General features: G+C 47.0%; 3 protein-coding genes, 1 long non-coding RNA gene and 1 pseudogene across 8 annotated transcripts; 2 read left to right on the forward strand and 3 right to left on the reverse strand.

Annotated features, from left to right (window-relative positions):
- Nucleotides 1-17,981: 17,981 nt before the first annotated feature.
- LOC136498528 (momilactone A synthase-like) lies at nucleotides 17,982-19,217 on the reverse strand. The gene is made up of 2 exons (XM_066494435.1): nucleotides 19,110-19,217; nucleotides 17,982-18,966 (listed from the first exon to the last, which is right to left on the reverse strand). Exons 1-2 carry the CDS (start codon nucleotides 19,151-19,153, stop codon nucleotides 18,183-18,185), a joined length of 828 nt encoding a protein of 275 aa, XP_066350532.1. The 5' UTR covers nucleotides 19,154-19,217; the 3' UTR covers nucleotides 17,982-18,182.
- A 7,384-nt stretch (nucleotides 19,218-26,601) lies between these two features.
- LOC136497471 (uncharacterized) lies at nucleotides 26,602-28,517 on the reverse strand (annotated as a pseudogene).
- A 3,882-nt stretch (nucleotides 28,518-32,399) lies between these two features.
- On the reverse strand, nucleotides 32,400-37,908 carry LOC136496549 (uncharacterized). 5 transcript variants are annotated; one of them, XR_010769079.1, is made up of 11 exons: nucleotides 37,549-37,908; nucleotides 37,391-37,460; nucleotides 37,088-37,212; nucleotides 36,501-36,609; nucleotides 36,367-36,430; nucleotides 36,197-36,252; nucleotides 35,470-35,577; nucleotides 34,282-34,431; nucleotides 33,710-33,880; nucleotides 33,302-33,602; nucleotides 32,400-32,655 (listed from the first exon to the last, which is right to left on the reverse strand). XR_010769079.1 is itself a non-coding variant. In XM_066492255.1 (11 exons), the coding sequence occupies exons 1-10, from the start codon at nucleotides 37,809-37,811 to the stop codon at nucleotides 33,369-33,371; spliced, it is 1,350 nt and encodes a 449-aa protein (XP_066348352.1). In that variant the 5' UTR covers nucleotides 37,812-37,908; the 3' UTR covers nucleotides 32,400-32,655; nucleotides 33,343-33,368. The 5 variants fall into 5 exon arrangements, 3 of the variants coding, with proteins under 3 accessions (XP_066348352.1, XP_066348353.1, XP_066348351.1); XR_010769080.1 differs by having other exon boundaries at nucleotides 32,400-32,700; XM_066492255.1 differs by having other exon boundaries at nucleotides 33,343-33,602.
- Nucleotides 37,909-38,210: 302 nt separating this feature from the next.
- Nucleotides 38,211-39,743, forward strand: LOC136498507 (UPF0496 protein At3g19330-like). The gene has a single exon (XM_066494424.1). It carries the CDS (start codon nucleotides 38,246-38,248, stop codon nucleotides 39,488-39,490), a length of 1,245 nt encoding a protein of 414 aa, XP_066350521.1. The 5' UTR covers nucleotides 38,211-38,245; the 3' UTR covers nucleotides 39,491-39,743.
- A 2,820-nt stretch (nucleotides 39,744-42,563) lies between these two features.
- Nucleotides 42,564-43,256, forward strand: LOC136496353 (uncharacterized). Its single transcript, XR_010769034.1, has 3 exons — nucleotides 42,564-42,724; nucleotides 42,797-43,091; nucleotides 43,177-43,256. It is a non-coding gene; the product is annotated as an uncharacterized lncRNA (long non-coding RNA).
- Nucleotides 43,257-71,628: the final 28,372 nt, after the last annotated feature.

Here is a 71,628-nt window from a genome sequence, read left to right on the forward strand (position 1 = left end):
CATCTAGAGGCACTTAGTGATCGTGTTTCGCTGTGGATTTCGCTTGTTACTCTTGGTGGTTGCCGCCACCTAGACGGCTTGGAGCAGCGAGGATCATCAAGCGGAGGTGGTGATTATCTCCGGCTCCGATCGTGATGATTGTGAGGGGTTCTTGACCTTTCCCCGATGGAGCACCAAAAGGTACTCTAGTGGATTGCTCGTGGCTTGTGTGATCCTCATCTTGTGTTGGTTGTGCGACACCCTATTGAGGGTTTGGCGTGTGAAGCCAATTAGCGTGTGAACCTCCAAGTGAGTGAATCGCCACAACGAGGACTAGCTTGCCGGCAAGCAAGTGAACCTCGGTAAAAAATCATTGTGTTCATCATTGATTCTGAGGTGATTGGTCATCATCGTTATTCATCTTCGTGATTGATTGGTTCATTCATCTACACGGCGGTATAACCCTCTTGATCACTCTCTTTACTTTACCGCAAACTAGTTGACAAGCTCTTTAGTGTAGCTAGTTGTGAGAGCTTGCATGCTTGGTGTGGCTCTTTAGTTAGCCTTTGAGAGCACACTAACATAGCATAGTGTCATTGCTCTTGTGTGAATTGACACTATCTAAACTAGAATTGTGGTAGGTGGCTTGCATTTTGAGTAGGCTAGTGCAACACTCGCTTCGCCTCATAATTGTCTAACCATTTGGTTAAGTGTTGTTATAGAAATTTTTATTAGGCTATTCACCCCCCTCTAGCCATTAGGACCTTTCAAATAGCCACTCCCACCCTATGAGCATTGCTTTGTGGAAATTGGATGCAAGTTGGATATAATCAAAAGGAACCTATAAGGCTGGGGTTTCCTATGTATTAGCATGTCAAGTATATAATAGTATAGTCAAGTTTTAACATCATTCCCACACACATTCCACCCCATTTCCGTCCAGAGCCAGGTTTCGATCCTGGGATCGATATTCCACCATCTCCATATCATCACCATTCCATCGCTCAGTCAACAGGCCAACTCCCTCTCGGCACTGTCTCATGGCCCATAGCCCCTAGCTATGTCCGACACTCTCTCACAGGGAAAGAAGAGAAGGACTCATCTTGCTATCTAGTTTAAGCAAAACCTAGGAAAGGTCCATAGCCGACAAGTCAGCACATGTATCGATCGATCAACCATACACTCTACAGAGGTTTTACATAACCACAAGATCTGCCTTTTTTGCTGACCGTCGTCAACTGGGCTGATTCTGGCCGCTTGCTAGCCTAGGATAATGCCACTCTACCATTCAGCCCTGGTACACCCCAAGTCTAGTTTGGGGTGGCTGAAACTATGAGTCATGAGCCGGGTCCACAAGGTCTCCATAAAGTCTCGAAAGGGTGTGGGGGAAATCCTCCATGCCCCGTACCTCCTTACACTGTCTGTTATCAACCTAGCAGTAGTGGCAATATCCTACCAAGTAGTCCGGCTGTCCCACACCATATAGGACGAGTGGTACGTAAGGCTTCCCGGTGAATCTAAGTACTAGTAAGTCCTTAGGGATGACCAAGCCAGAATATCTTCATCAGGGTTTCCATTTACCGTGCCACCACAGCACCTCCACCCCGGGCTCCTCCCATCACAGGTTCACACTCAGGACCACCTCATATGCCATTTACCCACCATAGGTATCTATTCCAGGGGTGCCCAGGTAGCACCTCATGGAAAGACTTGCCCCAGGCTCGTCGTATACTCCAACTTGGTCGACACAACCCTCACCCTCCACACACCCAAGTCACACACGCAGCACTCTCCCCATAGTCCAGATAACTCCAGTTTCCACCACACATCAATATGGTTTATTTAAGCATAGTAGAAATAATAAGTAGTGAAATATAGCAGCAAGCATGTGACTTAGCCTAACAGTAGGGTGAGCAGGGGTAAGGTTGCAGTCAAGGTAAAGGCCATCAAGAAAGCATACAACCATGCAAGTCCTATTATAGTGTGATTGTAACAATAAAGTAAAGCAATAGCAGCTCTATATTAGCCATGCGTAATAGGTGCTGCGAGATTAGGGTGAGATGTGGCACCTTCAGTGAAGTCATCTCTGTACTCCTCATGGTACTCTCGGTCCTCGTCCTTCTGGTTCTCCTCCGAGTCTACAAACGATCGCATTATAGTCGCGTTAGCGACGTCTATAGAATAGCACAAAAAGCAATGATAATTCAAAAGAGCCAAATGCACTCAAACATGGGTTCATTGCATAGAGCTCGATTTTTGATGAATTTTGGTCCTAGTCTTGTATTTTTCTGAGTTCAGTATGAATTAGTTATGAATTTCTGAAGTTTCAATCATTTCTGAAAATAGGAAAAGGCTGAATTAATATCATGCTGACATGTGTTACGCTCCTGTTGGTCCACGTGGCATGCTGACATTAGTATGATGTTAGCATGATGTCATCATCTCAGCTCTGGTACTGACAGGTGGGTCCAGAGCTGCTGACGTCATCGTGACATCATCATGACATCACCCACTGACAAGTGGGTCCAGCAGCTCTATGTCACTGACTTGTGGGCCCGGTCAACGGTCAGCTCAGACTAGACCCAAACTAGGCCGGTTGGGCCTGAATATGGGCTGGGCTTTGGCCCGCTGCGTGGCGCGTGCTGGTGCGGCCACGTCGTCTTACTGGGCCACTAACGGGCCGTGATCCACGGGCGTAGGTGAGGCGCGGTTCATGGTGAAGCCGCCTGCTGTTGGTCCATAGACCAGTAGAGCCGATCTATGAAGGACTTGGTCCACTTACTCCTTCCTAGGGTTCGGTTCACGTGCATGACGTGGTCATGGTCGGAGCTCGACGGAGCTGCTCAGGACAGTGGTCGACGTGGTTAAGGTCAGAGCTGCTCAGGACGTGGTCGACGTGGTCGTGGTTCAGAGCTCGGCGGAGCTTCTCGGGACATGGTCGATGTGGTTGTGGTCGGAGCTGCTTGGGATGTGGTCGATGTGGTCGTGGTCAGAGCTCGACGGAAGCTACTCGGGACGTGGTCGACGTGGTAAAAATCCCTTGCTTTTCCCCGGTGTGCTCCCACCGGCAGGTGAGGTCACTGGCGAGCACCCACGGTGGTGCTAGCATCCGATTAGGGTAGGCAATAGCTTTAGCCAAGCCTCGGCGAGTGCAGCGGTGGGGTCAAGGCGACAACTAGGGCTTCCTAGGGTCCTGACCATGGTGAATGGCGGCATGGGTTCATCGGCGTGCATGGACAGGGCTACAGTGGTAGCAAGAGCCCTAGTTGGAGGAGCGTGTGAGCTCCGTGGTGCTTCTATGGCCATGGTGGTTGTGTTGAAGGAGCTCCTGGTGCTCCCTAGTGGCTCCAGCCATGGTGATGGGGGCAAAACAGAGGCGATGGCGCTCCGACAAGGTGCGGTGCGGCAACACAAGGCTCTGGTGGGCTTCTTCTTCGGCTAAGGTGAGCGCGGTGCGACTCTCATCATGGTGGAGCCAGTCAGGGTGTCAACGTTGCCTTTATCGCAACGTAGAAGATGCGGTGGTCTCACCAGGGTTGTGCTCTCGGCCATGGTGAGCGTGTTCGTGCAAGTGCGCTCCTGCTTCGATGTACAATGTCATGGCTGGGGTCCTCCTTTTGGCTAATGGCAGCGCGCACGGCGCATCCTGGGTCTCGGCAAGCGTGGCCATGGCGGTCTCCCTAGCTAACCAGTTGGGCTAGGTTGGAGCTCAAAGCTTCAGCAAGATTTCGATCATGGCGGTGCACGTTCCATTTGGCTAGGGAGGTGGTCTCAGCAAGATGGCTCACCACGGGGAGCTCGAAGGCGATAGGTGGTGGTGCGGTGATGACGGTACCGATGGTGTAGCAGAGCTGAGCCAAGATAGAGGTACTTGCCATGCTCCGCGCCAGTGGCTCCTCCCTTCTTGCTCCGGCAGTGGCGTCGTTCTCCATGCCTCTCCTTCTCCTCCTTGCTTCTCCCTCCTCCCTCTCTCTTGGCTTGACGCTGTGTGGTGCTGTGCCACTAGTGGCGGCAGCGAACGGGCTGAGGGTTAGGGCTCACAGACATTGGCTTTTATAGCCGAGCTCTAAGGGCTCCAATGGCGGACGGCGATCGGGCGGTGGTGATACGTGCGGTGCAAGGGGGAACAAGGTCATGCGATTTGCGTGACCCTGGGCCCATGCCTGCTCTATGGTCGGCTCTCGGTCGCAGTGGTGGAGGGAGCGTGGGGAAGACGACAACGTTGTAGCTAGGCGGCTAACAAAGGGGGCCTGTTTGTCAGCTTGTCCTGATGTGGCGGCGTGCGGTGCGTGACATTTGATGGGCGGGTCCGGCTCGTCAGCGGCTTGTGCGCGTGCGGGCGGTAGGGTGATGCTGGGCTAGCTTTGTGGGCTGCATGAGCGAGTGGGAGGGCAGGCGGTTGGCTAGCTAGGCCGGTCGAGGTAGGCTGGGCTGCTGCTGTTCCCTCTTCTTTCCTATTTCCTTCTCTTTTATTTGTTGCCAATTTGGTTAGGGTTTATCATAAATATTAAGTAAGTTAGTTAAACATCACATAAGGCAAAAGAATCCAAATCACAAGTGGGTCTAAGGATGCATGCATGATTTATTTATTTAGGAATTTAATTACACATGTGGCATAAAACCAAACTATGCTTATGATTTTAACCTAGTTGGGTCACATCCAATCCAAAACTAGAGTTAGGCTTCTACATGTGTCACTCAACATCACATAGGGCTAACACAAAAATTTGTAGTTATGATTTTTGGTGTGTGGATTTTTGGGTTGTTACAAACACTATATTGTTTCGTATTTCTGTGATGTCAACACATACTCACAGTATCCTATCCTAACCTTTTTTCTGAAATAGTGTGTCAGACGATGCAGCGTTTTAATCTTAGATGTGCTTGAGCTGTGAGTTTGTGACCGTATCACAAGATGGTTTCGATCTCAGCTAATCAGTAACAAATTCAGAAACTAGGAAGAATATACAGTAACTCCAATCTTATTCAGACTATGGTTCACTGTAACATGCAGAACATGGTAACATATAGGGTACACATTCACACTTAACTGAAAATTTAGAAATTAACAGATAGGATAACATATGCCCTACAAACTACCCTGACTGAGGAGATACGGAGATTTAGTTATAAACATGCCAAAGTTTTATAGACACACATGAGTTTCAGTTTGAGCTAATTTCTGAAATTGAAAACAATATTCGCAATAGCTGAATCTCTAAAATTGAAAACACTGAAAATAAATGAAACTCAACACTCATACACATAGCCAAAGCTTTCTGAACTAAACTGAACTAAATTAAACCTCATACTACAATACAGGAACAAGCACCATTCTAAGGTCACAGTAGCAGCATAGAAAGGGCAAAGCTAAAAAAAAGTACACTAAGCATCAAGTAAATCAGCCAATGGCATTCACTAGGGATCTCACATTCCAAAGAATGTTTGAACTTTGAAACACCAGATAGTGAATCAGACATTGAGGTTGGGAAACAAGCCCTCTACTATTAGTTGAGGAGCAATAATCAACTCAACGTAGAGAGGAAAATGATTGAAAGAGATATTACTAAGCAGCAACTGGACCAGTCATTAAAATAACAAAGAGTAAGAAACGCAAATTATATGATAACTATGCCAACAAAGGGCAGTGCCATTACAACTACGTCTTGCTATCTGCACAGCCCCATATTCTAGGATACATTACACACATACTGTAATATACTATCCAGAATTCCAGATCCAGCTACATTTATAAATATGCATCTTCATATACCAGGGGCCATCCCGTTAATTAGGTTGCAGCTTCATTCAAAACATGATTGGCAGCACAACACTATAGATAGTGTTGACACTGTACTCCACCTACTCCGTCACTCTAGTCTCCACTCTCCGGTAGACGAACAAACAGCGACATGCAGGTACCAATAATGGTGGCCTGACCTCTCCTAATCCTGTTTTGAGGAAAAAAAATGATACAATGATCATTGAAAATTGTGAAACCACACATGCCATAGCTGATTCTCATTCTCTGATGGCTCCGCTACACCATGCATCTAATAAGTGGCATCACTCTCAGGCTGCTAGTTCATGTGCTTTAATTTATTATTAGGGAAGGAGAAGTAGATACATGATAATGACATGCTATCAACCTCTGACGCTTCATTTGTCGTGCAATCATGACAGCGTCGTCAGTACGAGGATCACCCATGACCCATCAAACCACGCTTCTCAGAGAACTGAGAGGCAAAGCTACACGTCACAAAGAACTGTAGGGTCGAGTTTGTTCTTGCCAACCTTCAATGCAAAGACACCACTCTTTCTGGCCCCTTTGCTCTGCCATCTATTAGTACTCAATTATTTACATCCAAAATTGATTGAAAACATGGATTGAAATGAGCAAATCCAAAACCAAATTACCAAGAAATCTAAATATGCATAAATCTTGCCATCGGATTGTTAGCTGAAGACCAATAGCAACGTCCCTTGGAGGAGGAACCAGGAGCAGTCACCGCTAGGGCCAAAGGCCTCTGCCAGTCACAATTAGCAGCGAAGGTCTTGGGCATTCTGTCGATGGATGGGGGATGGGGGATGCCGATGCAACAGCAACACAAACTACAACGCCCCGACTACCACGATGACCTAGCATCGCCGAACAACCTCACCCGAGCACAACACAACTCGCCCCAAAAATCATCGGCGCACAACGAAAAACTCACTCATCCATACATCACAGCACACCCCCCTACAAAAATGCAAACCAAAACACCACCAATCTCTAAGCCTATGACCTCCTCGAGCTACCAATCGAGCTAATCGAGCACACATCCAGAAAGGGGTCTGATATGAGCAACAAAAGAGCAGGCAGGTGAAAGGTCCTAATGGCTAGAGGGGGGTGAATAGCCTAATAAAAAATTCTACAACAACACTTAACAAACCGATTAGACAATTATGAGGTGAATCAAGTATTGCGCTAGCCTACTAAAAATGCAAGCCAACTACCACAATTCTAGTTTATATAGTTTCTATCCACACAATAGCTATGTGACTACACTAAGTTAGTGTGCTCTCAAAAGCTAACTAAAGAGCCACACTAACCAAACTAACAAGCTCTCACAACTAGCTACACTAAATAGCTTGACAACTAGTTTGCGGTAATGTAAAGAGAGTGAGCAATTTATTTATACCGCCGTGTCAAGGAAGGAGCCAATCAATCATAAGAATGAATAACAATGAAGATCAATCACCTCGGAATCAAATGATGAACACAATGATTTTTTACCAAGGTTCACTTGCTTGTCGGCAAGCTACTCCTCGTTGTGGCGATTCACTCACTTAGAGGTTCACGCGCTAATTGGCTTCACATGCCAAACCCTCAATAGGTTGCCGCACAACCAACACAAGATGAGGATCACACAAGCCTACGAGCAATCCACTAGAGTACCTTTTGGCTCTCTGCTGGGGAAAGGTCAAGAACCCCTCACAATCACCATGATCGGAGCCGGAGACAATCACCAACCTCCGCTCGATGATCCTCGCTGCTCCAAGCCATCTAGGTGGCAAGAACCACCAAGAGTAACAAGTGAATCCCGCAATGAAACACGAACATCAAGTGCCTCTAGATGCAAACACTCAAGCAAGGCACTTAGATTCACTTCCAATCTCACAAAGATGATGAATCAATGATGGAGATGAGTGGGAGGGCTTTGGCTAAGCTCACAAGGTTGCTATGTCAATGCAAATGACCAATGTGTGAGCTTCAACCGGCCATGGGGCTTAAATAGAAGCCCCCACAAAATAGAGTCGTTGTACCCCTTCACTGGGCACAACGCGGGGTGATCGGATGCTCCGGTCATATTGATCGAACGCTGGACCTCAGCATCTGGTCACGTGATGCGTGCCACATGTCCCCTCTCTTCAAACGCTGATCGCCCGATCTCAATGGTCAAGTGATGACCGGACGCAGCCGCTCAATGTGACCAAACGCTGAGCCCCAGCGTTCGGTCGTTTCCAATAAGCATCCAGAGATGACTTTTCATGACCAGACGTAGCCTTTCAGCGTCCGATCAGTCCAAGACCCAGCGCTCGGTAAATTTGACCGAAGCTGGCATCTACGCTGTCATGTTTGACTAGACGCACCGGTCCTTCCAAGACCAGCGTCCGGTCACCTTGTGACCAGCGTGACTAACTCCTTTTCACTTCTATCTTCTTCACCCTTGCTCAAATGTGCCAACCACCAAGTGTATCACCTTATGCACATGTGTTAGCATATTTTCACAAACATTTTCAAGGGTGTTAGCACTCCACTAGATCCTAAATGCATATGCAATGAGTTAGAGCATCTAGTGGCACTTTGATAACCGCATTCTGATACGAGTTTCACTCCTCTTAATAGTATGGATATCTAACCTAAATGTGATCACACTCTCTAAGTGTCTTGATCACCAAAACAAAATAGCTCCTACAATTTATACCTTTGCCTTGAGCCTTTTGTTTTTCTATTTCTTCTTTTCAATTCCAAGCACTTGATCATCACCATGGCATCGCCATCTTCATGTCATGATCTTCATTTGCTTCACCACTTGGAATGTGCTACCTATCTCATGATCACTTAATAAACTAGGTTAGCACTTAGGGTTTCATCAATTCACCAAAACCAAACTAGAAGCTTTCAATCTCCCCCTTTTTGGCAATTGATGACAACCCTTTCACAAAGATATGAATTGAAATTCAGTTGAATCTATGTTGCTTGCCCAAGCATATTTACCATGTGTAAAAGGATATGGACAAGTTTCATGAACTCCAAATGGTAGCAATTGCTCCCCCTACATATGTGCTAAGAGTTTGGATAGAAGCTTGCACATATGCTTAGATAGGAAACATAGGAGATAATGTCTACCAAATGATGCTAAGGTATAAAAGATGGACCTTTGAAGCGTGATACCAATCGGAGTGCACCATTATACCATCCTTAGCATCATGGTTAGCTTGATACCACTTGGAAACAATACTTTGAAAAAGATACCACTTGTAAAAACTTACTAGGAAATCAAAGTTATCTAGTGATTTCATTTCATCATTCAATCTTACAACTAGCATACACCACACAAGCATGGATATTAAATTTTAAAACTTGTGCCATGCAAGAAACATATGAAATGCACATTCAAATGCACCATACAAGTTCATGAGCTTGCTCCCCCTACTTGTGTGCTCAAAATTTTAATTGATTCCTTTCCTTTGTCATATCTCTTCCCATATGTCAAATTCTCCCCCTATCACTTATATCTTTATTTCTCTCCTCTTTGGTGTCTATTTACTATCTTTGTTTTTCTCCCCATAACACTAATATCTTTGTTTTTACACTAATATCTTTGTTTTTCTCCCCCTTTGTCATCAATGACCACAAAGGTTCAAAATGAAGATAGTTTGAGATTATCAATGTCAATCAATGGGGTGAGGATCATTTTCCCAAATTTGGTTCAATCTAGATCATTTACAAAAGATATTTAACTCGGTTTGATCCAAGGACAAGCTTCTTCACACCTCCAAATAAGGATTATCTTGTACCATGTTAAGTTAAACACTTAGAGCTCATTTTCTAGATTAAACACTAGGTTTACAAGCCTACAAACATGTCATATGCTACCACTAGATCAAAATAAGCATGGAAGCAATAGTGGTACCATACAATCATCAAATTTATTTGATTTTCATGAATGAGCCTAATAAAATGGAGAGATGACTAGATGCACTAAACATGTCCTTAGTAAGGATGTATGCCATGCCAATTAACTTTTACCTTGGATTACTCGAAGGAGAGGCATGTCATATAAGTGGGGTGCATCAACACATATTTGAGAAATCCAATATGTTCAACTCATTCCTTAGCTTGCAAAACCTTTTCTCATCCAGTGGCTTGGTGAATATATCGGCAAGTTGATCTTCGGTGCCTACACTCTCAATGCAAATGTCCCCTTTTTGTTGGTGATCTCTTATAAATGGTGGCGGACATCAATGTGCTTTGTTCTTGCATGTTGAACCGGATTGTTGGTCAACTTAATTGCACTCTCATTGTCACATATCAATCGCACTCTCTTGAACTTGATTCCAAAATCACTCAAGGTGGCCTTCATCCAAAGTATTTGTGCACAACAACTACCGACGGATATGTATTCGGCTTTGACGGTTGATAATGCAACACTATTTTGCTTCTTTGATGACCATGAAATAAGTGATCTTCCTAACAATTGACATGTGCTCGAGGTGCTCTTCCTTTCAACCTTGCATCTCGTATAATCCGAGTTGGAGTAGCCAACTAGCTCAAACTTTGCTCCTTTAGGATACCACAAACCAACATTTAGTATATGCTTCAAGTACCTCAATATTCTCTTTATAGCCTTCAAATGACTTTCTTTTGGTGAGGCTTGAAATCTTACACACATGCATACACTAAACATGACATCTGGCCTTGATGCGGTCACATAGAGTAGACTTCCAATCATAGACCGATACAATTTTTGATCCACCATATTTCCACTTGCATCACTATCCAAGTTGCCATTTGTTCCCATTGGTGTGCTAATGACTTTGCTATCACTTATGACAAACTTCTTGATCATGTCTTTGATGTACTTGCCTTGACTCACAAATGTACTATTTTTCAATTGCTTGATTTGAAGACCAAGGAAGTAACTTAACTCTCTAATCATAGACATCTCAAACTCATTAGCCATCATCTTTCCTAAACTCATCATAAAAATCTTGATTAGTTGATCCAAATATGATATCATCAACATAGATTTGCAACACAAACAAGTCTTTTCCAATCTTCTTGATGAAAAGAGTGGTGTCAACCTTGCCCATCATGAACCCTTTAGAGAGGAAGAAAGTCTCTCAATCTCTCATACCATACTCTAGGTGCTTAGTTTCAATCTATACAATGCCTTTCTTCAACTTGTACACATGGTCGGGCTTCTTATCATTTTCAAAATCAGGAGGTTGCTCAACATATACTTCTTCATTGATGTAACCATTGAGAAATGCACTTTTAACATCCATTTGATAGAGCTTGATGTTGTGGGCACAAGCATAGACTAGCAAGATTCTAATTGCTTCCAATCTAGCAACCAGGGCATATGTTTCTCCAAAGTCAAGACCTTCAACTTGTGTATAGCCTTAGTGCTAGCAATCTTGCTTTGTTCCTTACTACTATCCCATCTTGATCTTGCTTGTTTCTAAAGATCCATTTGGTTCCAATCACATTGTGTCCCTTTAGTCTCTCTACTAATTCCTATACTTGATTTCTTGTGAAGTTATTCAATTCTTCATGCATAGCATTCACCCAATCAACATCCTTCAAAGCTTCATCTATCTTTTTTGGTTTAATGGATAACACAAATGAGAAATACTCACAAAATGATGCCAATCTTGATCTAGTTTGCACACCTCTTGAAATATCACCAATGATAGTGTCTAATGGATGATCTCTTGCAATATTTGTTGGTTGGAGTATTGGAACTTGATTGCTTGCACTTGCTTGATCATTAGGTTGAGATGATATACTAGCCACTTGATCTTGTTCATTATCATAAGAGCCACTTGCACTAGCTTGATTTGTATCATCTTGCACATTTGAGTTGGAGAGCACTTACACTTGATCATCTTCATCATCATTCACTTGCCTAGGCCTCAATTCACCAACATCCATATTCTTCATGGCATTTGAAAGTTGAATGCCTCTAACATCTTCTAAGTTCTCATTCTCTACTTGTGAACCCTTGGTTTCATCAAATTCAACATAATGAACTTCCTCAAGAGTATCACTATCTAAATTTCAAACTCTATATGCTTTGCTTGTAGTGGAATAACCAAGTAGGAATCCTTCATCACATTTCTTGTCAAACTTGCCCAATCTAGTACCTTTCTTCAAGATATAGCATTTACAACCAAAGACCCGAAAATATGCAATGTTGGGCTTTCTACCATTCAAGAGCTCATATGTTGTCTTCTCTTTCAATGGGTGATAATAGAGGCGGTTGCTACAATAGCAAGCCGTGTTGATAGCTTCGGCCCAAAAAGATTGACTCACATTGTACTCACTAAGCATAGGCCTTGCTATATCAATGAGTGTTCTATTCTTCCTCTCAACAAGGCCATTTGATTGTAGGAGTGTACTTGGCCGAGAATTGATGACTAATTCTAAATTCATCACATAACTCATCAATTCTAGTGTTCTTGAACTCACTACCATTGTCACTTCTAACTCTCTTGATGGTTGTTTCAAACTCATTATGAATACCCTTAACAAATGATTTGAATGTTACAAATACATCACTTTTGTCCACTAGAAAGAATACCTATGTGTATCTAGTGTAGTCATCCACTATCATAAAGCCATATTTGTTACTATCAATGCTAGTGTATTGTGTTGGCCCTAACAAATCCATGTGTAATAACTCAAATACTTTACTAGTGCTCATCATGCTTTTCTTAGGATGGATGTTTCCAACTTGTTTGCCGACTTGACTAAGAGCTACAAAGCTTATCCTTCTCAAACACAATATCTTTCAAGCCTCTAACCAAGTCATGCTTAACCAATCTATTCAATTGTTTATTCCAACATGACCAAGCCTTCTATGCCATAACCAACCCATGCTAGACTTAGTGAACAAGCATATAGATAATTTAGCTTCACTAGCATTGAAATCAACCAAGTATAGATTCTCATATCTAAAGCCTTTGAAGATCAAGTTAGAGTCATCTACACTTAGGATCTCTACATTATCTACCCCAAATATGCATTTGAATCTAAGATCACACAATTGAGCCATAGATAGCAAATTGAAGTTCAAGCTCTCTACTAGCAATACATTGGATATACTCATGTCATTGGATATTGCAATCTTACCAAGCCCTTTGACCTTGCCTTTGCCATTGTCACCAAATGTAATACTATCATAACCATCATTGCCATTGGTATTGATTGAGTTGAACATTCTTGCATCACCGGTCATGTGTTGAGTGCACCCACTATCAAGAACCCAATGCCTTCCTCTGGCTTTGTAATTGACCTACAAAAGAAGATCAATTCTTTTTAGGTACCCAAACTTGCTTGGGTTCTTGAAGGTTAGTCACTAAGCTCTTTGGTACCCTAAATGACTTTCTTCTTTGAGCCCATCCATGGTTTACCAATGAACTTAGCCTTCACACCATTTGTACCCTTAGTAAGCATATAGCATGAATCAAGCTTAAGGGAGGATACATTAGCATTTTTGCTCTTGTTTTTGCACTCTTGCTCTTTATGACCAACTTACTTGTAACTAGTGTAAAATCGACCATTGTTCTTCACAAAACTAGTCTTGTGAGGAGCAAAGACTGTCCTTGCCTTTCTTGGGGGTATAGCCCAATCCCTCTTTGTAGAGAGAAGCTCTTTGGCTACCCAAGCACATAAGTAAGCGGTCCTCACCACCATAGGCCTTAGCCAAAGTGTGAGTGAGCTTGTTGACCTCCTTCTTGAGATTCTCATTCTCAACCACTAGTGAGGCATCACAAGTGAGACCATCACCACTAGTTGAGGTGGAAATAGAGGTATTACAAGAAGGGTTAGTAGGAGGAACAATGATAGGACATAGATAGTGATTCATCAATTATATCACAAGTTAAACCTACATTGTAAGTTTCAACATGCTTCTTTTTATTTTGCTCATCAAGCAAAGAGGAATGAGCCTTTTCAAGCTTTTTGTGAGCTTTGCCAAGCTTCTCATTGGCTTCATCTAGCCTCTCATGAGATGCATTGAGCTCATCAAAGGCTTGCTTAAGGGCTTTTAGTTCCTTACACAAGCTTTTGCATTCCATTCTCTTGATATCAAAGTGTTCTCTAGCATCTTCTAGCATGTCAAATAATTCATCCTTAGTAGGTTTATCATCATCACTATCACTATCATTTTCATTTTCATTATCATCATCATGTTCTTCATCACTTTTATCATCACAAGTTTGTACCTTAGTGGCCTTAGCCATGAAGCATGATGAAGATTCGAAGAGAGAAGGCTTCTCATTTATAGCACTACTTGCAAGAACCTTCTTCTTAGTGGTCTTGTTATCATCACTATCATCATCATCATTACTTGAGGAAGCATCACTATCCCAAGTGACCACATATGAACCATCTTTCTTCTTCTTGAAGGTCATCTTGTCCTTCTCATTTTTTTACTTCTTGTCCTTCTTGTTCTTCTTCTTGTCATCATCATTGTCGCTATTGTATGGACATTGAGCAACAAGATGATCTTTGCTTCCACACTTTAAGCACCTTCTTGACTCTTCTTTGTTCTTGGATGAAGACTTTTTTCTTCTAGCTCGGTAGCCCTTCTTCACCATGAACTTGCTAAATCTCTTGACAAAGAGAGCCATCTTCTCATCATCATCATCATCCTATGAATCATCTTCTTCACTAGATGTTTCTTGCTTAGCTTTGCCCTTGGATGATGTGGCCTTGAATGCCATACTCTTCTTCTTCTCATCCTTCTTCTCATCTTTCTTCTCCCTCTTTTCTTCCTTCTCATCTTCATCTCTATATGTGTCATCGGTCATGATGTCTCCCAACACTTGGTTTGGTGTCATGGTGTCCAAACCACTCCTTACTAGAATAGTGACCAATGTGTCAAATCTTAAAGGCAAGCATCTCAAGAACTTGTGGAAGAAGTCCTTGTCCTTCACCTCTTCTCCAAGTGCTTTGAGATCATTGACAAGCACTTGAAGCCTATGAAACATCTCCGGCACACTCTGATCCTCCTTCATCTTGAAGCTTGCAAACTTCTCTTTGAGAATGTATGCCTTTGCACCCTTCATGGCTTGAGTGCCCTCAAATGATTCTTCAAACTTCTTCCAAGCCTCATGAGCCATCTCAATATTCTTGATTTACTCAAATGTTCTTTCATCCAAAGCATCATGGATGGCACTAAGAGCAGTGTCATTATTTTGGAGTAGTATTTCTTCGGCGGTGGTGGGAGCCTCTTCATTTTCAATCTCGATCTTTGTCTCTACCACCTTCCAAACCTTCCTATTGATTGACTTGATATAAGTTATCATCTTAGCCTTCCAATAGGGATAGTTGGAGCCATCAAATTGGGGTGGCTTCTTTGTGTTGTTGATTTGAGCTATTTTTACACCGAAGGTTGTTAAGCCTCAAATCACTGGTGACCTCGGCTCCTATACCACTTGAAAGGTCCTAATGGCTAGAGGGGGGTGAATAGCCCAATAAAAAATTCTACAACAACACTTAACAAACCGATTAGACAATTATGAGGTGAAGCAAGTGTTGCGCTAGCCTCCTAAAAATGCAAGCCACCTACCACTAATTCTAGTTTATATAGTTTCTATCCACACAATAGCTATGTGACTACACTAAGTTAGTATGCTCTCAAAAGCTAACTAAAGAGCCACACTAACCAAACTAATAAGCTCTCACAACTAGCTACACTAAAGAGCTTGATAACTAGTTTGCGGTAATGTAAAGAGAGTGAGCAATTTGTTTATACCGCCATGTCAAGGAAGGAGCCAATCAATCACAAGAATGAATAACAATAAAGACCAATCACCTTCAGAATCAAATGATGAACACAATGATTTTTTACCGAGGTTCACTTGCTTGCCTGGCAAGCTACTCCTCGTTGTGGCGATTCACTCACTTGGAGGTTCACGCGCTAATTGGCTTCACACGTCAAACCCCCAATAGGGTGCCGCAAAACCAACACAAGATGAGGATCACACAAGCCACGAGCAATACACTAGAGTACCTTTTGGCTCTCCATCAGGGGAAATGTCAAGAACCCCTCACAATCACCACTGATCAGAGCCGGAGACAATCACCAACCTTCGCTCGACGATCCTCGCTGCTCCAAGCCATCTAGGTGGCGGCAACCACCAAGAGTAACAAGTGAATCCCGCAGTGAAACACGAACACCAAGTGCCTCTAGATGCAAACACTCAAGCAATGCACTTGGTTTCACTCCCAATCTCACAAAGATGATGAATCAATGATGGAGATGAGTGGGAGGGCTTTGGCTAAGCTCACAAGGTTGCTATGTCAATGCAAATGGCCAAGGTATGAGCTTCAAACGGCCATGGGGCTTAAATAGAAGCCCCCACGAAATAGAGTCATTGTACCCCTTCACTAGGGCACAACACTAGGGTGATCGGACGCTCCGATCACGTGATGCATGCCACGTGTCCCCTCTCTTCAAACGCTGATCGCCCAATCTCAACGGTCAAGTGATGACCGGACGCAGTAGCTCGATGTGACCGGACACAGAGCCCCAGCGTCCGGTCGTTTCCAGTAAGCATCTAGAGACGACTTTTCATGACCGGCTCGACCGGACTCTCCCAGTGTCCGGTCACACAATTACTCCCCTATGCGCTACCACATCAGCTGGGACTGGACGTAGCCTTTCAATGGCTGGTCAGTCCGAGACCCAGCGTCCGGTCAATTTGACCGAAGCCGGCATCTACGCTGTCACGTTTGACCGGACGCGCCGGTCCTTCCAAGACAAGCATCCGGTCACCTTGTGACCAGCGTGACTAACTCCTTTTCACTTCTATCCTCTTCACCCTTGCTCAAATGTGCCAACCACCAAGTGTATCACCTTGTGCATATGTGTTAGTATATTTTCACAAACATTTTCAAGGGTGTTAGCACTCCACTAGATCCTAAATGCATATGCAATGAGTTAGAGCATCTAGTGGCACTTTGATAACCGCATTCCGATACGAGTTTCACTCCTCTTAATAGTATGGCTATCTAATCTAAATGTGATCACACTCTCTAAGTGTCTTGATCAACAAAATAAAATAGCTCCTATAATTTATACCTTTGCCTTGAGCCTTTTATTTTTCTCTTTCTTCTTTTCAATTCCAAGCACTTGATCATCACCATAGCATCGCCATCTTCATGTCATGATCTTCATTTGCTTCATCACTTGGAATGTGCTACCTATCTCATGATCACTTGATAAATTAGGTTATCACTTAGGGTTTTATCAATTCACCAAAACCAAAATAGAGCTTTCAGTAGGTACAAAGACAAAGAACAGAGAGCGACCACGCACCAGAGGAGGTCTGATGTCGCCGAGGGTGCTCAGAGACCTCCAATAGCGTTCGCAACGAGGATCCACAACTCCACTAGAGCAATCGCCGCGCCGCGACGAGCTCGAGGAAATCGCCCCCAATCCTCTTCCTAGGATGCGCGCTTCAAGGAATACGAACAGTGTCGGCAAGGCGCCCGCAAGGGCGACGTCGCCTAGCAGCCGCCGCCGCCTCGCGCCCATCACCACCTCGGGAGGGAAGGGGAGAGAGGGGGATGAAGGGGAGGGAGAAACAGAAGTGAGAGGCAGGTGAGGGAGGACAGGAGGACGAGGACGAGGAGGGTGGCCGCAGCCGCCGCGCCGGTCGTCGCCGCCCTATCCACGTCGGGATGGGGAGGGAGAGAGAGACCGATAGAGAGAGGGGGGAGATGCACAGAGACAGGGGTCGGGAGAGCGTCGGAGGGGACAAGACAATGGCGAAATGGGGAAATCAAACAGGCGCGACTCCCAAATATTAAACAGTGACGTCGACATCCAGACCCCACATGACATAGACACAAAGCAACCAGCATAGATCGAACGTTCCATTCTTCATCCTACGGTCGAAAAATTTATGTGCCAACAAACCAAGAAACACACATGTGTCCTATAGCATTCCTGAAAGGAAAAGGATATGATAGGAGATCTGATGGATTGTCATCTCTTCTACCTCCTTTGTTCCAAATTATAAATCGCTTTGACTTTTTTAGTATATCCATTTTACTATGTATCTAGATAAGTAATATGTCTAGATACATAATAAAATGGATGAACTAAAAATTAAAACGACATATAATTTGGAAATGTAGGGAGTATATTACAAAATTTTAAGAATAAAAGTGACAGTAAGGTGCTATAGGGACTTGAATAGGAACCTCGCTGGAATTGGTGCAACTGCTACACTGTCCATAGAAGTACAGAACATGACCAAATACAGCAGCAGGCTTGTGCACCATGCGACACACGGAGCTCACGGATAGTACAAATCAATCTCTCTCTTCGAAAAGCATGGAACTGAGATCGAGCGGGAGCAGATCTCTGTCGAGCAATCACAGAGATATCTGTGACTCTATCAAGCACTTGAGGTCAATCTTTGAAGATCCCAAAGGACGGGTTGACGATGGAGAAGCCCCCGTCGAGGAGCAGGTTGTGCCCGCTGATGTAGCGCGCGTCGTCGCTGGCGAGGTAGAGCACGGCGGCGGCGATGTCCGGCACCCGCAGGCGCACGCCCTTGAGGTTGGCGACGGCCTCCATGGCCTGCTCGAACGCCTCCCCCTCCAGCCCCACGTACTCCGTTGCGAGCGGGGTGGCGGTCGCGGCGGGCGAGACGCAGTTGACCCGGATCCCGTGGCGGCCCAGCTCCGCCGCGGCGTTCTCCGTGAGCGCCACGAGCCCGCGCTTGGCGCACGTGTACGCGTGCGACGCGGCGCCGGCCACCGCGGACGCCAGGCTGGACGTGCCGATGATGCAGCCGCCGCGGCCCGCGGGCACCATGACCCGCGCCGCGTGCTTGGTGCCCAGGAACGGTCCCACGAGGTTGACGGACAGCACGCGCTCGAAGTCCTCCTTGGTGCTCTCCCGGATGCTGTGGCACGCCGCGCCGCCGATTCCCGCGTTGTTGAACATGATGTCCAGCGTGCCGAAGCGGGCCACGGCGTGGTCCACGGCCGCCGCGACGTCGCCCTCGACGGTGACGTCGCAGTGCACGTAGCTGGCGGCGTCGGCGCCCAGCTCGGCGCAGAGAGCGGCGCCCGGCTCGTCCTGGATGTCCGCCACCACGACGCGCGCGCCGTGCTTCACGAAGAGCCGCGCCGTGCACTCCCCGATGCCGCTCGCCCCGCCAGTGATCAGCGCCACCTTGCCCACCAGCCTGCGCGCGCGCGCGTAAACAAATTGGCCACCCGTCATGTAATAATCAGACAAGTAAAAGCTTACAAATTGGACAAAAAATCGCCGGAAGATCGAATCAGCATGGCAGGGATAAAACGGAAGGTAACTAGCTAGTGTTCTTACTTCCTTGCAGCGGGAGGAACTTCATCGGAGCTGCTGGCTGCCATGGCTCTACTACCCTCTGCAGTCTGCTCTGCTGCGAGGATGAGGATCTAGTGTTTCTACGACTTCTTTGCACACCGGCTGGGATGAAACTTGGGAGTAGCTGATGTTTTTTATACTGCTGCTGCTGTGCAGCGCAGATGTTGAGCAAGGCGGGCATTTTAAAATTAACAAGGCGTTCTGCGATGCCATTGTTTTGTCGACGGGCATCTCCGAGTGTTCAGAACTTCAGATGCCCCTCGATCTCATAGGGCAACGCCATTGTCGGGTCTTGAGGGCGTCCTCAACAAGGGAACGTAAATCGCCGGCTGATACAAATTAAAAAAAAAAGGAAAAAAGCTGTGAGCCCCACAGCATAACCAAGAGTGGGTCTCGGCAGCAGATTTCTATAAACCTGTACGAGCTAGGCGAGGAGCTCGTCGCTAGCTATTCAAGTTTAGACGTTCTCTTTCTGCCACGTACTCATCTAGCTAGCTGTACCCGTTGGGGACTCCTGAGATCCGGTGCGATACCCAAATTAAAATGGATTTTCAACGTAATATTTATAGCCTCTAATAAAATATTTATATGAAAGATGTATTTTAGGTGTTAGAAGAGCATAACCCAAATATGAAAGAAATAGTTGTTTTTTTAGGTATTTTTGTTAGAGAAGACAAAAATAGATATTAAACCATTTAACTATAACATTATCTAACGAATGAAAAGATCTTGTATTTTGGATCGTGGTCATTGGAGAGAGTTCGACAACGTCCACAGTAGTGCGTTGAAATCGCTAGCTGAGGTGGCGTTCAAATAAAGGCCCTATTTGCTTGTCTTATGATCTGTACTTTTTAACTTATTTTTTCAGTTGAAACAATATTTTTTCTCTCACAACAAATCAGTCAGAAAAATATTTTCATTTATTTTCTGAAAAAAGTCTACTTAACCCCCCACCTATCATACTTGGTCTACTTCACCCCCCTCAACTATGAAACCGTCTGTTTTACCCCCTGAACTATCTAAAACCGTCTGTTTTACCCCTGGGGCGGTTTTCAGTGACGGTTTGCTACAGTGCCTTAGATTATAGAAAAATCATAGTAATACAATAATTAGCGTACCATAAAAATTTCACCACAATTGGACCATAGAAGCTGCAGCTATGAATTATTCCAATTAATTACAGATAAAATTGGATTTTCCAATTAATCTAAGGCTAAAGTAAAAATTGGTACTAAGTATCCGTATTATATATTCACTATGTAGATCTATCCTGTTGGAGTCCAATTAAAAAATTAGATTTTTTCATTTTTAGATTTTTCTATGATTTACTATGATTTTCAAAATTCCACGGAAAATAAATAAAAAAGGAAAATTCAAAAACCACGGTTCGTAGCAAGCCGCCGTGAAACCGCCCCAGGGGGAAATACACGTTTCACGTGATGGTAAGTAGACCAGTATATAGTGTTTATGATTTTCAATACGGATTTTTCAAAAATTCACCGGAAAACATAACAAAGGGAAATTCAAACGCTGTAGACGCCCTAAACCGCCCCAGGGGTTAAACAATGGTTTCATAGTTGAGGGGGTGAAGTAGACCAAGTATGATAGGTGAGGAGTTAAGTAGACTTTTTTCTATATTTTTTCGCGAAAGCGAACGATGCCAAAATAAAAAAAGAAACTTGATCTGCATACCATGAAAGCGCGTGAGGAGCAGAGACATAGCGCTCATCGAAACAAGTGCGAGACTAGCGCTTGCTTCATTGCTAGCGAGTCATTTTTCCGCGCTCTCTCCGCAGATCGGACGGGTTCACACAGGGGTGATTGGTTGCACGCAAGAGGCTATCACGAGCCTCATCCTAGCATTGTTCCATGTATTTAGCTGTGTTCGGATGTTTGTCTGGTATTATTTGTCTGTTCCATCTTATTTATCTTCACTCTTCTGTCCCATATGAATTCGTCTTCTCGATTTTCATTTCCTCGTAATACAGGACGACACGATGTACCCATGATACAGAGCCCCATGTGTCATACACTTAAAACTTCCATCTATCGGTCTGTTTGCTGATTGGTTTCTAAGTTGATAAGTCCGACTGATGCTGATTTGCTGTAAGAGAAGCACGGAGTAAAACCAACAAATGAACAAACCGCATGCATACAACCAAATAAAATATCATCTTATATCGGATCAACGACAAAAACAACAAAACATGACTGACTACACGGTATAAACATATATCTCACCGTCTTAAACCGGCTCTTCATGTCACCTTCATCACCGTAGCAACCAATCACCCATAGATGCTGGCGACTTCGATAGCCCGTTGGGCACGCCCTGAGAGCTGCGAAGTGGCGGCCATCGTTCTTGGATTCAGCTCCGGATCGGCGACTGGCAAGCGCGAGCCCCCACTTGTTGCTCGTCGTTTCCTCCAAAGCCGGCTGGCGCACTCGTGTTTTTTTAAGGTAGTGGATACTCCATACTAGGTGCTTCGTCGATCTGTCGATGGACATACGTGTCGCGCCTACAGTGTTGGGTACTGTGTTTTTTTGCGAACCAGTGAGGTGCGGCGTCAACTGAGCGCAGTTAGTGTGGCGGAAGCCGACGGCGCTGGGTTTTTATTGCTAGATAGACGTAGCGAGAAGTTCCCTGTCGATGGAAGGAAGAGGAAGAGGAAGATGGAGAGGAATCGGGTGGATCGATCATCAATCATAAAAACTCGCCTTGGGACTCTTTGGGTTCTTTCGGCGATATCAGATGGCTCAGCCCAGTCCACTCTAGAAAAAATGGGCTGGCCTGTTAAGAAGGAGAAAGCGAGGCTTCAATTAATTTTTGTTTTCCTTTTTCAGATTCTTCTTTGAAAATTGACTTGGGTTGGCTCATGTGATGATTCTGAGTTAAGGCCCAATTTTGATTCTATATAGTTTTAAAAAAAACCATGATATTCAGAAACTATAGCTTTAGAATCCATATAAAATATGCAAAACCATAGTTTAGAAAAAGCAAGTCTAGAGTTCTAGGCATACAACATTTTTCAAAACCATAAAGTCTTTTGTACTACAATATTCTAAAGTGACTATGGATCGCTAATTTAGATGTAAATGATCACATGTTGAGAAATATATATTTATCTATTCACTTATTTTGAAAATAGCAAAATATAGATAAAATATCTCATAATTAGATGTCACTTGTTTTTTTCTAGAACTAGAAGAACGCCCCGCGCGTTGTTGCGGAAATTGCTGGTGAAATTATACTACTTATATTTACTAATATGATTGAATAAATATCATAATACATGTTAGCGGATGATTTTTAGCATTCTGACGTGGACAACCAAATATATGTTAGTAAATGATGTAGTTTGCTAATGTGAATAGCTTGATATAGATGTGAGGTTTATCTTTATAAGAGATATAGATGTGACATACATACATATATGTATGCGCGCGTGGATGTGTGGAGAGGTATAATATGCATACATGATTAAGACATGTCTCCTTTTTTATCCTAACAAAAAAAAAACGTTTTCAAGGATGATTGGTCTTACCTATTGCCACTAAAAATACATTTGTAGATGCGGCTCATGTGTATGTGGAAATGGTCGCCTCTATAAATTGTTTCTGTTGTAGTTGTAGTGCTTTATGGTGCTCTAATTAAAACCAGAGTATTTCTTTCTAAAACTCCAAAATATTTTGCATCTAAATCTAGCCTGAATTTTCTTCGGATTCTTCAATTTTTTTTTATTTCAAGACTATTTTAGATGAGATTGTGGGGGTCGCAGAAGATAGTTGGCCGACCGCGCCGTACAGCTCAACTACGGCACATATATCATCGTGTTAGACTATCTCCAACAAGGAATCTATATGGGCACTCAAACCCAAAATGGGTAGCAACAGACCCAAAATCAGCCTCCAATAGTATTTTGGGTTGTCTGAGAGACACAACCTAAATATGAGCATCCCATCTCCTGAAAACCTATTTGCCAAAATGATTCTCTTTTATGTATGGTTGTTGGAGAAGATGCCGAATATGTATTAAACCTTTTGCCTGTAGCGCTACCCAAAGAACGAATGAATCTTGTATTTTAGGTGTTGTTGTCGGAGATAGCCTTATCTGCCGCCTGTCTATTCAGCGTGCGGCTCTTATCAAACTGAGCGGCAAGGTCCACCGTGCACGGCCTTTCTCTCTCGAGAGAATTCCTTATTTGACACTGGAAAGAGTCGTTCCTTTTTGGCCTGAATTTCTTCATTTCCTATTGAAATCAAACTTCATCAATTTCACTACCGTCAAATCCGTAGCTAACGGTGTTAACGGCTATTAAAGCGTTTGCCCTAAAAAAAGCGGCGAAGCAAATTTGAGAGGAAAAAAACCTGCGCCCGCCTCTGATGCATGTGCCCAGCTGCAAAAAAAAGGCACAGGTTTTTTTTCCTCTCAAATTTGCTTCGTCGCTTTTTTTCTAGGGGCAAAAACGTCTTTTTAACAGCCAGTTAACACCGTTAGCTAACGGATTTGATGGTAGTGTCAAATTAGGGATGAAAGTTGAAGTGAGTGTCAAATAGGGAACGAAGAAAATTTTAGAGCTAAGAAAGGAACGACTTATTTTCCTAGTGTCAAATAAGGAATTCTCTCTTCTCTCTACCAGCTGATCGATCTCTCTCACGGGATGATGACAGGGAATATCATCATTGTTAAGGATGATTATGTACGCATACATATGATACATGCATGCATGGTCTCTCTCTGTGTGTGACAGCTACGCTTGAGCAACAAATTAACCCCCAGCAGCTCAGCTGATGAATGAACGGAGCTCAGCCTCTCCTGGTCCGTATTCGACGCGCCTCCAGTTGAGCAGCATCATGGGCTCATGGCAGGTGATGCTACTTGTCCCTCCCCTTCTTTTATTTAATCAAGCGCCCCTTGAGCTCTGTGTGTTACACTCCAGTTCCAGGCACGCACCTAGCTACCTACCTTGAGCTGGTGATCGTGCGGTGGTGGTACATTGCTATACTGTTGATGCACATGCACATTGCACGTCGTGACATTATTGACGTGAAACACGACAGGTCTGAGGCTCTGTTCGGCTTCTATTATAAGCCGGCTTATCAGTTATAGTACATTATTTTTCTCTTCCAATAAACTGATCGTACAAATCAGCACAAACGACTTATAGACCAGCCAAACAAAGCATGCAACCGCGTCGGGGTCTATTCGCATTGCGATTTTTCACGCACCCTTGCTGATCAGTCATCAGTTCTCAATGCAAAAAACAAAGAATCTGCCCATCCGTTGCTCTTGTGTTTTGGCTTCCGGACCATTTGATTTTTTTTTCTTCACATATTCGTGCTTCTCTCGGCGCGCCGTCTATGTCCATGACGACCTTCTTCTTCCCCTCCCCCGCCGTCGTTATGGTCATGGCCTGCCTTCGTCCTAACCTGGCATGTCCCTCCACTACCCTCTTCATCGGCGTCATCGCCGCCTCTGTCTCGTTGACCGTCTCTCCTGAGCCCACCGCCAGGGCCTGGCTACTTCCATGAAAAATCTCTTCTAAGCCCATCGGAGATGGAGAAGAGAGGAAGATGCTAGAGATAGAGAAGAAGAAGAATCGAGTGTTTCGACGCTCTGTGAGGAGTAGAATTACGGAAAACAAATTAGGAATTACTACGATCGTAGGCATAGACACTGCTGATCGAGCACGCGCATCCGCTGTGCATGCCGCCATGGCAACAAACGCCGCGCTAGGCGAGAACCGAGCGTAGCTCAGGTGGCAAGGCCCGGTGGTTGGGACCTTGACGGCCAGGATCGAGCCCCCGTGGCTTGCGATTTTCTGGTCTCTCACCGGGTTCGCTCCAAAAAATAACTCTATTACCTCTCGCGCGTGGAGCCATAAAGAGAATACGACGCACCTCGTCGTCTACGGATCCATTGATGGACCCGGTGATCTCACAAAGGACGTGATCTAGTGATCTGAGTATAGTTGTAGATTTGTTTGTGTACGTATAGTGTAAGTGTGTGATGTACGTGCGTAGGGTTAGTGTGAGTTTGTACTTGTTGAGCGGATACTACCGCGGTACCGAGATGAGAGGCGTCAAAAAAAAAAAAACCACGCTACGCATACAGGCATTGATTGGACGTGTGCATGCACACATGCATGGAGCCCCAGGGCAGATGGGGTGCACGCATCACGTGGCCGTGACAGACTGACAGGCGCGCACACCATGACGCGTTTCGTTTCATTATTCGTGAGCGAGGAGGAATCTCTGGAGGGGCACAGGGCAAGGGTGCTCCAGTCAAGCGAAGCAACGAGGCCACCGAGCGGCCGGTTTGCTAATAATCTCGCGGCGCGCGCGCGCGCGCGACCTGTCACGATCACGCACCAGCACCGTCTGGTGCCCCCCAGCATATATGACCAGACCACAGGTCCACCGTCCACAGCACACGCATCTGAGACTTGGACGGATCAGCCTGCGCATGTACAGCAGCTCCACTTCCTGACTTCCTCCACCCATGCCGGCCGGCTGTTAGAAGAGAAGAAGGCAGAAAATGGGAGCGGCTCTCGATCTCCTGCAGGCCTGCTATCTGCTAACACGGTCACTACTCGTCCAGATCTGGCGAAACGTACGGGCGTTCGATTTGGAGGCGCAGCCGGTTCGTGCCGACTGCCCAGGCCCGTCCGTGAACCCGCATACGGCATACGGTAACTACGGGCAGCGCGGTGACGGCACGGGCGCGCCGGCGGCTGGGCTGGCGGCTTCTGCCTGCACTGGTGCACTGGGCAGGCTCGTGGGGGATAGCGCACGAGACGGCACGGGGGCTAGTAGAGCGGAAAATAATGAAAGCACCATAGCGTGGGTCCGTGGGATGTGCAGGAGGCAGAGGAAAAGACACTGCTCATACTCCTCCGTCCCCAGCAGGCTGCAGCGCAGGGCCGCATGTAAAATTCCTCGAGCTAGGCCTCGTTTAGATTACCTCTAAATTCTAAGTTTTTTCACATTCTCTCTATCACATCAATTTTTAAACATATGTATGGAGCAATAAATGTAGATAAAAAAAATAACTAATTGCACAGTTTTGTTGTAAATCACGAGACGAATCTTTTAAGCCTAGTTAGTCCATAATCAGACAAAATTTATCAAATACAAACGAAACGTGCTACAAGTGTCCAGATTAAAAAATTTACAAACTAAACGAGGCCCTAGCAGCTGTCCGCTGCGATACTAACCGAGCACGTCAAATCTAGCATCAAGGCCCATTGCGATAGCCACATGCGGCTTCATCCAATCCACCAGAGTACCAGACCATTGCACAGTGCTAGTATGTATGGACTGAGAAATGCCATCACCTACTGCTGTCGAAGGCTCGAAGGGCAAGCATGCCTGACGTTCAGCTATGAGAGGCGATGAGTTTCGACTTTCGAGAGAGGATTACTGAACGATATATAATGCAAAGGCAGATGAAACATACGATGAATTGCCGAAACAAAGAGGGATTAAAACAGATTAACAAGTTCCACAGTTTCCTTGGCCACTTGAATGAAGAGACAAGAGTCCCAAATGTAAAGGCAGTAGCCATAGCTAGATCCATAGGAACATTTTTTCAAGAATAACAGGATCGTCCAGGCTCTGCTTAAAATCGTAAGACATGGACACAAGAACACCAAGAAAGATGGAGACATTTATGTAGTAGTACTAGTAGTATGGTTCGGGGATGGATGAATTGATCGCTCACGCAGCGGCATCAACACATGAAGCTGCCGTTCACGCGGCTGTGGGCGCGGCCATGATGCTCTTGCTGGACGAGGAGCTGGTCGGCCTCAGCGCCCGCATGGGGCTGGCCAGCGCCCACGCCCAGCTCCGGTGGCTCCGCGACGAGCCGGTGCCCCTCGCGCTCCCGCCGCCGGCGCCGCTCCCGCTGTCGGGTGCCGAGAGCCAGTAGGATGACGAAGGCGCGGCCGCGGCGGCGCCTAGGCCGCCGCCGAAGAACCCGGCGCACTTGATGCGGTGGTGCTGGTCCTGCTCGTGCTCCTCGCCGCCGCCGCCCAGGTGGCGGCCCAGCGCGCCCGCTTCCGCGGCCTTGTTGGGCTTGGGCTCGCGGTGGGACTCGACGCGCCGGAGCGCGCAGTCGCCGAAGCCGGTGGAGAGGCGCTCCAGGAAGTCTCCCGAGAAGCTGCGGCTGCCGCAGCCCACGGAGCGCGACCGCGCCACCTTCCGCCCGAACGACGACGACGAGGAGCCTTCGCTCCGGCGGCCCGGGCTCTCCGCCGGCTCCACGATCGCCTCCAGCCGGCCCCCGAGCGACGCCGACGAAGCTGACGCCACCGACACGGAGTTCCTCCTCGCCGCCGCCGCGACGCCGCCGCCGCTGGCCGAAGCCGAGGCCGAGGCCGACGACGCACCCTGCTTGTGGTGGCTGCCGGACGACGAGGAGAGGTGGAGGAAGGACCAGAAGCTCTTCTTGCGCGGGCTGTCCGCGGTGATCGCGGGCGCCGGCGGCGGCAGCGGCTCCTCCGGCCGCGGCGCGACCGACTTGCTCCTCTTGAGCCCAGTCCCACCGCCCGGGTTCTGCGCGGGCATCACCTTGCACGACGCCGCGGAAGAAGGGTAGAGTGGCAGCGCCGGCGCCTCGGAGGAGGTGCGGTTGGACGACGGCGGCGTCGAGGACACTGGCGGCGGCGGATGGAAGGGGCTGGACTTGGACGACGACACCAGCATGCCGAGCTTCTCCTGCAGACAGAAGGCGCAGATGCCGCCGGCGCCCGCCCCGGGCCGCAGCGGTCGCGCCTGGCGGGTACGGGTGCTCGCTGCAGTACACCTGCGCCGTCCTGGTCCGCTGCCGCCGTCGCGTCCGCCGCTTTCTCCTCCATTCTTGAATGAATCGGTCAAGCTACCACCGCTGCTGGACGGATCTTGGCTATGCGAAGACAAGTCCCCGCATCACCTGCCGCCGCTTGCTCTTGAATCGGCGAGCTAGCTCTTCTTGGACAGAAGCAGCAGAGGATATGATCAGCTCCTCTTCACCCCGATCTGCTGCTTCTGCACGCACGGACGAGGAGACGAGCAGGGGAGAGAGGCAGAGAGCTTGGGAATGGAGCCAGTGAGCGGCACGGGCGCACAAGCGGATGCGGATGAGCAGCGAGCTGCAAAGCAGAGACTGAGGAGGCAGGCAGGTAGGCAGGGGTGGCGTGGTGCTCTCTCTTGTGCTCCGCTCGCGCCGCGCCTTTGCCTTATTATTTTAGCGCCACTTCCGCCTGTTTCTTTTTGTCCTGGTTCGTCGCAGACAGTCTGTGGGCCGTGACGAGGTTCCCATCAGGCGGAGCACGTGGGGGCGGGGGCGCATCTCTCTGCGCCGCTGCAGCAGCCCTGCCCCCGCTGCCCCGCAAACATCCTCTCTAACAGTATTTTTCTCTCACGATAAATCAGCACCAATCAACCCAAATCAGTTCAGAAACCAACCCAGCCAAACAAACGAAAGATTCATCAGTAGGCGTTGATGGAATGATCCCATGCGTTAACCACGTGTGAGCCAGAAATTACCGTGCTCATCCCAGTTTGGAAGCCCCTAAAACAATTGGCGTGCAGCGCCGGTACATTTGGGATTTGCGTTAGGGGAAGGATCGCGGTCATGATGGGCTTTGGCCGGGACGTATTCAGTTTGTTTTAAAGTAATCTAGGTTTAACGGATCAGGGATTTATGTTAACATGTGCTGTATGTAAAAGGTGCTGTTTGTTTTGTTGAAATTTAGCTTATGCCGATTCGATACGAGAGAAAAATATTATTTATTGATTTAAAAATACTACTGAACTAGTGTAGAACAGGATTGTCTAGACAGGATGTCACTTGACTTTTGAGTGCTTCTCGTAGGATGCGAGTAGCATGTCACATGGAGTAGGTCTAGCGCGAGTCTAGCAGGTTCTTCACTTGCTCCATCCATGTTTGTGACTGCTTGTGAAGTTTAACTCGAGTAAGGCTGTGTTTAGTTTTTAAAAAGTTTTCTAAAAAGTGTTACAGTAATTATAATATTGAATCTTACGATACTGCATGAAATATTAAATGTAGACAAAAAAAAAACTAATTATACAGTTTGGTTGGAAATCGCGAGACGAACGTTTTGAGTCTAATTAGTCCATGATTGAACACTAATTGCCAAATAAAAACGAAAGTGCTACAGTAGCCAAATTCCCAAATTTCACGAACTAAACACAGCCTAAAGTCGAGTGCAACAGTTCCATCGTGCACTGTTGGATACGCAATGTGCGCGAGTCAAGATGACCACCTCTGAGGCTCTAACGATGTGCCCACAAGCGGGGGGCATGGAGAACGGATGATCCAAAACGGCGGCTGTTCTGTTCCATCGCCGCTTGCAAATGGCAACAGGCCCAGCCGGACATGTCGTGTACGTACTATACTGCCTCCCCAGTACCCTCCTTCTCCTTGATCGGCTCCACAGTTTGGTACTGGTATCATGACCAGCAGCGGCCACATGCGTGTGGTGGTGGTGGTCGGAGCCGACGCTGATATGCGACCTCCGCCGCTCCACTGCCGCATGCTGCCCGCACGAGCCTGCTAGCGAGGCAGTTTTCACTACCACCAATTAATCTTCGCACAATATACTAGTATAGTCTAGTACTAGTGCATTATACATATCTGTAATCTGTACGTGTATATGTTACTCCAGATTAAAATAAACAGTACTTGATGTCCGTTGTGGAAGGAGGCACAAATCGTCCGTCGCCACGAGCCCACAGATCGGCACCGTGACAGCAGCGAGTGGCGCTGGCCAGTCAATCTGTGCCGGGCCTAACACGCGATCATGCATGTCCTCAACTCTCCCTCCCATGGTCAAAACGTGCTACACCTAATTAGTACTAAAAGAAACGAATCCATCTAAGCTACTTGTAGCGCTATCCAGGGTGGCGCATCGATCAACTGATGTGAAGTGGTAACGTGTCCAGCCTTGGACGGATCCTGGACGCGACTCGAGGGTGCGTGACACTGGCATTTTTCATGTCATGCCGGCCGGGCGTTTCTTTCCTCCGATCTGCAGGGAGAATGAAAGGTAACATGTACATTCACATGGGGCCGATGAACGAACCTCCTCCTAACCTGTTCACATCAGGGCATCAGTATCTTCTGCGACGCCCAACACCGTCAGTTCCGTTGCCAAGATACTGCACATGCGTGGACGGAGTAAAAAACCAGAGCCCGTCCATGTTCATCGGTATCCGTTCGACGGGGTTCCAGTGGAGTCCTTGGCTTCCCTGCGTGCTGTGGATGGCTGCTGCGAAACTGCGTACTACGTGCGACAGCCATTATACACTCCCAATACCCCGAGGCCAGGCATGGCCATGCGGCCATGCGTGCGCTTTCAATACTGGCAATGGCAGTAGATCTTGCATGCATGGCCTCTGTTCCAGGTGACACTTCACACTTTGATGAAAGTAATTAAGCTGCAGGGCGCCAGACAGCAGAAGTCCAGATTCAACATCACTCTCGTTATGCTAACATCTTCAATGTGGTGACGCAACACAATGGCTTGATAGTGGTTAACCGGAAAACCAAAACTATTAGAGACGACCTCATCATCATTGCTTTAGCCTCGAGTTCGAAAGGCTCTCTTTGATTAATAGTCTAAACATTGCCAAGGTTTGCCAACTATTTTCACCAAGCTGGCATCAGGTTTGGTAAACAAATACTTTTGTGTCACTTCGGCAAGCACAAGGCATGTGAGCTCGTAACAGATTTGAAAGGAAAAATCCTTGCCACAACTGTAGCTATGAACCAAGGTTTGGCCCAACTTGTGTAACTTGAGACGCCATGAAACGTGGTAAACTGTGTAAGTTGAGGCTATGAAACAAAACAGGCCCAATCGTCTTCAACATAAATTTTTTAAGAAACATCAACTCCTAGAAAAAGAAAAAGAAAATCAATATCGAGAACATTGCTGCCGAGACGTATTGATCAGCCTCAATGTCAAGGTTCTTTTTTTGAACTGTATATTATCAATTAGTAGTAAAACATCTAATGAAGAGAGTGGACGTGGTTGCAGAGACACCAAATTGGAATTAGGTTTCAAAGGCAACATTCAAAGTGCACAGAACCACAATTTTAAAAAAAAACTTGATATGCAATTTGATCAACACCGCAACTCCACGAGTACCAAACAAGAGTGAAGCTGCAAATACACTTGATCACAAACAGCGGCAAATAAACCAATTCCCAAAAGGGGAACATAATCAGCAGATGACACAAACAAATTATATCATAATTCAAACGGGAATCTTGGTTTTAAAAAAAAAGGGGACAAGCTGGAACAAAGGGCAAGGAATTCCGATCGTCTAATATCATGTATTCAACACACAGAACTAAGAAAACTAAGTGCACAGGTTCACATTTCTTTTCGCTATTCAGTATTGGCAGAAAACCGAAATTTTGTATACGTTACAGGGTTAATAGAGACTATATTGCAACCACATACAATGAAGTGTTCTAATCATACCTGAACCATAGGACATGATAATGAAATTTTGCCTTTCGGCCAGATGCGCGAACAACAGAGGAAGGTAAATTTTGTCAGCTAAATGCAAAAAAAAAAAACAAAAAAAAGTTGTTCGTGGCTGTATATCTCAAAATAAGTTTCTGAAACCATGAACTTGCAGGTAAAACAGACATTGCGTGTCAATTTCTTTTATCAAAATTCTGTGAATTCAGTATATTTTTTTTTCTTTTTCAATTTATGTACCAACTTACCATTCCCTAGATAGAAAGTACTAAATGTAGCATTTTAAAATGTTTATTTAGCATTTATTGAGATATTTGATGTAATGGTGCATGGAATAATTCAAATGGTTCTTTTTCATAGACTGAAGTCTTTCAAGGATGATACATATACTAGTGACATTGCAAAAAAATGCTGGAAGGCAATTCTGTCTACCTCCTATATGGAAAATGTCCACATGCTATGCTGTTGAATCTAGCATGTGCAAAATTTCAATATAGGAGGTAGATGCATGTCCTAAGGATGGAATATACCCAAAGACTTAGCCTTAGATACGAGTGCTTGGAAAACAGCTATTCACGTGCCTGAACCTTGATTGCTTCTGCTGGGTTTCAACTCTAGCCTACCCCAACTTGTTTGGGACTTAAAGGCTTTGTTGTTGTTGTTGTTGAGGTAGATGCATGTCCAACAAAAAAAGCTAATGCTAGAGTCCACTACACAACATTGGCTACAAACTGCGAAGAACAATGACAATGCCTTCATATAAAAGACTTCTTATGTATAACTACGTAGGGTAATTTCATTGCCCATTTACTAGCATGACTTACTCAGTCATCTTGAATATAAGATCTTAATACACTTAGTGAGGAGAAATATTCTAACTTACTTAGGCACCTTATAAGCCTATATTGTTTACTTTAATCCAAATTGATTACAGACTAAAATAATTTGAGGAAGGAGATCTTGCCTTTGCCAACGGGTTAAGATAGATTGTCCACAAAAGCTCCTATTGCCAGTGCCATGCATCCTTCCTTCACCTGTCAAGGTAACATAATGCCCTAATTGCCAATGTCTCGTATCATCTGCCAGCACAATAGAACTTAACAATAATAGACTACACATGCTAAAATATGATAAAACGGATAATAATATGCAGCTCAACCAGTGTATCTTCAGTACAGAAGCATACACTTTCCATTGCCGCAGAAGGATCAATCTGAAAAACCATGACACAGTCAAAACATTTCTGTGTTCCAATAAAGATCAAAATAGGCACCAGCGCCCAGCGGTGAGGCTGTGATTAGGTCATAGGCTATGGACTATGAGGCTAGGCATTCAGACGCCAAGGTGACCATATGGTTAGGTCAAATTGGCATCATGAGTTGCTGACCCAGGACTCACCTCCTATCTGCCACATCCTGCTATTAAGGGTTTGTTCCTAGCTGCGATTGCTGAATCGCCAATTATTGAATTGCCAAGATTCCTTCATATAGCTTAGCAGTTTTACCATAGCCAGAATCTATCATTTTATTTCTATTCCTTATAAAGTTTCATTCTACCAAAATATCTTAGTTCAAAAATACACCATCTAAATACACATCTTCACTTTTTTCTGAACTACAGTATGGATCTAAAATACTAAGATGTCGCGCTGAAGTGCAATCTAACTTTTTCGTTACTCACAATTCATCAGTGAAATCCTGTTGCTCTTCAGTGTTACTAACATTTCTGTACGCAGACTGCTGGGTGATCATGGGCGAAGTAGTCTTGGACCAGAATTTGAAGATATCCATGAAGCAATTACATCGACAAGAGTTTCGACGTCTTTTGAGATCTGTGCTCGTAGAATGCCTGAGTCAGTACCCAAAGTGGTACCAACCTCCCTAGCAACAGCCTCCCATGGTGTACCCGTTGTCAGATTTGCCAGTAGTTCACCTCCACGGTTCACTGCATCAGCCATTGCTGGTGGAACATCAGGAAGAACCTGAAGAAACACAACACAATTACTTTTTCAGAATTATAAAATCTTTGTTCCAGCAATGGCTTTGCCATTAGCTCTGAAACATGGAAGCCTGAAAAGAAAAATAGTACCTGTTGTAATGGTAGCCCATGATCCCCAGGAAGTGATCGAATTGACATATCAAGCAACGAGCTAATAGCTGCTTCGGAGCTTAGTACTTGTGCAAGGGTAGAGGTTTCATCAATTTGATCATCTTTGAACTTTATTAAGAGATTTCGAGAAATTCCATAGTAGGATTTTATCTAAAGAAAATTGTGATGCGCCAGTAAGACAACATGCATAGAACAATTATAGAATAATTCACATGAGAATCTTGGTTATTCAGCATAAACAGATTGAAACATAAACACATAAGAGAACCCTAAGATTGGTTATAAGTGAAACTTTGAACTGAGAATTCTGATAATCTCTAATAAATAGGTACTGACAGAGATGTCACAGGCTTACAGCACTGTAAAGCACCAGACACAATTTGAGATAATGTTCATAGATTTTATCTGTGTTGATAAACTCAACGTATGTTTAGAGAAGGTTTGATTAAACTCACATTAACTAGTATAACAATAACTGTCACCATTTCTCGCGTGGGTGGTTTACATATAATTTTACATTTCAAATATTCAAAAGAATAGTGCTAACATACCAGGCGGCGTGTCTCTTCTGGTTTTGGAATGAAGTCCTCCCGCCCTTGTACTAAGTCCATATACAATGGAGGAAGTTGTTGAAGTAAAGGTAGAAATTGCTTAACAACAGGTGGGCTTAGATTCTCAAGCTGCTTAATGGCTGCTTCTGCCTATTATGCCGAAATTATAAGCTAGTAAGCTACATATATTGAAGGTTTCAAGAAGGAAATATAAACGCATCCAGCTAGTCATCACATGAGAGCAATATATGTTATATGTTTAGGAGAGTGTCATCAGTAAGAATATTTAAGAAAAATAAATAGAATTATCTATAGAATTCTTAATTTGAAATGTACCCAAAGACTTAGCCTTAGATAGGAGTGCTTGGAAGACAGCTATTCACGTGCCTGAACCTTGATTGCTTCTGCTGGGTTTCAACTCTAGCCTACCCCAACTTGTTTGGGACTTAAAGGCTTTGTTGTTGTTGTTGTTGTATAGAATTCTTAATTTCACATCCTTCAGTCATTGCTAACTGATGAATCTCAGGAATTATCTTCCATACTGAGTATGACACTTCTAAGAAATTTAGCTAAATGGAAGACATCAAGAGTCAAGACAGCAAATGGGGTAGAAGGGCCGAAATGGCAAATCATAAAGCACACTATAAAAAAGAGTGAAAAAAATTCTAAATTTATATGGAATGTGTGCCACCTCAATTGACATTCTTACGAGTAGCAAATTCTCAATTTTCCAATAAGAAAAGTAAATGAATAGGATTCATCCAACAAGAAAAGTAAAAGGAGACAACTTGGCCGGAAAGAAAACGTATATGAAAATTCATCATACCATGGAGTGGAGAAGAAAAACAACCTCATACTATTTTCCACTTATCTTTTTTTTTTTTTAAAAGTCATGCCATTCCCATGTTTAAAAGTAGTTATGAAATAGAGTGCCCTACGAAGCTAAAAAATAATATCATGGTAGTTTTGTGGTATTCAATAAAAGTTGTTATGCTTAATTGAACAGACAGGACATTCTAGTTAATACAGAAAAGTTCAAGATATATTTCTGTTATCCGGGACAGTCCGCAAAACAGATACTACCCCAAAGTGAACATTGACAGTGCAAGCATGAAAAGGTAACCTGCATAATGTGTTAAACATTTCGAGGAACAGTGTTAACACCAAAGTCACAGAAACATATCGTACCCCAAATCGGATTGTTGGATATGATGTCAATTGGGACAATATCGGGCCAAAACTTTGTGCCATAGGAACAATTACAGGTGAAAATAGTGGGATTGCGGAGCTTGCCTCCTGCAACAAATGAAGAGCATATAAACTGGTAGTTTTTCCATAAGCATATTTTTTCTGGAACAGGCAATTTGAGAAGAAAAATACTTGGACACAACCTTCTCTAACTTGCAGTAGGGGATAAAACCCCTCCTGTTTTCATAAAAAAAAAACCTTCTCTAACTGGAAGCACACAAAAAAACTAGATGGTGCCAAATGCCACCTGATAATGGCATATATGGTTCATATAAAACTAGTGTTTGCATGTCACATTCAAAGAGCCACATCGCATGTTAAAAATGATAGCACTGTTCTATGGACTCATACAAAACATCTCACATGTCTTTGGCATTTACATCCCATGATGTATGAAAATGGAACTTGAAATAGCAAGAAACATCTCAGCTAGTGAAGCAAAAACATCTGGAATATGCAGTTCTGTAGTATCACACGCAACCAATTATTTTAGATATAGTACTAGACATCCTACACTCAAATACCTGTTTCACAGACCAACTCCCTTATGTATATTGGGATGGAGGACTAAAACTGAGTCAAATTTGTAATGATACATGCAGCTAAAAGAAACAGTAACCATACCTACATGTGGATAGGATGAACGGCGAGATATGCAAAAACATACCTTGTTGTTAAAGGACATCAATACATTTCCACTTCGCTGCACAGCATATCTTGATCCTGGAATACAAACCATTAAGAAGGACAAATTATACAATTGTAGCAAAAAGAAAAGGACAAAAAGAGAGTATTTCATAAACAGAAATTGAAATCAGATGCAAGGTAAAGTCTTACCAATCAACATGTGGATAACAGATCCCAAGGAATGTCCAACACCAAATGTTGGGAGATCATTTACCTGTTTAAAATTTCATATACTTAGTACAATGGACAGGATCCTGATTTATTAAACAGATAGCTTTACTTACAGGCTCATCCAAGTTTCTCAAACACCTGTCAAACTTAAATTGAACTTCATCTGCAATGAAGAAATGGTCAAAGCCGCTCGAATAAGGCGTCGCAATCACCAAAGCTCCCCTAGAAAACGAAGAGATAAGTGAGCATTTTTGCACTGGAAGTAGGGATCCTAACTTTAGCTATACTAGAAAAAAAAATGAACAACTGCATAAGTCATAATGGAAGGAATTGGATTAGACCAGCAGTCAGGTAATGACAAAGTTATCTGTATTTTTTATCCATAGATGAACAAACACAGGAGTACTCCTTAAAGCTCACATGAACAAATGAGAAGATTAGTTCAGCAGTTGGCGGTCATGCTGTAAAGCGCCTTCGTTTCAGGACATTCATGTGGCAATGCTTTGTTTGAGAAAACAAACTCAAAACACATGGAAGTACATCCCAGGTACAAAACTTGAGCTAACTCTCTGTACTTTTCATAAAGTTCAAATATTACTCTTCCTTGATGACAAGAGGATCACAAAGCTCATTCATCAAAAATAATAAAATAGCTCATAGGAAACAAACTTGGGTGGTTTGACACTGCTTTTAAACATACCTGTTCGCGAGACACTCGAGGAAGAAGCGGTATGTGATCTGGGGAGCAGCTCCGACAAAAATTCCTCCAACAAAGTGGACAACAAATGATGGCTCTGAGGACTTCGGTCTCAACACCCATGCTCCCTACCATAACAATCAGCACTAATCAGTAACTTTTATTACGTATCTAGACATATCGTATATCCAGGTGCATAACAAAAGCTATGTATGTAGTATTTAAAAAGCCAAAACGACCTATGGTATAATCCGGATATAAACACAGAACTCAACCGCAGTGAAGGAGAGAGCCACCGAAACGCACCTCGACTTCGGTCCAATCTCCAGTCGAACTCCAGCCCTCCCGGGACTGCTTTGCCGCCTCCGTGATCACCCTACGCGCCGTCCCCCCCAACAGCGAGGTAAGAGCGGGGCCGAGGTTCGAGAAGAACAGATGAAACTACGGAATGATCCACCGCCTACCTCTCGATCTGGGAATAGAGCTGTATCGACCCGTCCGAAGGCGCCGCGGAGGTCGGTGGCACGGCGGGGCGGGGCCCATCTGCGTCCGGAGACGAGCAGCACGAGATGGCGCGCCTCCGCCTCCTCCCCCTCCCAATCGACGCCGCGACTCTACCCCGCGACCCCGTGAAGAGGCGCGCGGACGACGCCGAAGCCGCGCCGCCGCACCCGCGCACCCGCACGGCTGACGACAGTGGCTGAGACGCCGCCGCCATCCTTATCATCTCTCCCGCGCCCCCCAACTCCTGCCGCCGCGACAGCCGTACGTATTTTTCTCGTTGCGTCTCCGCCTCAACCACCAGCTGGAGTGTCACGCGGCACGCGCCCGCGACACTCGGAGCGGAGTGCGTGCGGCGACTGGCGAGCCCGCCTCGTAACCGCCAGCGCGGCACTGGAGCCGCACGATGCCAACAGACGGGGGCGTGCGGACCGTCCGATTTCCGTCCCTCAGGAGCGACCCGACTCGTCGTCGGACGGGTCAAACCCCGCAAAAGTACCTTCGACTTCGTTCCCGTTTGGCTTACGCTGCACACCACTCCGCAGCGTATCGCACCGGCACACGTATAGCTTTGCTTCCACGCCTAGTCGCCTAGTCGCCTACAGTTTCAGCTTGAGGCAGCTGCTCACCGGCAGCGCAGAACGGACGACTGGACGAGAGATGCAGCGACGTGCGGACGATGAGGGAGGAGAGGGGCCGAGCTGTTCGAGCACTGACGGAAACACCAGCAGCGCTAATGCGAGCACGAGCTCGAGCACCGCTGCTAGCAGCGGCGCGAGGCGGAGCGGTGGCGCGGCGGAGGGGCGGGAGAGCAGCCCCAGGTCGGCGCCCACCATCAATCTAAGCCAGGAGTACAGGCTCGCCATCCACACCCAGTCCTACCAAGAGATCTGGGATAAGATCCACGTAGACGGGGACGGGGACGAACAACGGGAGGAGGGCTTCGGCGGCAACGGCGAAGAGGAGGAAGGAGGAGAGGAAGGAGAAGAGGGGGAGGACAGGGTCACCCTGGCCGGTGTGCTCCGTCCGGAGGACGCGGTGGTGGAGCGCGCTCTTTCAGACGCGCCCGACACGGAGCTCACCCGCCTCGCCGCGGACTACTTCCGCAGCACGCACCACGCGTCGCTGCTATGCCTCTCGCTCCGCCGGGCGCTCCGCCGCGCGCGGGCGCTGTTCGGGCCCATCACGGACCTGCTCGCGCTCATCCCGCACTCGCCGCAGCTCGCCGCGCCGCACTGCGACTGTGCGTTCGACGCCTTCCTCCTGTTCGACCAAATGCCCAATCCGTTCCCGGCGCCTGCGGCCGGGTTCCAGGCTATGCGCCGAAGCTTTGATGGCCTCAAGAACCACCTCGACCTTCGCCTCCTCAGTGTCCGACGCAGGCGCCGTTGGCTCCGCTGCGCCAAGCGCGGGTCAGGTATCTGCCTCATCGCCTGCGCCACCGGCGCTGCCGTCGCAGGCCTCGTGCTTGCGACACACGCCATTACCGCACTGCTGACGACGGCCCCTGCTTGTATTGCATCCAATTCTTCCTGCTGTCCACTGGCTGCCTCGATGAAACGCCTGCAAAAGCACATGGACCGGCTCGACGCCACGGCTAGGGGCACCTACGTCTTGAACAATGATGTGGCCACAATTGAGCGGCTGGTGGGTAGGCTCCATGCCACTGTGGAGAGCGACAAGATGCTTGTCCGCCTTGGGCTGGAGCGCGGGAGGGGGCAGCGCCACACCATAGAAGAGGTGGTATGGCAGCTCAGGAAGAACCACCCTAGCCTGGTACGGCAGCTTGCTGACCTTGAGGAGCATATTTGCCTCTACTTTGCTGCCGTCAACCGTGCCAGGTTACTCCTTGTACACCACCTGAATGCGCAGTCTGATGCTGAAACTGAGTCTCCAATGTCATGACTCATGAGTTTGAGTCTCAAGACCTCATTAGCCCCAAGCAATCTTACACTGGGTCACCATGATCATGAGTTTGAGTCTTAACCATTAGCCATATCTTTCTTGAAGAATTAGTTCATGTTTCGCGCCAAATGATGCACAAATTTCTTGTTTTAATAGTTTAGACCTTTTTATAGTTCGATACATTTGATCTTCTGTACTTTCAGAATTATTACTGTGCCATTGTAACAATGCTATGTTCTGAATAGACACAAAGTCTTAACATTCTAAGAACCGAATATTTGGAAAATTGCCTCCATATATTATCATGACAGTTATGTTGCAAGCAATGTGTTGCTTCTGCTTTTCAGAGTTGCCTCGAATACTCAATCAATCTTTGCATCGCCTATTATATTGGGGTTTTCAAACTTAGAAAGGGTCACTGTGCGTTCATAAACCCGGGGTCCCAAATGGACCCGCTTCCCTGCAAAAACTCGGCCCAGCAGACGGCGTAGCAACAACGCGTGCCTCCCGGGCCGGCCCAAATACATAACGACAGGCCGGGAGAATGAGCTGGTCTCCGACCGGAAGGCCAGGCCAAGGTGGGGACACAGTCTGACTCCAACCTCCTTTTACGACCGGGGATACGCCGGACCTCTACTCGCGGCTCTTCCCCGACCGACACGGTCGGGGCCGACTAGGAACGACCGACCAGAGACGCCCGCTCAGTGAGGGACCGGGGATCAGGCGGAGCAGATAAGGTAAGGCGCTCAAGTCAAACCGCAATACCGAGGACCGTACCCTGCCATATCAATTTTTTTTAAATTTTAACACTTTTTGTAAAATAATTTTAAATGTAACACTATTTTTTTTTTAAAAAACTAACACTTTTGGCCGCGCCTATTATCATGGCGCGGCGAAATGGTGGCGCGACAGGAGGGTGGCGTGGCGAAGACCGGGGCCACTGACCGGTGACGTGGCAAGGTCTGCCGCGCCACCGATCTTGGCGCGGCACTGACGCGCCACGGAACATGGCGCGGCAGGATCAGATAAATATTGCCCGCGAGCTGCCCCTGCCCCGAGCCGCCCGCCCTGCCTCTGCCTGCAGCCCCTGCCCAAAGCGCCGCCGCCACCGCGCCCGCAGCGCTTGCCGCCGCCGTGCCTGCACGCCGACCACCGCGCCTGCACGCCCGCCATCCGGCCGCCCGCACGCCGCGCAGAGCCCCGCCGCCCGGCCGCCCGCGCTCGCTGCGCCCGCCCACTCCGGCCGCGCCACGAACGTTGGCGCGTCACGGCCACCGGCCGCCCGCCCGCCCGCTCATATCAAGGTAGGCTCTCTCGATTTCATATTATTATGATTGTTATTTTAGTTAGGGTTAGTGATTTAGGATAGTTAGGTTAATGAATTTGTTAGGATTTGTTAGCGATTTAGAATTTGGTAGGGTAGTGATTTAGAATTTGTTAGTGATTTAGGATAGTTAAGGTTTGGTTAGGTAGTTAGGGTTTAGGGATTGATTTTAGGTTTAGGTTAGGTAGTTTTGGTTAGGTAGTTAGGGTTTAGGTTACTGTTAGTTAGGGATTTTGGGTTTAGGGATTGATTGTCGGTACGTAGTAGTGCGTGATACGGCGATTTGGATGACTTGATGAAGTTTCGTCAAATGCTTATTTTTCTAGTGAAGTTGTTTAATATGTCTGTTAATATTACTTTGAATATATACATGTGCTTTCATATTATATTTGTATTGCATAACTAGTAGTTCAAATTTTGCATTGCTACATAATGTTAATTTGGATATTGTTAATTTGAATACTCTAATCCTTTGTTTATCAATTTGTAACAGGATGGCCCCTCCCACGCAGCACCCGTTGTATCCCATTCTTGAGGTGGAGTACGATGATCAACACCGAGCACACATCTTAAGTGACACCGACACACAGGTGGCCTTGCCTACTTTGAGGCTCCGCACGCACACTAGGGTGCACCAGTGGGACGAGCGTTACACGCCGTATATACTGCAGCTGTAGATAGGTGCGAGTCCCTTCTTTGTACGTAAACATTCTTATAACAAATTTGAGGCAACTAATAGTCATTCTATTCTTATAACAGGGGGAGGCCTGAGACCCACATGTTCCACCTACCTTACGGCGAGATAACCTTGACCATGCAGGACGTGAAGGTTATCTTTGGCCTTCAGTTGGGGGGGGGGACTTCCAGTGACAGGGATAGTTGACAATGATCACTAGAGGGAGCTGGTGACTCAGTTCACTAGCTTTCTTCCATCAGACGACGAGGCTCCCAAGAAAAATAAGTAAGCAATTCAAGCCTATTTAATACTTGCATTGCTTTCCTGCAATCATCGGGTCTCATTTTCTTTGGTCAATTTTAGGAAAAGTTTCGGTGTTTCGTCGTCCTAGATCACAGAGCACTTTGAATACTTGGACCCATAGGCTGAAGAGGCTCAGATCGACAGGTTCGTGAGAGTGTGGCTCTGGCACTTTCTTGGTGCTTTCCTCTTCCTAGACGCCTCGGGCAACACCATCAGCTGGATCTTCCTTGACATACTACGCCAGCCATGGGAGAACATAGCGGCGTACAGCTGGGGTAGCGTAGTCCTAGCATGGACGTATCAACAGCTATGCGTTGCCTGCCGTCGCACCTCAGGGCATGCGAACCTTGGGGGTTGCTCCTACCTACTCTAGGTTTGGTATTAGGAACAATGGCCCGTTGGGAGGCCCCTTAATACAGGTTTACCGGTAAGTACTTCAGTTCACTATATTCTTCGAGGCAGTTATATATGATGAAATTATTAATGGCTAAATTCATTATCAGTGTTCAATGCAGCAATGGAACGAGCATGATACACTCCCTACAGCTCTGTATATCTAGACAAAAGCAGAGTTAGTTAGAGGGAATGCGAGGCACAAGTACAGGGAGTACACGGACAATCTCGACGTCCTGATATAACACCAGGTTACACTCTCTTTACTATCATACATGTGTCTTATTCGATGTACACTATATCATAACCTAACTCAATTACGAAATGTTTAGGTGTATTGGTGTCCTTGGGATGCTCCGGAGCTCGAGTACTATCTAAGTCCTGTCACTAGGGACGAGTCAGACGAGTATCGTTGCAACATCCCTCTTATTTTCTTCCATGTGGTCGAGATTCACTTGCCCATCAGGGTCTACAGACAGTTTGGAAGACGGACAGGCTACCCACCACCGCCTTACTCCACCAACCAAGGATTGCACAGGTGCATTATCAATTAATAACGAAGCTATAATTCAGAGGTCTGTGTGATACAACTAACATCGTTTTGTTGCAGGTATGACCGCAGGAAGAGGTACAAGACCAAGGATTGGCACGTGACACACAACGCGCACATCCACTTGTGGGAGACCAGGGAATGATAGCCGGTCCATGCGGGTCCTCCACACGACCAGCACATCTTCGACGAGTACCTGCAGTGGCTTCATAGGTCTACGAGAACACATATCAAGCCCCTATACACTAAGGAGGCGATTGGCGAGGACTCGGAGGAAGATGTGATCGAAGATGTGTACGACGTTGCCACTCGGGAGGACACACAACTACAGAGAGCCCTGCTTCAAAGATACATGGTAAGATACTTGAATGGTACAATTTGTTATCATTTTGGTATTAAGTATGTGCACTAAAACTGTCCAACCGCGTCTTTGTACCCAGGCGACATAATTATCAAGGATGTCCAACGAAGCAGCGTTTCGGCTTCACGAGTCTAGAGGGCAGGGGCCAGGCGTTCTCGAGGCTTTTGTGGAGGTAAACATAAACTTGTTCCTTCGAAAAATATTTCTTTATTGTATATGCATTTGGAAAATGCACTAACTTTAATGTCTATTTATGCAGAAGGTGAAAAAGAGTTGCAGGAAGCTAGCTCAGAAGCTGAGCTACATGGACACTCCTTATGTGGAACCGTCACTCCCGGCGCGGTCGGGTGGCACGTCTTCAGCCTCTTTGAGGACACTAGCCGGCTCTTCTCAGCCGGTGGCAGGTGCCACTTCCGTAGTGTGTACACCACCACATTATAGCGCTGGGAAGGACCCTGCAACCGAGGACGATGAGGATGACGACGACGACCCCCTAGGCTTCCATAGACAGCATGACCAGTGGGACGATTGGCCATAGAATGAGATCGGCATGTCTTAGCTAGGTGGTGCGCCGCTTGGTACCCAAGGAGCCTCACAGGTACTAACAAAGATAGTTTCTTTAAATACATAGGCTTCATGAACTAACGATCATAAAGATTATAAGTAATCGTGCATATCATATACTTGCAGGGTACAAGCCTTACGCAATGGCGATGCGACCACACCGACGTTGGCTACACTCCCAATGTGTTGCCAATAAATCCAAAGAGACAGAGGTGTCCGAGGGATCCTTACACTCCTGGGTCTTAGTTTGTTAGGTCGAACGAATATTGGCGTCCAAAACTTGCAGGCTTAGTTGGTTATGTTATGTCGAACTTATGTCAAACCAATAAAAAATTTATGTGGCAGCTTGTGAACTTACGCACGAACTCCATTTATTTGCTTCATATTCGTTTCAATGTGTCACAGCAGCACTGTCAGTGAGATTAAGTAGCAACTAGTTCGGGAACCAGCAGTCCCGACGTATCTCGACGCCGGTGGCCGACATCTTGACTCTCATCCTCCCGACCTTGGTCATCGCCACCATAAAATCACCGAAGAAGGCACCCTAGTTAGACGCGTAATAGTCGACCGTGCTGCGTGACCCCATGTCAGACTAGAGCACCTGGTCAGAGCCCACTAGGAAGGGGTCGACGAAGCCAGGGTCCATGGTCCATGATTGCGTTGCTGCCGATCCTCAACCAAAAGCAGCCGATCTTCTATCTGCACCCAGGTTCTACCGCGCCATGCGTCGTGGCGGCACGACAGACCCTGCCACGTCACCGGTCAGCGGCCCCGGTCTTTGCCATGTCACCCTCCTGCCGCGCCACCATGCATGGCGCAACACAGGCATTTCACCGCACCATGACAATAGGTGCGGCCAAAAGTGTTAGTTAAAAAAACAGTGTTAGGTTTAAAATTATTTTACAAAAAGTGTTAAAATTAAAAAAAAATCGTCATACCCTATGCATCTACAGGACGGTGCCACCAGGCCATGCCAGATGGGCACTATGCAACCTTCCAGGCATGTCGGAACACAAACTGTATTGTAGGCGCCGACGTTTATCATACCAGGCGAACACGGTAGAGCCTGCCACTTGCATCTAGACATAAATAGTATTGTGGGCATCGACGACCATCTTGTACCCAACAGCGTGGGCAACAAGACTAGGTAGCACATGTATACATTCTCTCTCTTTCTCTAACTTGTAAGGCCATCCCCTTCAACTATAAAAGGGGATGAGCTCTCTCTGGCTCTGGGTCTCTCCTCAAAAGAAAAAGAGAAGCTACACGATTTGAGCACTCGAGGACCTGAGAACTCGAATAGCTCAATAGCTCTAGAACTCTAAAGCTACAAAGACCATACGCTCCAATACTTAGCGCATGTTAGAGCTCTCGTCACTCTTGGCCCTTTGGTTCAGAGTCTGACCGGGCCTTTAACACCCCTTCTTATTCCTACTCGTTTGTAACCCCACAGCAAACTTTGAGCACCTTGTCGAGGACCAATACTAGGGTATCCAAAGAGGAGGAGCTAATAACCATCAACATTGATTCATCCGAGCAGTTAAGAGTGCGACTACAGCTCCAACCGACCCCTAGGTGTGCAAGCTCTACCTCGCCCAGCCTCTAGGGGCGGGCTCCGCCTCGCCTGACACTGAGGCCGTGGGCTTCAACTCGCTCGATCTCTGAGGGCTGGTTCCACCTCGCCCGGCCTCTGAGGGTGGGCTATGCATCGCTCGACCTCTGGGGATGGACTTCGCCTCGCCTGACACCAAGGTCGTGGGCTCCGCCTCGCCCGACCCTTGGGTCTTGCGCTCCGTCTCACCTGACCTCTAAGGGCAGGCTCCGCCTCGCCCGACACCGAGGCCATGGGCTCTGCCTCGCCCAACCTCTAAGGGTTGGCTCCGCCTTGCCCAGCCTTTAGGGGCGGGATCCGCCTCGCCTGACCTCTAGGGCGGGCTTCGCCTCACCTGTCCCTTGGGTTTGCGCTCTGCCTCGCTCGACCTCTAAGGGCGGGCTTTGCCTCGCCCAACACTAAGGCCACAGGCTCTACCTCACCCGACCTCTGAGGGATGGCTTTGCCTTGCCCTACCTCTAGGGGGGACTCCACCTCGACCGACCCCGAGGCCGGGGATCCATCTCACCCGACGGAGACCCATACCGTCGCTAATCACCCTAGGTCCAAGCGAATGGGCTTGTGTCAAAGCTCTGACACCAGGGAGGTGACCGGCACGCCCCGATATAACCCATGGCCATGATGGGCCATATGTGGGAATTCACATTAGAAACAATGTCGGGCGTACCGGTGCTATTCTGTCTAACCCTTGTACGAGCACTGACAGGCATGTCAGTTCACCACAACGTCCGTTAGGATGGAGTGGAGTGCCACGACCGGGAGGCGACGCATGCGCATGGCGCTAGTGACGTATAGGGCCATGACGTGGAGCTATCCCTATTGACGTCTACAAGGTCGGTAGGACCCGCGTGAAGGAAAAGACGGACCCAGCGATCCTAGAGGACTTCTTCTCCTTCTCATTCTCCTCTTTTCCCTCCATTATAACCCATGCTTTCCCTTGGCCTATAAAAGGGAAAGTAGGGAAAGATGAGGACATCACTCCTTCGAATGTACCCACTGATCCTCCAACCATCATGCAAGGTGGACCCCTACTATGTGCGGGGGCTTGAGGAAAGTTGGACTCACAAGGAGACCAAACACACGGTCGCAGAACGATGGCTTAGATCTTAGGGAGGGGGTACGCATGAAAACTTTCTCCTACTATTTTTTCTATCCTCTCCTTAATCTTTAGTGACACCCAACCATAGCAATGGCAAGGGGTCAGGTCTCACTCGAGGGCTGATAAGGGTATACATACACCCTTTCTGAAACAGTCGCTGTGCCCGACACCCTTCCTCACGTTAAACCTAGTAGCAAGGTCTGCGGAAACAAATGAGTGAGCAAGGCTTATCGGACTGCGAGAAACCTATGCCCTAGTGGCTATGGCACTCTTGCTTACCATCGTGATCAGAGTTTCCCTCCTACACCTCAAGCTCTACGGTCTTAACAAACGAAAGAGTCGGAACACAGAAACCCTTTTCACATATAAAATGGGAGGAAAAATAAATTCGTTCGCACCAAACCAAAAGAACAGACTTGGTCAAATGAAACAAAATAACAAGTTTGTTTAAATGATACACAAGGGTTGGCACTTGTCCGCTGATTACAAGAATGATCGACCGACCTATTGAACTAACTAACCCCTCCAAAGGAGAACTATGCCTTCGATCCTATCCGCCTGGTCGTACGAAAGGGGAGCCACCACCGCTTCCATCTCCTCTAGCTCATGGACTTCATAGCTAGTTGCGAAGCCATGGCTCATAGTCTCCAGATCAATGCTATCCCCATAATGAGAACAAGAATCATGAAGGATTGATTGACCCTGGAACAAAGGGCATTCCTCTCGAGCTGGCGCACCTGAGCCGTGATCTCGATGGCACGAGCCACGAGCGAGCTGGTCCCCTCTGACCACACCACCTCAAGGTCATCGTAGACCACTCCAAGGGTGGCGCTCAAGATGCCAAGCTTGTCACTCTCTGCCTAAAGATTTCTCCTCGCCTCGGTGAGGTCCATGGCTAGCCCTATAGAAATGCTCTCGGCCTCTAGCTTCTAGGTCATCTTGTTTTTGAGCTCAGCCTAGAGGGAGCCAACATTCTGTTGCGCATTGTCGCACTCTTACCAGGGTTGGTCACGCTCTCGGAAGGCCTGGTCACGCTCCTTGCGAGCTGTGCCATGCTCCAAGTGGAGCCTCTCCATGGTTTGGAGCAGCTCATCCCGCTCTTTGTGTAGCCAGGCGACCACCGTGGCATCTAGGCTTGCCCTTTTCTCTAGGGCCATGAGTTCTCCTCGGCCCCCAGCTTTAGCTCCCTTTCCTTCTCAACCTTGGTCAAAAGGTCGAGGATCTACTGGCAGGTCTTAGCGTCCTTCTAGAGCAGCTCATTCTGCTCCTTCCTAACCTTAGCGGCCTCCTCCTCATCCCTCTGTGACCTCACCGATAGGGCCTCGAACGCCTTCTTGGCCTTGTCAGCATCTTGATGGGCCTTGGCCACCCGCGACCGAAGACTGTCTGCTTCCTCAGTGAGAGGAGTCTGCTTAGCCACCCTCTACTAGGCGGCAACAAGCTGGGCGATCACCTCCCCTGGCTACGAGCTATGATGGACTGTAGGGAAATGATGGTCTAAATACAAAATGTATATAGAGAAAGAAAAGGGCAAGAAGCAGGACCAGGCAAATACTCGGCTGGAGGGAACGACAACATCGCGCAAGGCACCCCTAGTGTGGTCCAAGGCTTCTAGCATGGACGTGATCCCCACATCGAGGCTCTCTCGCTCCATGCTCTTGGTGTCATCATCGAGGTTGAGGACCGTCGACACCGAATCCTGCAGATTTGTCCACCGGAGCAGGGGCTCGCCCCACGCAGGCAAGTCACTGCCTATCGACATCAGCGCTAGGGATGACTCTCCACCGGCTCCAAGCACCACTAACCCTTCTCGCCATGACATCCCCATCGAGACACTCCCTCTAGCAATGGTAGGGGTCAATGGTACGGACACCGACCCCTCTCCTAGCACCATGACATCTGGGGACCCCTCGACCACGTCCCCCTTTGTCCAGCCCATGCTAGGCACCGTTGCTTGGGCCGTGCCGGTGCCACAGGCACCGCCAGGGTTGCGCCCGGCTATCACCCGTCTATCATGGCCACCGCTACCTTCACCTACATTGGTGGGGTCACGACCGTCTACGTCGCGCCCGCCACAGTCGGCACCACGAGCACGGTCGGCAGCCCCATCCACCTCATCATCGGTAGCGGTATTGTGGCCATCGCCTGTAGCTCCATGACCTCTAAAGGCGCCCTTTGAGCCCCCTCGTCCACCCATCCTATCGAGGGCATGAGTGCCACCATGGGTAGTGTACGATCAGCTGATGACACGGTCACACTGGTGCCTCTCCTGCCTGAAATGGGCATGACACCAGTCGACGGTTGCCGCCTCAATTGGAGGGCGACACTCTTCTTCGGCACCAATGCCAAAGGATTCTGCTGCCTACCGATGCTACAAGGGACAAAAAACATAAGTCATGATGAAATCCGACCAAAATAGGGAAAACAGAGGAGCTAATAACTCACCTCAGCGTTGTAGAGCGATAGGTACGTTTTAGGGGTGAACCTCCCGACCTCTACTCTGCCTTATCGAGGCAAGGCCGTTTCAAGCCCACCCCCTACTCTTGGGCAGAGGGGCTCGCTCCCCTTAACTCTTAGGGCACGATGGTGGAGCCGCCCGCCTCCACCGACATCTTAGGTGCGGCAGTAGATCCGCCCACCCCTGTTGACTCCTGAGGGAGGCCAACGGTACGTCCCACATCCGCTGGCTCCTCGGACATACCGTCCCCTCTGTGGAATGAGAAGAGTCCTGACTCCTGCAAGGACGAACCAATACCTGTCAGCGCATCCTCATTCTCTAGGATGTCCCACTCAACATCGTCGGCTACCTTTTTGTCATCACCATCATCATCATCATTGTCGCTGTCGATGTCCTGCCCCCATTCCTGTGCCTGCAGCTTCCGCTGCCTCTTCCTCTTCTTGTCCTCCTTCGCCTTCCTTAGCCGCTTGCCCTCAGCACAATTCATCGCCCTCACGGATGAATCCCTCAACAATGATGCCGGTTGATCCGTGAAGATGAGGTCCCTCGACTAGTCCCACCCCTCTCAAAGTTAGTATCAAGAGGTCAAGAAATCTATTGAAGAGAAGGCATGAGAAGGGTAAACGTATGAAGACAATGTGGCCTGGTTCCAGCCACATCAGAGGATGTCCTGGCACCAGGTAGATGAAATCGAGGGGGCACCCACGTCATCCCGTGAGAGCTCCATTGCCTCCTTGATGTGTTGCACAATCTCGGAGTTGGGGAGCGCCCCCTCGATGAGCACCGTTCCATTGAACGACACCTCGAGCGCCATCACGAATAGTGGGAGCACACGTGTCATCAATGTTGCCACCCTCCTTGCGTGGTAGGCCCCGATGATGCCCAACCCCTTCAAGCCATTCTCCTTAAGGATGTGGATGGTGGCGATATGGTCTCGGATCTTCTTCTTGTCCTTCTCAGGGACACCCCACTTCCTCCATGACTCTAGGGCCTCATCGATTAGGTGCCCAGTGAACTCTGGCAGAGGGACAGCGACGTCATTCTTGAGGTAGAACCACTATGAGTGCCACCCCTTATTGGACGTTGATAGCCGCATCAATGGGTACTCACTGACCCAATTGTTCCAGAGCTAGATGCTGGCGCACCTCATCGGCATGTGTAGCTCCTGCTTGCCGCTCTTCTCCCTCTTCTTTTGGAGGGTGACGACGAAGAAGTACCTCCACAAATCAAAGTAGGGGCTGATCCCCAGGAACCCCTCACATAGGGTGACGAACACCACCATGTGCTGGATCCTGTTGGGATTGAGATGATGCACTTTGATGTTGTAGTAGTGTAGTAGCCCCTAAAGAAATATGTGGGTGGGGGTCACAAACCCACGCTGGTGGAAGTGGGAGAACGACACCACATAGCCATCGGGCAGCAGCTACTCCTCGGTCATGGTCCGCGCGCAGAGAAGACCGCGATGGACAAGGCCCTCCATGCGCTAGAAGGTGTTGTCAGAGTGGCACCATAGATCCATTGGAGGTGGGGTGGGTGGATGTGAGCTCGATGATGGCAGGATGCAGAGATAGGAAACCTAAGTGATCGGTGGTGGCGGTCATGGCTGCGGAGGCAGGGATGCAAGGTATGGAATCCGGGGGTGAACCCTTTGGTTTTATAGGGGCGATGGATGCGAGGAAACCAACCGCCCACCTAGATCTCTGTGCCTACCATGTTCTATCATAACGTCCCACCCTAGGACATGTGCACACAATCTCTGTCCTTTCCCTTAGAAAACTCGCCGAATGTTTCACCTCTCCGGACGGGCCATGACTCATCACGAGTAAGAGGAATACGGATCTAAAAGCGCCTCTATGGCCCGACTAGGCCTAGGAGTTCATAGGTCGGCCCATCGACAGGTTCAACAACTGCTCTAGGAAAATTTAGGGTGAGAAGTGGAAAGGGATGGGCCCGCTAGCAGCCAGTATCCGGGCGCATGAGTGCCGTGGGCATTCCAGCCGATGTTCAAGTCTCGGCCGGTTACAATCCATGTTTTTTATGAAAGGTACTTAGCCCATGGGACCAGTCGAATGGACCCAAGAACTATATGGATTGACCGCTGAGAATCTAGGATCAGGCACCAAACTGACCCAAGTCAGATCCCCACGAACGGGATGCCAAGGGCCCCACTCAGACTAGCTCATTAACAACTCACCGGGTGCCATGATTCGTCCTTGGAGGGAAATCATGGCACGGCTCGGCCCCTCCATTTTATCAGAAAAAATACATGAGGGAAGACAATTGTAAAGATGAACCGATCCTCGACCGAGCCCCTGCTATGGGAGGGGGCTCGAGGAAAGGGTATCACCGCCCTAGGTCACGCTGTGGGCAACAAAAGAAGGCTAACGCCTTCAGAGTCCTCCCATTTAGAAAAGCCTCTGAAGGAGTATTCTCCTCCTTCGCTGGCTTGGGGGCTACTATCGAGGACCAATACTAGGGTACCCAAAGAGGAGGAACTAATAACTATCAACATTGATTCATTCGAGTAGTCAAGAGCATGACTATAGCTCCAACCGACCCCTAGGTGCGTAAGCTCTACCTCACCCGGCCTCTTGGGGTGGGCTCTGCCTCGACCAAGACCGAGGCCATGAGCTCCGCCTCACCTGACCTCTAAGGGCTGGCTCTGCCTTGCCCATCCTCTAAGGGCAGGCTATGCATCACTCGACCTCTGAAGACGGGCTCCACCTTGCTCGACATCGAGGCCAAGGGCTTCACCTCACCTGACCTCTGAGGGCTGGCTCTATTTCGCCCGGCCTCTGAGGGCGGGCTCTGCCTCACCCAACACTGAGGTCATGGGCTCTACCTCGCCTAACCTCTAAGGGCTGGCTCCACCTCGTGTAGCCTCTAGGGGCAGGCTCTGCCTTGCTAGACCCTTGTGTTTGCACTCTGCCTCGCTCGACCTCTAGGGCGGGCTCCGTCTCGCCCAACCCTTGGGTTTGTGCTCTGCCTCACCTAACCTCTGAGGGCAGGCTCTGCCTCGCCTGACACCAAGGCCGCGGGCTCTACCTTGCCTGACCTTTGAGGGCTGGCTCCACCTCGCCCAGCCTCTGGGGGTAGGCTCTGCCTCGCCCAACCTCTGAGGGTGGGCTCTGCCTTGCCCGACACCATGGTCGTGGGCTCTGCCTCACCCAACCTCTAAGGGCTGGCTCTACCTCACCTGGCCTTTGAGGGTAGGCTCCACCTCGCCTGACCCTTGAGTTTGTGCTTTGCCTCGCCTGCCCTCTGGGGGGACTCCACCTCAACTGACCCTAAGTCCGAGGGATCCATCTCGCCCAACGAAGACCCATACCGCCACCAACCACCCTAGGTCCAAGTGAATGGGCCTAGGTCAAAGCTCTAACACTAGGGATGTGACTAGCATGCCCTAATATAACCCGTGGCCATGATAGGCCATACCTAGGGATTCATATCAGGAACAACATTGGGCGTGCTGATGCTATTCTACCTAGCCCTCGTATGAGCACTAATAGGTGCGTTAGTTCACCATGATGTCCGCTAGGACAGAGTGGAGTGCCACGACTGGGAGGCAATGCCTTCTCATGGTGCCAGTGATGGATAAGGCCATGACATGGAGATGTCCCTATTGATGTCTACAGGGTCAGCAGGACCCACATAAAGGAAAAGACGGACCCAACGATATTGAAGGACTTCTTCTCCTTCTCATTCTCCTCTTTTACTTCCACTATAACTCATGCTTTCCCTTGACCTATAAAAGGGAAAGTAGGGCGTCCCATGAAGGGGACTCAAACCCATCGAACCCTGAACCGATCAGAACACACAAGCACATAGCCGGGAAGTGACTGAGCTCTCAGCACCCGTTCGCTCCTCTCACTAGAGACTTGGGACCTATCCCTCTCTTGACCGTTTGTAACCCCTACTATGAACTTTCAGTGCTAGTAACAAGAGCAACAACAATGAACTAGACATAGGGACATTTTGCTTGAACCTAGTATAAACCTCATGTCCTCTTAGCACACCATCTGAGCCAGACGTGCAACATTAGAAATTTACTAGTCGGTGGCAACTCAAAACACCGACACACCTAGGCTCAGGAATAAAGTCACTGACCGACTAAAACTGGATGTAGGGCATGTTGCCTAAACCAGTATAAATCCTATGCCATTGAGTGCTAGGTCACATCCGATCACAACGCACGATAAAACTACAAATATTTACCAGTTAGTTAATTTTTGCAGCGACGATCATCTTGTTTGCAGTATTAATATTGGGTGCCAAGTTTAGTATGGAAATTCCATGTTCCTTGTTATTTGTTGGTCACTTTTCACACTGACAGTTGGTGTCATCCATGTGGAGGACATCGTGTGTTCACACTTTTGGTCATCAGATGGCCCACCTTTCCACCATCTTTGTCATGGTGGGCTTGAGCGATACGATTCGCTTTGGCTCGCTAGAGTTTCCCATGCTCCCACCTGTTGGGATGTGGGTTCCTCCCATCTTCATGCCACTCTAGACCTTCGTCTTTGGGAGTCTAGACTTCATCACTAACTGGCTTGGTGTACTCTGCCTTCGTGAGGAGGCGCCTGTCCCGGCATCCACTGGAGGAGGAGTGCCCTCCACCGGCCCTGGGCCACCCAACGACCTCAACGTTGAAACCCTCATGCTTCACCTCGAGCCCATGCTGGGCTCAAACTCCATAGTGAATAACGTATATGTTGTTCTTTACTCATTATTTAACACCTTCTGCCAACTCTCTAGAGGGACCCTATTGTCCCCACTACGACCGTCGCACGACCGGTTCCCCTATGGCTTCGCGTCCCTTGGGGACACATACGTGAGGGGGGTCCGAAGGATGCTGACGCTGCCCCCTCTCACATCCGAATTCATGGGGATGGCGGGCTACACTCCTGCCTCCTTTCACAACCTTGTAGATGATGAGGTCAAAAGCGACAACTCTAGCATCGGCAATGTCATGGCACCTAGCCACCCTCTGTCCTAGGAGTATGCTTTGGCGGACGCCCTTGGACAGCCACCTGTGGTAGCAGAATCTCTACAGACTCACACCCCTCCGGACCCTCATGCGACCTGTTCTAGCGCACTTGGCGTAGCATGCTATGCCACGTGTGCATAACCCCATGAGCGGCGCTAGGAGTCATGACCGCTAGGTCTAGTGTAACATCCTAAATAGAGGGAATGGTCCCCCATAGTTTGCTTGGGCTAGCTAGAACATCACTGTTGCGGTGATGCTTCTATGTGGCCTTCCCGAGCCTACCAACCCAGGAACAGGCAATCCACTAGAACCTTCGAGCGCTGGTGGAAACCACCGCCATTCAACAGGTGGAGAGCTCCACGTTGCGACACCGGCTCGTAGCCTCTTGCCCCACCGGGGGAATGGGGCCGTACCAATCGAATCGCTCCATCCACTCACCACTATAGTTGCTAGGCATGGGGCAGGAGGCCACGACTGCACCATTGCCCAACCCAGCATCCGCTCCACACCAACCACCTGTGCGTGAACGGCTCATGCCAAACTATGACGCTCGTAGCAGCATCAACAATTGACGCCATGCCTAGCACAATGATGATGTCCATCAAGTGGCAGTGAGAGCAGGCGGCATGGGCCCTGGCTTGACCATCGAGGAGTGTGGGGACATGCATCCTAGGCATGGTGGCCAACCAAATGACCGAAGCCCTAACCCTGATGGCTCGGCGCCATAGGCCTTTGGACATCACATCCTTAGAGCGCCATTCCCATAGTGCTTTCGACCACCCACCAACATCATCAGATACACCGGGGAAACAAACCTTGGTATATGACTCAAAGACTTCTAGCTTGCCTACCGAGCTAGAGGATTGGATGATGACCACTTCATCATTTAGTATCTCCCCATCTACGTGGGGGAGCATGTTTGAGCATGGCTCGAATTCCTCCCGCCCGACAGCATCCACGACAGGGTAGATCTCAAGAGGGTCTGTCAGAAATTTCTAGGGGACATATGTCTATACTGGAAATTCCTAGGACCTCAAGAGCTACCAGCAGGAGCCTAACGAGTCCCTATAGGATTACATCTATAGGTTCTCAAAGTGGGGCAACTCTGTTCCTGATGTCGTCGACGCGGACATCATCAGCGTGTTCCTCTCTAGGACAACCTTTGAGTCCTTGATCCACAAGCTAGGCTGTCTAAAGCCCCGGACCACCCATGACCTGCTCAACATCACCACAAAACATGCCTCCGACGAGGAGGTGGTCGGGATAGGGTCAAGGCCAAGGCCAAGTGTGAGGACTAAGGCAAGGGCCCCTCCACGCAAAAGGGCAAGAAGAACAAGAAGGATCGGTGTCGACTGGCCAACCCAGCTTTGGTCATCATAGCCAATCGTGCAGAGAAGCAACCCTAGCATGGCCAACCCGACCACTTTGACAAGCTCATGGATAGTCCATGCACCAACCACGCCTACCTCGTCAAGCACCTCTACAAGGAATGTGAGCTCCTCAAGTGCTTTCTATGATAGGCCAGCAAGCCAAAGGAACGGAAGGGCAAGGAGGAGGCAGCCAAGAAAGGAGGCATGGCGAGCAAGGATGATGAAAGGAGGCATGGAGAGCAAGGATGATGATGGCTTCCTCAACCTCAAGGAATGCCTCATGATCTTTGGGGATCCGACGCAATCCACTCCATGCACCAGCACAAGGTATGCTACAGAGAGGCATGTGCCGCTGAGTCAGTCATCCCCTCTTTCCTTAGCTGGTCGGACTACCCGATCACTTTTGGTGAGAGAGACCATCCTTCGCACGTCATCGGACTAGGTCGCTACCCGCTCATCATCGATCCCATCATCCACAAGAAGCACCTCACCAAGGTACTGATGGACAAAGGCAGTGGCCTCAACATCCTCTATGTCAACACCCTAGACACCATGCACATCCCCTAGTCGGAGCTCCTCCTAGTGAGCTATCCCTTCCATGACATGATCCCATGGGCATAGGCATACCCACTCAGGCAGATCAACCTGCCCATCACGTTTGGCGACCAAGCTAACTTCCGCTCGGAGGTCCTCACCTTCGAGGTGGACTTTCTAGGGTCCTACCATGCCATCTTGGGTGGCCATGCTACGCCAAGTTCATGGCGATCCCCAACTACACCTACCTCAAGTTGAAGATGCTGAGGCCGAACGACATCATCACCATGGGTTGCACCTTTTTGCATGCCTACACGTGTGACCACGAGCATTATGAGCTCGCCATGGCCGTCATCAACTCCACCAAGCTCCTAAAGCTTGGGAATTCATTGACTCTAGCAGTCCTAGACTGGCAACAAGCCAACCTCCTCGAGTGCCTTCCACCCGACCAAGGAAACCAAGGCGGTGGGGATCGACCCCACCGACCTGACCAAGATGGTGCGGATTAGGACCAAGCTCCTGGCCAAATAGGAAAGGGAGCTCACCGACTTTCTATGCACCAATCATGATGTATTCACATGAAACCCTTCTGACATGCTGGGCATACCAAGGGAGGTCGCCGAGCATGCATTATGCCTCATCTCGGGCTCGAAGCCCACCAAGCAACGCTTGCGTCGCTTTGACGACGAGAGGCGTAGGGCCATAGGTGAGATCGCCAAACTCCTAGCAGCCAGGTTTATCAAAGAGGTATACCACTCTGCCTGGCTAGCTAATCCTATTTTTGTGAAAAAGAAGACTAGGTAATGGAGAATGTGTGTTGATTATACTGGCCTCAACAAGGCATGTACAAAGGACCATTTTCCTTTGCCACACATGGACCGGATAGTCGACCCCACCTCAGGAAGCAAAATCCTCTCCTTTCTGGATGCCTACTCAGGCTACCACCAGATCATGATGAAAGAGTCCGACTAGGTCATGACTTCATTCATCACCCTGTATGGTTCATACTACTACATAACCATGCCTTTTAGTCTAAAGAACACTGGTGCCACCTATTACCGGTGCATGCAGCGATGCTTCACCGGCCAAATCGACCCGCCCGACTAGCCTGACCAACTCGAGCGGCTGAAACCAACAATCGCTGTCTATGTAGATGACATAGTGGTTAAAATGGCTCAAGCTAGCGACCTAATCGCAAATTTGGCCGCAACATTCGCAAACCTCTGAAGGTTCAATATCAAATTGAATATAAAAAAATGTGTTTTTGGGGTTCTGAAGGGGAAGCTCCTTGGATACATCGTGTCTGAGCATGGCATCAAAGCCCACCCTAAAAAAATCATGACCATCTCCAACATGGGCCCTATACACAACATCAAGGGCATTCAGAGGCTCATCGGTCATTTGGCCGCCCTAAGTCAGTTTGTCTCTCGACTAGGGGAATAGGGGGATGCCTGCCTATAAAGTTCTCAAGAAGATAGGCGCATTCGTCTAGACAAAGGAGGCACAATAGGCTTTGGAAAGCCTCAAAGCATCATTGACGTCAGCCCCAGTCCTTATCGCTCTCGAATAGGGAGAACCCCTCCTCCTGTACATCACAGCAAACAACCATGTTGTGAGCACTACCCTCATCATCAAAAGGGAGGAGCCGGGACACCCCTAAAGGTTCAACGACCAGTGTACTTCATTGGTGAGGTACTCACTGATGCCAAGGCTCAATACCCCTAGGTGCAGAAGCTTCTACATGTCATGTTGATGGCGACCCAAAAGCTCCTGCACTACTTCAGTGACCATGAGGTCATGGTCGTCACCTCATACCTGCTGGGAGATATCATCCACAACCACGATGCAGCGGGACAAATCTCCAAGTGGGCTCTCAAGCTCATGGGTCATGGCATCAGGTATGTCCCTCGCACTGCTATCAAGTCTTAGGCTCTCGCCGACTTCATCGCTAAATGGACGGAAGTCCAGCTCTCGACCCCAGATGTCACCCATGAGTACTAGACAATGTACTTCGATGGGTTGGTCATGGCGCCTAGCTTAGGGGCTAGAGTGGTTCTGATCTCCCTAGATGGGAGCAGGCTCCGCTATGCGATCCGTCTCCATTTTTTAGCCTCAAACAACACCGCGGAGTATGAGGCCCTCATCAACGGACTATGCATCGCCATCATGCTTGGCACTACACGGCTGTATGTCCGTGGCATCTCGGAGTTGGTTGTCAACCGAGTCATGAAGGAGTCCTCCTACAAGAGCCCTGTTGTCGGTGTTTTGAGTTGCCACCAACAAGTAAATTTCTAATATTGCACGTCTGGCTTGGATGGTGTGCTAAGAGAATATGAGGTTTATACTGGTTCTGGTAGAACGTCCCTATGTCTAGTAGGGGTTACAAATGGTCAAGAGAGGGACGGGTCCCAAGTCTCTGATGGAAGGAATGAATGGGTGCTGAGAGCTCGACCGCTGCTTGGTTACTTATTCAGGGTTTCGTGGATCGATCGGATTTGAGTCCGATGGTTCGATGAGATGTGTTTCAATCGTTGGTTCGATTCCCCCTAATGGGATGCCTTGTTTTCCCTTTTATAGGCCAAGGGAAAGCACGAGTTATTGCGGAGGGAAAAAATAAGAATTAGAAGGAGAAGAAGTCCTCCAGGATCATCGGGTCCTTCTTCTCTTCTATGTGGGTCCTGCCAACCCTGTAGACATCAATAGGGACAACTTCACATTATGGCCCTATCCATCACTGGTGCCATGCATAGGCGTTGTCTCCTAATCATGGTGCTCCACTCTGTCCTAGCGAACATCGTGGTGAACTAACGCGCCTGTCAGTGTTCATATGAGGGTTAGGCAGAACAACACCGGTTCGCCTGATGTTGTTCCTGATGTGAATCCTCAGGTATGGCCCGTCATGGCCACGGGTTATATTGGCATGTGTCGGTCACCTCTCTGGTGTTAGAGCTTTGACCTAGGCCCATATGCTTGGACTAGGAGTGGTCGACGGTGGTGTGGGTCTCCATCGGGCGAGACGGGGCCCCGGACTTAGGGTTGGGTGAGACAGAGATCCTCCTCATAGGCTAGGACAGGCAGAGTGCAAACCCAAGGCTCAGGTGAGGAGGATCCCAAACCCAAGGGTTAGGTGAGGTAGAGCTAGCCCTTAGAGGTCGGGCGAGGCAGAGCCTCGGTGTCGGGCGAGGCGGAGCCACCCTCGAGGGTTGGGCGAGGCTGAGTCCATGACCTCGGTGTTGGGTGAGGCGGAGCCCATAGCCTCGGTGTTGGGTGAGGTGGAGCCAACCCTCAAGGGTCAGTGAGGCGGAGCCCGCGACCTCGGTGTTGGGTGATGTGGAGCCAACCCTTAGGGGTTGGGCGAGGTGGAGCTACCCTTAGGGGTGAAGCAAGGCGGAGCCTGACCTTGGTGTCGGGCGAGGCGGAGCCACCTTTAGGGGTCAGCTTGGTGACCAACTTTAGATTCTCAGTGTTCAATCCATATAGTTATTGGGTCCATTCGACCAGTCCTAAGGGCTCTCTGCCTTTCTTTAGGAAAAAACCATGGATGCTCGTGGCGCTCGTGTGCTTGGGTACTAGCTACTTGTGGGTCCATCCCTTTCCATCCCTTACTCTAAGGGTGCCCAGACCAGTTATCGAATTTGTTGATGGGCCATCCTTCAAACTCCTAGGCCTAGCCGGGCCATAGAGGTGTTTTTTGATCCGTATTCCTCTTGTGACGAGTTGTGGCCCATCCAGAGAGGTGAAATGTCTGGTGAGTTTTCCAAGGGAACAGACAGAGATTGGGTGCGTATTTCCTACGGTGAGACGTTGTGGTTGATCATGGCAGGTGTGGAGATCTAGGTGGGTGGTTGGTTACCTCACACTCATTGCCCCTATAAAACCAAAGGGTTCACCCCTCGGGTTCCATACCTTGCATCCTTACCTCCGTAGCCACGACCACCGCCACCAATTGCCTAGGGTTCCCCATCTCTGCATCCCCACCACCATCGAGCCTGCATCCAACTGTTCCCACCTCCAATGGATCCATGGTGCCATCATCACCTTCCAGTGCATGGAGGGCCTTGTCCATCGCTGTCTTCTCTACACACGGACCTCGACCGAGGGGTGGCTACTGCCTGAGGAGAAGGATCTACCATCACCGCCCGACAGCTATGTGGTGTCGTTAGCCCACTTCCACGAGCGTGGGTTCACGACCCCCGCCCATAGATTTCTTCGAGGACTACTACACTACTACAAGATCGAGCTACAACATCTCAATCCCAATGGGATCTAGCACATTGTGGTGTTCATCACCCTATGCAAGGGATTCCTAGGGATCAACCCCCACTTCAATCTATGGAGGTATTTCTTTGCCGTCACCCTCCAGAAGAAGAGGGAGAAGAGCAGCAGGCAGGAACTGCACATGCCGATGGGGTGCACCGGCATCCAACTCTAGAACAACTGGGTCGATGAGTACCCATTGATGTGGCTATCAATGTCCAACAAGGGGTGGCATTCATAGTGGTTCTACCTCAAGAACGGCACTACTTCCCCTCTGCTAGAGTTCACCGGTCGCCTTATCGAAGAGGCCTCGGAGTCATGGAGGAAGTGGGGCATTTAGGAGAAGGACAAGAAGAAGATCTAGGACCACATCACCACCATCCACATCCTGAAGGAGAGCAGCCTAAAGGGGTCGGGCGTCATTAGGGCCTACCATGTAAGGAGGGTGGCGCCGTTGATGATGCGCGTGCTCCCGCTGTATGCGATGGCGCCCAAGGTGTTGTTCGATGGAATAGTGCTTGTCGAGGGGGCACTCCCCCACTCCGAGGTCACATAACGCATTAAGGAGGCGATGGAGCCTTCGTGGGATGACGTGGGTGTCCCCCTCGATTTCGTCTACCTGGTGTCGGGACATCCTTCGATGCGGCCAAAACCAGGCCATGTTGTCTTCTTAAGTTTCCCCTCCTCATGCCTCCTCTTCATTTGATTTCTAGACCCCTTGATGCTAACTTTGAGAGGGATGAGACCAGCTGTGGGACCTCATCTTCACGGATCGCCTGACACCGTTGCCGAGGGATTCGTCCATGAGGGCAGCTAATCATGCCGATGGTGAGCGTCTAAGGAAGGAGAAGGAGGACAAGATGAAGAAGAACCAGCAGAAGCTGTAGGCTCATGAGCGAAGGGAGGACACGGACAGCGATGGTGATGATGGAGACGATGACGAGGTAGTCGATGACATCGAGTGGGATGACCTGTGTAACACCCCAAAATTTGTCACTTTTCAAAATAGAGTTAAAATGATTTATTTGTGAATTTTTGTGCACATGAAAACATAGGAAAATAAAAAATTTTCATTAATTTAAAATTTATCATAAGGTAGAAACATGTTTGTTGCATTCATGCCGGTCGCATCTCATGTTTCTATATGCAAAATGTGTGTTTTTTATAGGTTTAATAAACGAATATCTATCTCTAGGAATTTTCTAGCTTCTTTCTGGAATTTAATTCCTACCTCCTTCACCTTAATCTTTATGTTCCAAGTTTCCAATAATCTTTTTATGAGCTCCAAATACTTTATTTGGGTTCATCATGTTCCAAAGTATCTCTGAGAATTTTCCCTGAATTTTCGGAGGTCTCGGAGTATTTTTTGTGGCTTAAATATCAATTTTGGACTTTTTTAGAATTATTTTATCCATGGAATTAATTAATTCCAAAAATAATAAATTTCTCATTTTTCCCAACGCTCAAAGCCCATGTGCAATAATTCTAATAAATCCTAAAGGCCCATGCATTTATTTACTATTGGGCTTTAATAATTATTTAGGCCCATTAGTAAATGTGGAGGGGGTAACATCAATTAGTACCATATCGCTAGTTGACGTGGATATAGGGAGTTTTTCTTCCTATATATATCAATCAACCCCTTGGACAAAGCACACCAAAACTACCGTATGGAGAGCCCCTAGTTTAGGAAATCTCTCGTGTAGTAAATTATATTTTTCCCTCCTTCCCTCGCCGTCGTCATCGTCGTCGCCGCCGCACGCCACTGCCATCACAAGGCACCTCTCTTCGTTCTCTACATCTTAGCATCATTATTTGTATCAATCAGCTACCGTATGACTGTTTTCCCTTCATTTTCTTTTTTCCGGCCATGTGCCACATAAGCCCCTTCTGCTAGCCATATATATATCATGCTGAGCCGTTCAATCTAAGATCTATGGCCCAGATTAAAACATATCCCTTCGCTGTTCTTTTTGCTAAAGAGCCCATGTATATTTTGGCAAATTAACCCGTAGTCCATAACGTATTCCCGCAATACGTTTTCTTCTTTCGGAAAGCGTAGTTTCCTCAGTTTAGATTCAAAAATACGTTTTCACTTATTTACAGATTTGCCACTGATTTTGTTTTAGCCATAACTTCTCCGTTTTAACTCCGATTTGATCCGTTCAAATTGCGTTAGGTTCATAATTTCATAATCTACGTGTTCATACTACTGTTCAGTATGTTTTTAACTTTTTAAATTTGTGATTAGATTTAATCTATTATTCGATTAAAAGAAATCTTGTTTAAATCATACCTTTTGCGTCTTAGATCCGTTTTAGTCTATTCAAGTTGCGTTAGATTCATAGCGTCAAGATCTACGTGTTAGTAACATTGTTTATCATATCACTAATACTAGAATTTCATGGTTTGAATCATATCTTAAATAACAATTATGCGACTGGATTTTATAAATAGAATATGATTTGTTTCACTTTAGTTTTATAAATCAAATCTAAATTTGACTTAAATTATAATCTCTATGAAATATCTTATATATGTTTTTATATATTTAAAACATATGAAGCTAATAGTTTTATGAGCAGATCTCTCGGTAGTTGTATCTTTTTAACCGTAGCTCCGATTAGTGTGCCTCTCGCGTCTGTGTGTTCGTAGCGATGCATAGAATCGTATTTCAAACTCTTTCATTTATTTTTCTATGATTGATGTACTATTCTAATTTAGATCTATTGTTTGCTTCGTGTATGATTGTATGGATGCTTGTGTGGTGCTTTATGATTAAGTCCAGTCGGTGAGATATACGTGGTGATCAAGAAGAAAAATAAGAAGAACATTGAAGATTAAAGCTTACCGAAGGATCGGTGTTTAAGGCAAGTATAGCATGGGATCTTCCTTGTTACCTATTCATCTTTAAACATTTAATTCATACTACATGAGTCTACCTTGACTACCACTAAGAATTTCCTAGTGTTTTGTTACCTTGTGCCTTGTTACCTTTGGGGTATTGCATTGGGTAGTATGATGCTAGTGCTCAATTAAAGACCATGATCTTATAACTTGACTAATGGTATATACAATAAACACTAAAAGATGCTTTTTAGCAACATGGAACAAGGGGACTAGAGCATTGAGCTATTTATGGTGCTCTAGATTCCTCTTTCTAAGGACTTATCTATAAGTGATCATCCAGGACTTACAGTACAGCTGTGAGGGCTACATGGCTCAGGCTTTAGCTCAGTATGAGGACTTTTTCTAGCTTGTTAGTGCTTACCTTTATTGGTGTAAGAATGGCTTACCGAATCGGGTATAGTGCGGCCTCTGTCCCCATGTGTATAGGCTGCGTGTCAATGTGCCATTGGGAAGGGGGGCTCTACATCTGTTTGTCGAGTAAATCTAATGGCCCTAACTTGTTAGACGAACCTTTGAAAGGTTTCATAGTGAACCCTCCCGACCTTCCTTGGTAGTGGGTCAAGAGGCTGATCACCTCGGGTGAAAGGGTAAATCACGACTCACAATGAAAGTGTACAACCTTTGCAGAGTGTAAAACTGGTATATCAGCCGTGCTCATGGTCACGAGCGGCCTTGGAACCCTTACAGAATAGATGATGAACACTGATGATATGGATGATGAAGATGCTCACTAATGGTTAATTGTTTATGCTATTCATTACTCATGCTTACCTGATCATGTGTTTATATGGGCTTGTGATAAACTTGTTGCTACTCACTTGCTAAATTCATGACTCATTAAAAGCTAATCACAGTAAAACCAGTGTCAGCCTTTTGAGCCTCATGAACCCCATGTTATATTTGTTGAGTACGACATGTACTTACGCTTGCTTTACTTTTTAATACTTTGGAAAAATCCTGGATGGGTACCAGATTGCTAGGGTTTGGAGGAATTAGGCTTATGATCAACCAGTCAGTTGTCTCTATAGATTTGGAGTCTTCACCCGAGGATCGAAGTTGTCTTTCCGCTGTTTGCTATCTGAGGTTATATTCTTTATACTAAGTACGTTATATATTAAGCATTGTCTTTCGATATTACCTTATTTGTAGCTATATATGAGATTTGACTTCCTAGGCTCACATATGGTGTGTATCTGGTTTTGTTCTTAAAACTGGGTGCGACAAAGTGGTATCAAAGCAATGCTGACTGTAGGACACAAGCCTAGTTAGAAATTGGCCGTCTTAAGGTTTTGAAATTGCTATAAAATCCTTGTTCTTTAAATCTTGATATTTTCTTCTCTACTATATATCTATCCTTGATATTTATCTCCTCCTTGATGCTTGTTTTAAGCTTTTGTTCTCATCTTCACTTCTTGGTTTGATATGCTTTTAGAACTGTTCCTCACCCCCTTCTTGCGTAATCTGAAGATAAGTCTTAGGATTGTTACCCCTAGTGTAATAAAAATGATAGTATCGCAAGTTGAGTCAATGATTGAGTTATGCATCTTTATTGCTTGTTGAATTGTCATTATGCTTATGATTGTTTTGGATCTTTGTAATGATTGCAATGATCTTATTAGGTGTTCCCACAATTTTATTTAGTTTATAGGCCTAAGGTATAAGGATCAATGTAATAAATAGTCGGGTCTTGGTTTTCTTCTGTTTTCCCTATCCTGTCTTTTCGGAACAGTCTGCACTCTTCAGCTTATACCATTATGCTTTGACAACCAAAAATCATGAGAAAATTTTGGACAATAGTAGACTTCAATATCTTTCTTTGAGCGCAAGAATTAGCCTGATAGCTATTTTGGTTGTGGAGATACGAAAATCACAAGGCGATGCATCTGTGCTGTTTGGAATCTGAAGTAGTTTCTATTGTGCACTATTTTCGACCAAGTTAAATGCAGAATTTGGAAAAGTGATCTATAAGGAAGTTGTGGAGAATTTGATAAGCTTTCCAACGGTATAATCTACAACTTCATTGGATTAACAGAGTGAGAGTTATAGTTCTTTTACTATGCTGTTGTTTTTCTACTCGCGAGGAATTTCAGATTTCTTGTTCTTGCCCCATACACAAGGGTCTCATTGGGATGTCAGGACATCATGATACTAGTTAGATCATCAGGAAGAAGATGCAAGCTACCCTTCTTGTGTCCCCTAGTTTATCTTTTCTTAAGGGGGGTAGCTAAGTGAAGAATTTGCAAGATGAAGTGTCATATGTTCTTATTTGTGCAGCAAAAGCGTGGTGATACCCAAAGATGTGAGAGAAACTCAGAGTCTCAAAGAAGTTTGATTAAAAGTTCAAGGGAGGTTTAACCAAGATCATCAAGATTTTGGTAGAGCTATCGAGAAGCTTTTAAGTTAGTTTGGATCAAGAGACCTTAGCTAAGTGTCTGAAGGAGTCCAAGAAGAGGTTGAAGTAAAACCTATCAGATCAGGACAAGAGCTTTATATCCACTAGGATGCATCTTGTCAAGGTGTGGGAGGTGTCCTTAAACTAGAAGAAAATTAGTGGCTTGTTCATTAAGTCAATTAAGGAAGTGTGAGTTGAACTACCTAACAAGTTATCTGAAGTTATCCATTATGGAGCATGGAAGTAATATCTTCTTGGAAGAAAAAGAGACATATAGAAGGATCACAAGAATCTATAGGACATCTTCACCAAGTTGGTCTTGAGCTTGTAATATCTTCGTTGGAATGAAATGGATTATGACTTGGAAAAGTGCTATCACTTGGAGAAGTAAAAGTCACAGCTGATGCCCTTAGCAGCGGAGAGTCATGCTAAGAAGGTTCGGGTGACACCAAGGACTAAGAATTGTATTCCAAGTTTGAGCAACTTGACTGGGATCATTAATGTTTTGAAGGTTGGTAGTAGAATATCCTTCTGACCAAGAGATTCGTCAGGCTCTGTTGGAAGATAAATATTTTAGGAAGAAAATTGGTATTATAGGAAAGATGGCCTAGTGATTGGAGTTACCTGAGTATCGTTTGGGGTATCCATTAGAATCTTGGAGTTAGTTAGGCAAATTACTTCGAGTAAGGTCAACATATATGCAAAGTAAAGTGGGATCCTTATTAAGATGATGGAACTACACGATGAAGTAAAGAAGAATCCAAAGATGGAGTATCCCTATATCTTAGTCGACGTCTTCCGAATCTTGAGGACAAGATTCATCTTAAGGGGATAGAATTGTAACACCCCAAAATTTGCCACTTTTTAAAATAGAGTTAAAATGATTTATTTGTGAATTTATGTGCACATGAAAACATAGGAAAATAAAAATTTTCATTAATTTAAAATTTATCATAAGGTAGAAATGTGTTTGTTGCATTCATGCTGGTCGCATCTCGTGTTTCTATGTGCAAAATGTGTGTTTTTATAGGTTTAGTAGACGAATATCTATCTCTAGGAATTTTCCAGCTTCTTTCTGGAATTTAATTCCTACCTCCTTCACCTTAATCTTTATGTTCTAAGTTTCCAACAATCTTTTTATGAGCTCCAAATACTTTATTTGGGTTCATCATGTTCCAAAGTATCTCTGAGAATTTTCCCTGAATTTTCGGAGGTCTCGGAGTATTTTTCGTGGCTTAAATATCAATTCTAGACTTTTTTAGAATTATTTTATCTACGGAATTAATTAATTCCAAAAATAATAAATTTCTCATTTTTTCCAACGCTCAAAGCCCATGTGCCATAATTCTAATAAATCCTAAAGGCCCATGCATTTATTTACTAATGGGCTTTAATGATTATTTAGGCCCATTAGTAAATGTGGAGGGGGTAACATCAATTTGTACCATATTACTAGTTGACGTTGATGTAGGGAGTTTTTCTTCCTATATGTATCAATCAACCCCTTGGGCAAATCACACCAAAACTACCATATGGAGAGCCCCTAGTTTAGGAAATCCCTCGTGTAGTAAATTATATTTTTCCCTCCTTCCCTCGCCGTCGTCGTCGCCGTCGCCGCCGCACGCCACTGCCATCACAAGGTACCTCTCTTCGTTCTCTACATCTTAGCATCATTATTTGTATCAATCAGCCACCATATGACTATTTTCCCTTTGTTTTCTTTTTTCTGGCCATGCGCCACATAAGCCTCTTCTGCTAGCCATATATATATCATGTTGAGCCGTCCAATCTAAGATATATGGCCCAGATTAAAACATATCCCTTCGCTGTTCTTTTTGCTAAAGAGCCCATGTATATTTTGGCAAATTAACCCGTAGTCCATGACGTATTCCCGCAATACGTTTTCTTCTTTCGGAAAGCGTAGTTTCCTCGGTTTAGATTCAAAAATACGTTTTCACTTATTTACAGATTTGCCACTGATTTTGTTTTAGCCATAACTTCTCCGTTTTAACTCCGATTTGATCCGTTCAAATTGCGTTAGGTTCATAATTTCATAATCTACATGTTCATACTACTGTTCAGTATGTTTTTAACTTTTTAAATTTGTGATTAGATTTAATCTATTATTCAATTAAAAGAAATCTTGTTTAAATCATACCTTCTACGTCTTAGATCCATTTTAGTCCATTCAAGTTGCGTTAGATTCATAGCATCAAGATCTACGCGTTAGTAATAGTGTTTATCATGTCACTAATACTAGAATTTCATGGTTTGAATCATATCTTAAATAACAATTATGCAACTGGATTTTATAAATAGAATATGATTTGTTTCACTTTAGTTTTATAAATCAAATCTAAATTTGACTTAAATTATAATCTCTATGAAATATCTTATATATGTTTTTATATATTTAAAACACATGAAGCTAATAGTTTATGAGCAGATCTCTCGGTAGTTGTATCTTTTTAACCGTAGCTCCGATTAGTGTACCTCTTGTGTCTGTGTGTTCGTAGCGATGCGTAGAATCGTATTTCAAATTCTTTCATTTATTTTTCTATGATTAATGTACTATTCTAATTTAGATCTATTGTTTGCTTCGTGTATGATTGTATGGATGCTTGTGTGGTGCTTTATAATTAAGTCTAGTCGGTGAGATATACGTGGTGATCAAGAAGAAAAATAAGAAGAACATTGAAGATTAAAGCTTACCGAAGGATCGGTGTTTAAGGCAAGTATAGCATGGGATCTTCCTTGTTACCTATTCATCTTTAAACATTTAATTCATACTACATGAGTCTACCTTGACTACCACTAAGAATTTCCTAGTGTTTTGTTACCTTGTGCCTTGTTACCTTTGGGGTATTGCATTGGGTAGTATGATGCTAGTGCTCAATTAAAGACCATGATCTTGTAACTTGATTAATGGTATATACAATAAACACTAAAAGATGCTTTTTAGCAACATGGAATAAGGGGACTAGAGCATTGGGCTATTTATGGTGCTCTAGATTCCTCTCCCTAAGGACTTATCTGTAAGTGATCATCCGGGACTTACAGTACAACTGTGAGGGTAGGCTCTGGCTTTAGCTCAGTATGAGGACTTTTTTCTAGCTTGTTAGTGGTTACCTTTATTGGTGTAAGAATGGCTTGCTGAATCAGGTATAGTGCGGCCTCTGTCCCCATGTGTATAGGCTGCGTGTCAATGTGCCATTGGGAAGGGGGGCTCTATATCTGTTTGCCGAGTAAATCTAATGGCCCTAACTTGTTAGACAAACCTTTGAAAGGTTTCATAGTGAACCCTACCGACCTTCCTTGGTAGTGGGTCAAGAGGCTGATCACCTCAGGCGAAAGGGTAAATCATGACTCACAGTGAAAGTGTACAACCTCTATAGAGTGTAAAACTAGTATATCAGCCGTGCTCACGGTCACGAGCGGCCTTAGAACCCTTACGGAATAGATGATGAACACTGATGATATGGATGATGAAGATGCTCACTAATGATTAATTGTTTATGCTATTCATTACTCATGCTTACCTGATCATGTGTTTATATGGGCTTGTGATAAACTTGTTGCTACTCACTTGCTAAAATTATGACTCATTAAAAGCTAATCGCAATAAAACTAGTGTCAGCCTTTTGAGCCTTATGAACCCCATGTTATATTTGTTGCGTACGATATGTACTTATGCTTGCTTTACTTTTCAATACTTTGGAAAAATCCTAGATGGGTACCAGATTGCTAGGGTTTGGAGGAATTAGGCTTGTGATCAACCAGTCAGTTGTCCCTGTAGATTTGGAGTCTTCACCCGAGGATCGGAGTTGTCTTTCCACTGTTTGCTATATGAGGTTATATTCTTTATACTAAGTACGTTATATATTAAGCATTGTTTTCGATATTACCCTTATTTGTAGCTATATGTGAGATTTGACTTCCTGGGCTTACATATGGTGTGTATCTAGTTTTGTTCTTAAAACTGGGTGCGATAACCTAGAGAATGAGGATGTGCTGATAGGTATCGGTTCATCCTTGCAGGAGTCAAGACCCTTCTCGTTTCACAGAGGGCAAGGCACGTCTAGGGAGCCAGCAGAGACGGGCCATACCATCAGCCTACCCTAGGAGCCAATAGGGGTGGATGGCTCTACCGCCACGCCCAAGGTGCCAGCGGAGGTAGGTGGCTCTACTGTTGCACCCCAAGATCTAAGGGGAGTGAGCCCCTTTGCCTAGGAGCAGGGGGCGGGCTTGAAACGGCCTCACCCCGATGAGGCAGAGCAGAGGTCAAGGGGTTCACCCCCCAAATGTATTTGCTGCCCAATGGCGCTGAGTTGAGTCATCAGCTCCTCTATTTTTCCCTATTTCGGTTCGATTTCATTATGACTTATGCTTTTCATCTCTCGTAGCATCGGGAGGCAGCAAAATCCTTTGGCGTTGGCGCCAAACAAGAGCACCGCCCTTCAAGCGAGGCGACAGCTATCAGCTGGTGTCGTGCCCATTTTAGGTGGGAGCGACACCAACGTGACTACGTCGCTGGCCAGTCAGGCATCACCCACGGTGGCGCTCGTGCCCTTAGCGGGACGAGCAGATGTGGGGGCTCAAGGGACGCCTTTGGGGGTCATGGAATAGCCGGTGATGGTAGTGATACCACTGCCGATGATGGGGCAGACGACGCTGCCAACCTCGCTCGTAGCGCCGACCGTGTTGAGCGCGACACAGCCGATCAAGACCCCACTGATGCAGGTGGAGGTGGTGGCGGCTATGACAAGCAGGTCATAGTCAAGCGCTATTGTGGCGGCGCCTGAGGAACCAGCACACCCTATGCCACTGGTGGCCCATTTGATGGCGTCTGGCGTGGGCTGGATGGAGGGGGACACGGTTGAGGGGTCCTCAGAGGTCATAGTGCTAGGAGAGCAGTCAGTGTCCGTACCACTAACCCCTTCCATCGCCGGAGGGAGTGTCTTGGTGGGGATGTCATGGTGAGAAGAGTCTGTGGTGATTAGAGCCTACGGGGAGCCATCCCTAGACCTAACATCAGTGTGCAGCAACTCACCTACATGGGGCGAGCCCCAACTCTGATGGGTGAGGCTAGAGGATCCAATGTCAATGCTCTTTGCTCTCGATGATGCCACAGAGAGCATGGAGCGAGAGAGCCTCGATGTGGGGGTCGCATCCGTGCTCGAGGCCCTAGACCATGCCCAAGGTGTCATGCACGATGTTGTCGTTCCCTCCGGCCAACTATTCACTTGACCCTGCTTCTCGCCCTTTTCTTTCTTTATATATTTTTGTATTTTGACCATCATCTCCTTTCAGTCCCTTATCGCTCATAGCCAGGGGAAGTCTCAGTTCCTTTGTGAGTAGAAGGAAACCTAGGACCACCTCATCAAGGAGGCGCAGCTGCGCGGGGAGGTGATCACTCAGCTTGTTGCCACCCAGCAGAGGGTGGTCGAGCTGACTCCCCTTGCTGAGGAGGCAAACAGTCTTTGGTCGTGGATGCCCAAGGCCCGTTAGCATGCTAACGAGGCTAAGAGGGCGTTTGAGGCCCTATCAGTGAGATCACGGAAGGATGATGAGGAGGCCACCTAGGTTAGGATGGAGTGGGACAAGCTACTCTAGAAGGATGCCAAGACCCACCAACGGATCCTTGACCTTCTAGCCAAGGTTGAGAAGGAAAGGGGGCTAAAGCTGGGGGCCGTGGAGAAGCTCACAACCCTAGAGAAGAGGGCAAGTCTAGATGCCATGGCGGTTGCTCGGCTACGCAAGGAGCGGGATGAGCTGCTCCAAACCGTGGAGAGGCTCTGCTTGTAGTGTGGGGCAGATCACGAGGAGCATGACCAGGCCCTCCAAGAGCATGACCAGGCCTGCCAAGAGCGTGATGACATGCAGCAGAAGGTCGGCACCATCTAGGCCAAGCTCAGAAATGCAACATCCGAGAAGCTAGAGGCTAAGAGCGTCTCTGCCGGGCTGGCTGTGGACCTCGATGAGGTGAGGAGGAATCTTTCGATGGAGAGCTACGAGCTCGGTATCCTAAGTGCCGCCCTCGGAGTGGTCTGTGTTGACCTTGAGGTGGTGCAGTCAGAGGGGACTAGCTCACTCACATCCTATGTCATTGAGATCATAGCTCGGGTGCGCTAGCTCGAGAGGAATGTGCTTTGCATCGGGGTCAATCAATCCTTTGTGATTGATTGTTCTCATTATGGGGACAGCATCGACCTAGAGATGATGACCCATGGCTTCACGCCTAGCTATGAAGTCCACGAGCTGAAGGAGATGGAAGTGGTGGTGGCTCCCCTTTTGAAGGACCTGGCGGACAGGATCAAAAGCATAGTTCTCCCCTAGAGGGGTTAGTTA

This window comes from Miscanthus floridulus, chromosome 12 (genome assembly GCF_019320115.1).
Source record: "Miscanthus floridulus cultivar M001 chromosome 12, ASM1932011v1, whole genome shotgun sequence".
Classification (NCBI taxonomy): domain Eukaryota; kingdom Viridiplantae; phylum Streptophyta; class Magnoliopsida; order Poales; family Poaceae; genus Miscanthus; species Miscanthus floridulus.

Bases quoted from the DNA above. Each gene is read 5' to 3' on its own strand.
- LOC136496549 (XM_066492255.1), bottom strand. From the start codon at position 37,811: ATGATAAGGATGGCGGCGGCGTCTCAGCCACTGTCGTCAGCCGTGCGG. The intron at 37,213-37,390 runs GTGCGTTTCGGT...TTGTTATGGTAG, and splicing joins GAGATTGGACCGAAGTCGAG to GGAGCATGGGTGTTGAGACC. The intron at 33,881-34,281 runs GTATGTTAGCAC...AATTTTCTTTAG, and splicing joins CAGAAGAGACACGCCGCCTG to ATAAAATCCTACTATGGAAT.
- LOC136498528 (XM_066494435.1), bottom strand. From the start codon at position 19,153: ATGGCAGCCAGCAGCTCCGATGAAGTTCCTCCCGCTGCAAGGAA. The intron at 18,967-19,109 runs GTAAGAACACTA...GCGCGCGCGCAG, and splicing joins GTTCCTCCCGCTGCAAGGAA to GCTGGTGGGCAAGGTGGCGC.
- LOC136498507 (XM_066494424.1), top strand. From the start codon at position 38,246: ATGCAGCGACGTGCGGACGATGAGGGAGGAGAGGGGCCGAGCTGTTCG.